Source organism: Dromiciops gliroides, chromosome 5 (genome assembly GCF_019393635.1).
Source record: "Dromiciops gliroides isolate mDroGli1 chromosome 5, mDroGli1.pri, whole genome shotgun sequence".
NCBI classification, from domain to species: domain Eukaryota; kingdom Metazoa; phylum Chordata; class Mammalia; order Microbiotheria; family Microbiotheriidae; genus Dromiciops; species Dromiciops gliroides.
In genome coordinates this window covers 90,139,244-90,211,332 of record NC_057865.1, presented here as the reverse complement: position 1 = coordinate 90,211,332, position 72,089 = coordinate 90,139,244, and the positions used below count along the sequence as shown (strand labels likewise).

The 72,089-nt window shown below is 37.5% G+C and overlaps 1 pseudogene; it reads left to right on the top strand.

Annotated features, from left to right (window-relative positions):
* The first annotated feature begins 39,421 nt into the window (after window positions 1-39,421).
* On the top strand, window positions 39,422-40,201 carry LOC122729490 (annotated as a pseudogene).
* The last annotated feature ends 31,888 nt before the right edge of the window (window positions 40,202-72,089 follow it).

Sequence of the window (72,089 nt, the reverse complement as noted above, 5' to 3'; positions counted from 1 at the left end):
TTAAAAGATATAACAACAGGGATAACCTTGCTTCATGACCCCCTGGTTGTCAATATAATATGAAACATAAAACAGAGAGAAGCATGATCATTAAAACTATTTACCACTCTAATGGTTCAGAGATCCAGTGCAGAGTCCAAGATGAAGAGGGATTACTTATGGATGATAAATTCTTCCTCTAGCTCTGGAACATTACAGAGTTTCCTAATGAGATTAATAATCATTTAAAGGGTTTGGCCTTATCAGTAAAATGGAAAAAACAAACAAACAAACAAAAAGTGGTTGAAGAATGCCAGACAATGACATGCATTTGGATGAATAACCTATGGAGCTCATCTTTCTCTATATGTAACATAAATGAATAGTATTTATATTACATAATCTACACAATAAAATGTCTGTAAACACATTTATATACACACTATATATGGTGGGAATGACAGAGAGAAAGACAGAGGGGTAGAGATGGAGGGAGACAGAGAGACACAGACAGAAACATAAACATGAACAATAAATGAGGAAAAGGCAAAATTCTGGATTTTGCTTTGTGGAGTTTAATGATCCTAAGTTTCTTCCTGAAACAAAATATGATCTATTTATCATCGATAATGAAGTATGATTGCAAATGATGGAATCATTCTTCAGCAACCACGTAGTCACCTAAGTGATGTTGAGGACCACCCCAAGGGTAATGACAATGCGCTTGGTGGACATGAACCAGCTGCAATGCAATAAAAATAGAGTGATGCAGGAGAAACAATGTATAGGATGGCAACAGACATGCCTCCTCTAGATATCCTCTTCTTGCTCCAAATGTTTCCCAGTTCTTCTCATAGATGTGCCTGTTCTGTCTTTCATTTCCTGAAGCAATGGTTCTCTGCAAGTTGATCTGATTAAAAAAAAAAAAAGTTGAGTGAAGATACTGTTAGTGTGTCACTCCTCTCAACTCACTTATTTGAGTTCTTGCAGGTTCAATTTAAAACCCAGTTCTTAACCCTAAATAGTTTCTTTAATTGTTGGAATTTCAGCCAGGATGATGGAGAAGATATCTGAGTGGGTTTAAGGTGACCCTTTGAGTTACTCATATTAGAGGCCATTTACTTTGCCTGTGCCTTATTTATCTTTACATTTTTGTAAGTGATTTACAGATACACAGTCCAGTTCTTAAATGAAAAATAACTGGTGTCTAGCAAACAGAACCAATTTTAAAAGGAATCAGTCATAGTGATTCAGTGGATTGCCAGGTTTCTGTTTAATAAATAACAAAACAGAAATGAGAAGTGTGTCAAAATACATTAGCACCCACACATAAATAAAAATGATTTTATTAGAACTGGTAAATTGTGCTTAGTTAATTCACATTGTCACGCATGACACTTTGCTGTATATCCTGTGGGTTTTCCACTCTCACTGTTAATTCAGCAAGACAAACATACTAGGTAACCGATATAATAGGAATGCAATTACGAGTAAATAAATCTTGTTTTTCAGTGTTTTATTTAGTGACATTTGGCTCTCCTTTCCTTGATGCATTAGGGTACGGCTTAGTGAAAATGAGAGATTAATGTTCCTTCTTTCCAGGCCAAATGTGGAAAATAAATGAAACCTTCCAAAATCTGTTTGACCAGCATAAGGAACCAAAGGAATGAAGGACTAGCCTTTTGCTAGTTAGTTTTGGCACCTCTCATCTTTTCAGCTATTTGGGGAGAGGGAGTTGTCTCTCTGTGTATATGTGTGTGTGTGTGTGTGTATACTTAGAGAATTAAGTTGAAGGATAGTGTAGAGTACAATATGGTTTCTTGGCTTTGACAAGAACACTAGGGTCTCAAATTAATTAAGAAATATGTACCAATGGTATACCCAGAACTGTGCTAATCAATGCAAAGGATGACAAGAAACAAAATAAACATGAAGCTTATGATCTATTTGTGGCAAAAAGACTATTGCAAGAAACAAGAAGAAAAATATACAAAATACCATAATACTAAAGGCTAAATTGTGTCATATAGATTCTAAGTGAAGTAGGATTTCAGAGAATGGGCTAGAGTTATCAGGGAAGTCTTCATGAGGGAGATGTGACTTTAAGGAGGTGCCATAGATAATGATCTCTTAACTAAGAAGCAATACTTTACTTTGGGAGCAGTTAGGGTATCTCATTGAATAGAGTTCTCGACTTGGAGGACCTTTGTTCAAATCTGGCCTCAATATCTTTGTGACCCTGGGCAAGCCATTTAACTTATTTCTGTCTCAGTTTCATTATCTGGAAATGGAAATAATAATAGCACTTTTTTCCCAGAATTGTTGTGAGGGTAAAATCAGATATTTGTAAAGTGCTTTGCAAAACATAGAGCCAAATGCTATGTTTTATTGTTGTTGTCATTACTAAGGCATCCTTAGCCTAACAGGCATTTATGAAGGGAGAATTTGTCTTTAGTGACTCTTTACCTGTGCCTCTTTTGATATCCCTCATCACCACTAAGATCTCCTTCCTCAGTCATCGCTCCATTGCTTTCATGACTGTACGTTTGTGTGGTAAAAAACGCAAGTTTTAGCTGAATCATTTGAGAGTTTGAGCACGTGCTCCCTTTTAGGGAGGAGACCACTATGAAGGTGGTGTGCCTGCTGCTGCTCGGGAGGGCATGGCCAAGCATGCCATACTTCTGGGATGCCAACTTAAAACTGAGAGTAGAATGGAAGTTGGCTCTCCGTCTCGCACACTCTGGCTTCTCAGTTTAGTGGGGACGGATCGGCTCTGGTTCTTGGCCTGGCAGGCAGTTTTGGGATTCGGTGAGTTTTATAAAAGAATATAGACTAAACATAGATCTAAGATTATTCATTTGTATTTCTACTTTCCTATTTCCCTAATCGGTATCACCTGTTTGTTGTCTAAACAATAAAGGCTAATTCCTCACTGATTAAAGCTCAGAGGCTTCTTTTTCTTAGTAGTCTGGGAGATATATAAGGGAAAAGTTAAAAGGGGAGTTTAATGATCTTGTATCCAATTTTAAATCTCACATTTGGGTTTTCAAAATATTCTCTTAGGGCAATGGGGCAGTCTCAGGGAAAAAAAAAAACCCACCTTATTAAAAGTGCTACTTCTGAATGCTCCACAAATAACAGGCTCATCTCTGACAAGATACTCTCCCCTTGTATGACATCTGATAGTACTTGAAGTACAATATCCTCAAGACACCAGACACTTAAGGAAGGATTCATTAGTCATACATACTCTCTCCTAGCTTCTTCCCTTCTACTTAATGTCCCAGGAAGAGAATGCAGAGATTCAGCTATGGCTGGGAATTTTCTCCCTTGGAAACCCAGATAATATAGCAGCCTACTTCTTATGTTCCTGAGCCTAAATTGATTCTTATTCTCACTCTGTAATATTAGGTTGTGACAAATTACTTAAAAGTACCCAAGTCAGCTAGACTAATAAAATTTATTGACACTGGTAACAGCTATTCCTTTTCCTTAAACACATCTGGTAATATACACATTTGGATTGGTGGTTCAATGCAATTCAGCTAAGAGAACTTCATTGCTCTCTCCCTCCCCTCCCTTGGCCTCTCCCTCTCCCCTGCTGAGGCAGCCAACCACTCTCAGCTTCAACACAACCATTGGCTATGGTTTTAATGGTTTCTTTAGCAGTACTAAACTATACAGTCTCCCTAGTACTTCACTATTAGATCTCACCAGGTCCAAACCAGTTTCTTCTAAAAAAAGCCCTTCTATATGCATGTCCTATTCCTAAGGGATTCTGCTCTTGGCTAATTGCAAAATGGGGGGGGGGGAAGTGTTTTTATTTGGATCAGCTTTGTTAATTGTCCAATGGGTTACCCTTAATCAAAAATACTTCTTTAACAGCTCAAATGGCAGATATTTTCAGATAGCATAACTAGATGTTGGGCAGGTGTGTTTCTTGATATCTTTCTAATCTCAACACCTGCACAACCACCACCTGTCAGTTGTGTTCCTCAATGACCCAACAGGATTTCTGTTTTTCTTCCAACTGATCTAGTTTGAGGAATCTCTAGCTCATCTTCAATGAACAGCTCTGGTACTCATCTTTGGGAGCAGTTAGGGTATCTAACAGGTGAACATTATTATCATAAATATATTTAGAAGAAAAGTCCAAAAATTTTTCTTTACTGAATGCCCATAATAGCTGCTTAGGAGCAAAACCAACAGAGAACAAACCAACAATCCTTACATGGAGCAATCCTCTATTTAAGTCAATAGGATTTGCATGGGGATGATGGCTGAATATCATTTTACACCCAACCTTCTATATGTGCCATGCTCACTTCTGCAATGCTCTACAATGCTCTCTTCTTCTTTCAGCACCTAACAACCACCGGTTATAAGTAACCTCTGACACAGACATGACCAACAGAATAGGAAAAGTTTCAGTAGGTATTGTCAAGGACATTGTTGTCTATAATTTTGTGAAAAAGTCATTATTGGCTTTGGTATTTTTCTGTCCCCAAAACATTAAACAGTTTGGAATACAGCCCAAGAGATTAAATTTTCTCCAGGGATACATCCAAGAAAAGGAAACATCTAAACACAAAGGCTAATCTACTTAACCAGTCTCCACAGAGATATACTAGTTTGCCTTAAAAACGATATAAAATGGTTCTTTTAAAAATTATTATTATTATTTTTTGTGGGGCAATAGGGGTTAAGTGACTTGCCCAGGGTCACACAGCTAGTGTCAAGTGTCTGAAGCTAGATTTGAACTCAGGTCGTCCTGAATCCAGGGCCGGTGCTTTATCCATTGCGCCACCTAGCTGCCCCCCAAAATTATTTTTTGCTCTCTTTCTCACCCCAGGATATCCCTTCTTCCCCCTACAAATCCTATCCATCTCTCAAAATTGTTTTACCTTTTCTGTGAAGCCTTACCTGACTCTTTCAGCCCATGCTAATCTCTCCCTTTTCTGAACTATTGCATTTATAGTTAATATAAATACTTTGTTGTTTCTGTCTCCCCACTAAGTTGTAAGTCCCTTAAGATCAGACATCATGTGTTGTCTTTTTCCCCCCAGAGTCAACAAGCAATTATTAAGTACCTTTGATGTGCAAAATGCCATGAACAAGCACTGGGGGAAATTGCAAGGTTTAGTTAAAACATGTTATAACATCACCATATGACATCTTCCCATGTCTCTATAAAATAAAATTACACACGTCTTCATAAGAGAGAGGTAAACAGAGTACTATGTGGATGTCTGAAAGGTAGAGTTTTTTATAGGCTGGATGGATCAGGGACAGTTTTTTGGAGGAGATGACATTTGTTTGCCTTTAAGGATGAATTGGAATTCAACAGAGGAAGAAGGAAGAATATATATCAGGCATAGAAGACATTGTAGGCAAGGGCATGGTTGCAGAAAAATGCAGAACTTGTACAGTGGATGGTGGCTAGTCCAGTTTGGTTGGAGTATAGAGGACATTAAAGGAGGAAATAATGTAAAAGGGGGGTTAGAAGGTATGTGGGGTCAAATTGTGGAGGGCCTTGAATATGAACTCAGGAGTCTAAATTTTATGTATATAAATAGGGAGTTATTAAAAGATTTTGAGCAGAAAAGCAGCATGCCCACATTGATACATAAAGAAGAATATAGTTTGTTAGTGATAATAAAGGTAGAGTGGGGAATGCTTGGAGGTTATTGTAATAATGCAGGTAGATGGCAGAATGGGACTGTGCTAGGGTCATAGGAGAAGAATGAGACCTCTGCCACTATCTAGGTGTCTGCTTATAAGAAAGGTATTTGACTTCTTAGTGATATGGATTTGTAAATAGGAAAGAAAAAAAACGGGGCTGGAGATGTAAATTTGGGAGGTTTCTGATGCAGAGTTGATAGTTGAAGCTGTAGGTACTCCATAAATACTTGTCAATTGATTGTTAGTTTCTGTATTTCCTGTGAGTATCCTACCCCGAATAAGCATTTCCTTCATTCACTCATTTTCCCTGGTTTTTATTTAAAATATTGCTGGGGTGACAGACTCATCTAAAATTCTAGGGGGAAAATCAATAATTTAAAACATTATCTCTGTGATTCTGTTCTTACATTTCAGTAGCATCAATAATACATTTCCATTCCTCTCACTCACATTCACCTTATTTCTTTTACAGGAACTTATGTCAGTGCTCCCTCCCTAAAAGTGGACATGTAGCAGTAGAAGTTGCATGCTTTCTTTTAGGTCACTGGAGCAATGGGAGAAGTTAGTTCTTTAAATTAAGCTCACCAGCAACCAGTTTAAGGTGATTTAAAGTATAAGTCTTACCACAGCAGATGGAGTGGTTATGGTTTCACTTAGCATGGAATCTAAATGACAGTGTCCATCATGCTCTAGTAGTATGTTCTGTATTCCTTCAAGTTTGAAACTTTGAAGGCAAGGGAAGTGTGCTGTCTTATTCAGGCTTCAGGAAAACATACACACACACACACACACACACACACACACACACACACACACACACACACACGCCAAATTCTTTTTCTTTAATAGTTCACAATCTGACCTTTACCCACCCACCCTTACACCTCATCTTTCACTATTTTGTACATGACTTATCTGCCCCAGTCATACAATTTATTGTCCCTTGAACACACCTTGAACATTTCTTTGCATTTAGTAATGCCATTATTCTGCTTCACTGTCACCACCTGTGCTGGTGCCCTTTTCCTTCCTTTTCATCTCCAAACCCTACTTGTCCTTCAGATTTTAACTCAAACTCCAACTTCTCTGTGAGGCCTTCTCTGGCTACTCAAGCCCATAGTGATCTTTCCCCCCATTTAACTCCTAGAGCAATTGTTTCTAACTCTTATTTAACTTGTATATTGCTATTTAATTTCTAGGCATCTAATTTCCATCTCTGAAATTGGGTAGTAAATTCCTTAAGGTTTAATCTGCCTCAACACCTAATACAATGTCTTGAATATGATAGATTCTTCAGTGAAAGTTTTTTGAGTGAATGAATGAATGAATGAATGATTACATTTGAGACCAAACTATGAATACTTTCAGTACCATCTCTAGAATGTAGATGAAAAGCAGGAAACAAGTAGAAGAAGTCAGGATGAGTAGCAGTACTTTTTGCTTAAGTAAAAAAGGTTGGTCTTCAACTGTGGAATTGCTGAAGGTATTGTGGGATGTTTATGCAAGGAAACATGCCTGAGCTGTAAGAAATGACCGATGTGAAGCAAAACTTTGGGGGACATATATAAACTTATATACTCAGAAGAAAGAAGAGGTAGGAGAACAACATATACAACTATAGTCATCTAAATAAAAATTATACTGAAAACAATGATATTAAGATTAATTGTAATAACCAATTTGGGTCCCAAGAAATGATAATGAAATGCACTTCTTTTCACAGACAGGTGGAGGATAAAGGTGGGGATTGTTGCATATACCATCAGAAGTGACTTTTAGCTTTGTTTGATTCTTTTTCTTTGTTACAAGGTAGGATTCATTATAGCGGTGTATAATTTGGAAAATGACTTATATAACAAACAATACTTCATACAAAACCCCCAAAGTAATGGTATAAGTAAATTAATAAAATAAGAGGACACTCTTGGAACCATGTGTTATAGGACAGTACAGATGTGGTCTAGGTTGATTGTCCAGGTTTGAGATTGGAAGAAAATAAAATAGTCATAGAACATTTAAAGAGGTTCTCCTAACCATAGCATGAAAAGAATACAGCAACTTTGTTTGGGGAGATGCAGCATCATCTTCATCTTTATCTAGGATTGTATCTGGTCAGCAGGGAATGCTCTGATGATTTGAATGGCCATAAGTATGAAGGGTATTGACTCCTCATGTGGATCGACCTTTTTATGGCCTTGGGTCATAGGAGCTTGGTCATTGGCTTGAGCCTTAACCCTGTAAGCCAATTGGGTGTTGGGAACAATATCCTTAATATTTTTGTGAAAAAATAAAGGTAACCTGACTTATATAACAGGGAACCTTGTAGATATTTCTTCTATCACACCATGCTAACATAAAAATGCTTTCTGAGATAGTGTTGTTGCTAACGTTAGATAGTCAAAGAATTATGCTTAAGATAGACACTCAATAAGTATCAATTGACTGATGATTTCTTTATGAGTAGGTAACCATCAAATGCTAGAGTCAGACAGAATTTTAGAGACTTTCTAGTCAGTTGCTTCATTTTAAACATGAGGAGCCTGAATTGGAGCTTTCTGATGAGTTTGGGGATGACAGTTAATTTCTCTTAGCTTTCAGTTATTTTTATTGAAATGGGTAAACAGGTATTTTTCCTCCTTGCTTGACATGTTGTCAAAAAACTGAATTCCAGTGCTGTATAGTCAAGCCCCATTATAGTTGCTCTTGCAGTTCTATTGATTTGCGTTTACCTTAGCATCTAATCATGCCCTTGGAAACAAAAATGCATAGTAAATACTTAGTAATATACAGTTAGCCTCTGAGGCAGGTGCATGTCCCATCCCCTAAGCCCATTTTCTCCCATACTCATTTTTAAGTTCAATTGGTATTGCCTTGAAAATATGGTGCTAGAAAAACCAGATGTATTTTTTGGAATCAACCAAGTGAAGCTCATCATCTGATGTGTTACCTGAAACTACAGTAGTGTCTGGTCCCAGCAATGAATCACGATGGGAAAAATACAAAGTGCTCTCTGGAATAAGCATTAGGATATGAGATAATATTTTTTTAGTGAGGCAATTGGGGTTAAGTGACTTGCCTAGGGTCACACAGCTAGTAAGTATTACGTGTCTGAGGCAGGATTTGAACTCAGGTACTCCTGACCCCAGGGCCGGTGCTCCATCCACTGTGCCACCTAGCTGCCCCGAGATAATATGTTTAAACAAGTTTTTGCTTTCTCTATCATTTTTGGCCTATAGAGAGACTTTTGTGGAGGTAGAGAGGCTTTTGGGGTGCTATAAAAGGAAACAACATCATATGGGCAGCTGAGTAATCTAGTTCTGCTTTGGGCTAGTTCTATGCTCGAGGGCCAAGAAAGAGAAATCTGCTTTCTCATATTTGGCCTCTTCTTTCTGAACTTCATTCCTCCCTTTCATCACTTTTGCACTAAACTGTCTCCTGATTGCCCAGAACTTCTTCAACTAGTCTTGCTCTGTATTGTGTCATTCCTTCCCCCTCTTGTTTCCCTCCCCCCATATGTACTACTGCCTGGAGAAAGGCACAGTAGCTCTTTTCTATCCTCATAGAAATGGTTAACTGAGGAGTGCTTTGACTTAGGCTTCGGTGATTAAGGCCATGTCTACGTGAATCTCTACAGGTTAAATTGTGTGTTTATTGGATGCCATCGAGATTGGTCTTTAATGTGAGAAACATATCTCCACTCATGGGGAACTCCGAAAAAGAGACTTGATCACAGATTCCATGAGGGAATTTGCTATTTCTGCATCACTCTGTTCCCATCCCAAGCTCAGAAGATTTAGAGGAAGTGAGTGGTCTTAGAGATTTCTATCAACATTTTGTTCTCCTCTTGCCATTTAAACACAAGCACAGAGCTATAATCTTATCACAGCATGAAATTTATCTCATGTTTAGTCCTAGGTGTTTTAGTAGTCCAGCTGATCCATAGGCCATTCAAGCTGGAAAGACTTGAGAGAATAACGGTTCTGCATCTTGCCCAAATTACCCCAGTGGCTGAATAGACACTAGGACCTGTCTTCTCACTCCCAGTAACAAGTTTTGATGTTCTTATTGAAACAATACTAGTAACCCCCTTTGACCATTGGTTCATGACCTATCAAGGAACTGAGCTATTTTCAATTGTGTTCTTGTGGGTTTCATTTGAATGGACAATAGGCTATTTGACAGCTTGACAGCAGAAACAACATTGGGGCTGGGAGGTGGGAGACTGAGGTTCTAGCCCCAGTTCTGTCACTACCTGTTGTATTAAAAGTGTGTTGTCACCTTAACTTCTCTAAATCTGCTTTCTAATCCATTAATCAAGGATAACAATTCCTTTTGTTACAATATCCTTGCATTAACATGTAAGGAACAAAGGAGAACTAAGATTATGCATATATTGAAGTTCTTTGAAAAGTACAAAATGCTTTGTTATTATTATTATTATTATTATTATTATTATTATTATTATTTTTAGTGAGGCAATTGGGGTTAAATGACTTGCCCAGGGTCACACAACTAGTAAGTGTTAAGTGTCTGAGGCCGGATTTGAACTCAGGTACTCCTGACTCCAGGGCTGGTGTTCTATCCACTGCGCCATCTAGCTGCCCCCCAAATGTTTTATTATTAATGCAGTTATTAATTATTTAATTATATTCATGCACATTGCTTCATGTGAAAAAAACAGGATATAGTGAAGTTAAAGCTGAGTATACATTTGCAACATGATATGACTGATACCATCTTAGGCTACATTAATAGAAGGGTTTATTATTTCTGATTACTACTTTTAAAGAAGGATGTTGACAAATTGAATTTTATATAGAGAACTAGGTGACCACAATGGCAAAGGCACTTAACATCTTTTATTATTTATTTATTTATTTTTGGTGGGGTAATGAGGGTTAAGTGACTTGCCCAGGGTCACACAGCTAGTAAGTGTCAAGCATCTGAGGCCAGATTTGAACTTGGGTCCTCCTGATTCCAGGGCCATTGCTTTATCCACTGCACCACCTAGCTGCCCCAGGCACTAAACATCTTTTGGTATGTAGCATGGTTGAAAGAACAGGAGATAAGGGGAAGCTAGAAGTTGCAGTGGATAAAGCACTGGCCCTGGAGTCAGGAGGATCTGAGTTTAAATCTGGCCTCAGACACTTGACACTTACTAGCTGTGTGACCCTAGGCAAGTCACTTAACCCTCATTGTACCACAAAACAAAATAAACCAAAAACAGGGGATGTGTAACCTTGAGCAGAATAGACAAAGGCAGGACATATCAAATGATATCAAACAACTGAAAGGATGCTACAGAAGTGGATTTAGAAATATTCTATGTAGCTGCAGAGGGCAAACAATAACAATGGACTGAAGACCCTAGTAGACTTAAGGCTGAAGCATGCTTTCCACCTCTTGGCAGAGGGGTGATATAGTTTGCAGTTATAGAGTGAGGCATTTGTTTTCATATTCCACCAATGCAACACTGACTTGTTTTACTTGAGTACACTTATTTGTTACAAGAGAGGATTTATGGAGGGAGAAGTTTTGTGGGGGCAGGGAAGTATTAAGAAAAGAATATCAATTAAAGATAAAAAATATATATAGAAAATAGTAGAAGAAAGTTCACAAAGAAACAGAGAAGAAAGCCAGTTTTGGTACTATCTGAAATTTAAAGCATATTTCTAAATACCAAGTTGTACAGGGTATTGTCATGATTTCATATTCAACCTTCTTTTTCTGTATTTCTTAGTATAGAGAAATGTTTATGTTTGTTAATGATTTGAAGTTCATAATAAAACCTTATTTTATATGAATAAATAAGGTTTTAAAAGAAAAAAATGGATTAAAGTTATAATGAGACACCCATTGGTTCCTTTTGAGGAATAGCACCCTAACAATTGGACAAATTCCCAAAGCAGAATAGACTGCCTTGTGAGGTAATGAGCCTCTGGTTACCAGAGATATCCAAACAGACGGCAGATGGTCATTTGTCGAGGCCTCTGTTGAGGGGATTCATGTACCAGGCAGGAGATGAAATACAATGACCTCTAAGGGCCTTCTAACTTAGAGATTGTGTTATCTTACTTCTTTATTTTAACAGCTAGGGAAGAGCTGCCTTCATTGCATATCAGCTAATGAACTATATTTAAATTTAAATTTTGTAAGGAAAATTTGTGCTGGCATTTATTCTTAAATAATACATTGAATATCATCAAGTCATATCAACTTTAGAAAGTATTGACTCAGTGCCCTTTAGAGGTATAACTGCAGAACAGCTGACTGACAACCACCTGTCACAGTGGACTTCTGATGCTATTTCCTACTCCAGTCCTGACAGCATTGGCCAAACAGCATGTCTTACAAGGCCATTAATATTCATCCAAATACCAATAAAGTTCTCATTCAATGTGATTTATTTATCATATTGATCCAAAATCCCAAAGCCAAAAGCAAATTAAATGAGCGGTTGGCTGGGGTTACCATGAAAATGCAATACCGATAAAAATCAGATTGTTATCTTCTGCATACTTGAAGGATTAATTGGGAACCCTTTTCTTTCTGCCTCCAATTTAATGTGTTAAGCAGATGCTTTGGGAAATCATGGCCTCTGTGTAGTATGGCATTTATCACACGCTATCTCTGTAGTGGTGAAATATCTAATTAGCAATATTGGTAGTTTAAAAAAAATAGGATCAGTGCACTGGCACCATCTCTGAAATGCCTAATGAGAATTTATTTCTACCTATCTCACATTTTTCCAGACCCTTATGATATGTAAGTTGTAACCTAGAAATGAATCTTCTATAAATTGTGCCATTTCAATTGGCAGTATACTTCTGCCCAGATATTGTTTTACAGAGAGGTGTTTTACTGTTATGATGAGTGGCAGATGTCTTATGGAAAATGACTCCTATGTAGAGACCTCTCTTATGGGGATTTAGAACTCATTTTACAAAAGAGGAAATTGAGGCCTGTAGAGGTAGAAATAATAGGGTAGGGGGCAGCTAGGTGGCACAGTGGATAAGGCACCAGCCTTGTATTCAGGAGGACCTGAGTTCAAACCAGCCTTAGACACTTACTAGCTATGTGACCCTGGGCAAATCACTTAACCCTCATTGCCCTGAAAAAAGAAAAAAAATGAACAGAATGAAATAATAGGGTAGCAAGTAGCTGGGCCAGAATTTGAACTTTGATGCTCTGACTCTAAGTATGCTTTCTACTCCACCAACAACTCATAGTTAGTTATCAAGAGAGATTTTAACAACAAACAAGACTTGAAAGACATTTTTTTGTTAAAATCTATTTCTTTGATTATCATCCTTGATGTCATAAATAGATTATGGGATAAAAGTGAAATATGGGAATAATTCTGTTCTCCTACTTCCTCCCCTCCTCTTCTCCCCTTTGGAAGATTTTAGAGGGAGGCAGCTAGGTGGCACAGTGGATAGAGCACCAGCCCTGGAGTCAGGAGGACCTGAGTTCAAATCTGGCATCAGACACTTAACTCTTACTGTGTGGCCCTGGGCAAGTCACTTAACCTCAATTGCCCAGCAAAAACAAACAAACAAACAAAAAAGATTTTAGAGGAGGCCCAGCTTGGTTCTACCTCCTTCTCTTGGTGCCTCTTCTCTGTGATGGTGGCTATTCTACACCATACCTCCTGTATCTAATGATCTTGCCTATGCAAACTCTGTTCCCTATGGTGCCACACCCACTCTAGCTCTATTTTGGAGTTCTCCCGGCTCCAAAAGACATTGTTCTAATTTCTTCTCCTTCTATCCAACCTTAGTGATTTGTCAGGAGTAAAACTAGGGATAAAAGTAATGAATTCCAAAGCACAATGACTTAATATTTGCATATTATAAAAGGTCATTGATTAACCTAAATGAATATCAAGTTAAGTTAACTATTGCTGCTTCACAAAGTTGAATAAGGAGAGCAATGAGATCTGGTATATCCATAGTTCTGTCTTAAGACTGAGAGGTCAAATATCTTGCTCTTGAGAGATTAAAATGCAATTGGGAAATATTTTAACAAAATAAATAAAACACAATAGAATATAGATTGTGTTAATATATGGCTTTCTTTCTTTTTTGGGGGTGTGTGTGAGGCAATTAGGGTTAAGTGACTTGCCTAGGGTCACACAGCTAGTAAGTGTTAAGTGTCTGAGGTCGGATTTGAACTCAGGTCCTCCTGAATCCAGGACCTGTGCTCTATCCACTGTGCCACCTAGCTGCCCCAATATATGGCTTTCTAAGTCAAAATGTGACCAGTTGGGAACCTTATTATACTTGATAACACTGACTTAAGGGAAATCCTGGTGGGTGTATAAAAGGAATATCCTCTGGACAGAAGAGATTTTTGAGTCTGAGACTCTTAGATATGCTTTTGCTAGTCCTATAAAGTCAGTATGAGAACATTGTGGAGGAAAGAATTACAGGCATACCTTGGAGATATTGTGGATTAGATTCTAGACCATCACCACAAAATGAATATCACAGTAAAGCAAGTCATACACATTTTTTTCTAGTGCATATAAAAGTTATGTTTATACTATACTAGAGTCTGTTAAGTGTGCAATAGTACTATGTCTAAAAATGTATATACTTTAATTAAAAGTACTTTATTGCTAAAAAATACTATCATCTGCGCCTTCAGCAAGTTGTAATCTTTTTGCTGGTGGACAGTCTTTCCTCAATGTTGCTGGCTGCTGACTACTCAGAGTTGTGGTTGTTGAAGGTTGGGATAGCTGTGACAATTTCTTGGAATAAAATAACAACAAAGTTTGTGGCATCAATTGACTCTTACTTTCACAAATGATTTCTCTGTAGTATGTAATACTATTTGATAGCATTTTACCCATAGTAGAACTTCGTTCAATTTTTGAGTAAATCCTATCAAACCCTGTTTCTACTTTATCAAATAAGTTTCTGAAATATTCTTAAATATTGTTGTGTCTCAGGGAACATGGAGGCCTGAGGAGAGGGAGAGAGATGGGGGAAAGGCTGGGCAGTGGTATAGTCAAAACACCCACAACATTTATTAAGTTTGCCATCTTGTATGGATTCAGGTTGTGGTGTCCCAAACAATTACAATAGTAATATCCAAGATCACTGATCACAGATCACCACAACAGATATAATAATAATAATAATAATAATAATAATAATAATGAAAAAGTTTAAACATTACAAAAATTACCAAAATGTGACAGAAATGGTAAACACAGGGTTGCCACAAACTTTCGATTTGTTAAAAATAAAAACCAAACCCCACAATATCTGTAAAGCACAATAAAGCAAAGTGCATTAAAACAAGGTATGCCTGTCCTGAGAGAGAAATGAGACTGTACTTTATGGCAACATGCAAAAAGAAAGATAAACTTTAGCAATTTAGAAGTCTGACCAAGACCAGCTCCGGTGCTACACCTATAATATCAATCTGTATTTTTTCATATTACATTTTAAATTAATAGAAATGAGGGCAATGGGAAGAATAAGGAGAGATTGCTAAGGAGGAATTGTGGTCTAAATGAAAGTAGGTTGTATATAAATTCCTTAAGCCTGTTGTCCATCATACTTACTTCCTCATTAACTCCCTGACTCTTCACCTGCTATCTCAATGAATATGACTCTCATATGTATGTATATAGTAGAAATCTCTCTTCTGAACTCCCTATTCAGATCTCCAGTCATATATAGGACATCTCCATCTGGATGACCTGCTAATACCACAAGTTCAGCATATCTCAGATTGAACCTTTAATCTTGCCTCATTTTCTTCCCTTGTGACATTAATATTTTTGGCTGTTATACCACTAATTACCATTTCCCACATTCAAAATTTAGACAGTAGCTTTGATTTATCCTTTTGCCTTACTTCCCCAATTCAGTTACCAAATCCTATCAATTTCATCTCTGAAGTACCTCTTATTTCTATGTACATTGGTATTTCCTCCCTCTTGTTCCACTAGTTCCAACCATCCACAGAATTGTAGTAGCCTCCCAAGAAATCTTACCATCTCCACTCTCTCATCCTCCAGTTTGTTCTTCACAAGAATAATCTTTCTTATGCATATGCCTGACAATATATCCCCAATGCTTAAAAATCCTCCATAGTTTCTTATTGACTTATTCCTGCTTGCCCAACATTTAAGGCCCTCCACAAATGGGCATGATCTGACTTGATCTCACTTGATACCCTATATATACTGATTGCTATATACAAAACAATTTATTCTCTGCCCTTCAAATGTGTCATGTGCTTTCCTACCTCGATATCTTTGTTCATGTGGGGTATATATACAAGGAGGACCAGCACCTTTGATGTGAGGGCTTGCCATTGGGAGTTAGGAGGAGCATCTGAATTCCCCTGGTGAAATGGGCTATTGAGAACAACTTATTCCAATAGCCATGAAGGTGCCTGAAGGAGGTGATGTGGAGTGTTTAGAGCTTTGTGAGACATTGAAGACCCCCAAGGTCTTCCTGGTTCATTGCCAGTCATATTGAATCTTGTATTCCGTCAGAATTTGATGCTTCTGGAAGAGCAAATAAAATCACACTGTGATGTCATTGGTCCTCTTTGAAAATGAAGGACAAGTAAAATGTTTAATCATATTACCTCCTATGCATGGAATTTCTAATGTTCTTTATCTGTTGAATGCTGATAGTCATTTTTCAAGTCCAACTTAAATGTGCCCCATTATGTCTTCCATTATAATTCTTCCCCATGACTTAACATAGCTTTTAATTTTGCAACTTTATGATGTATAATATGGTATAGTTATCTGTGTTTGTGTCTCACCTGCCTTTGAGAATATAGTACCCATGGTCACTGGGACCACGCCTTAGCTAAGCTTTATATCTCTTCAGGAACCTAGCTTAGAGTTCTAAATATAGTAGATACTTAACAAATATTTTCTGAATGAATGAATGAGGGCTTTCTTAGGTACACATCATTTGTCTAAGTAGTGGAGGAGATACAAAGAGAAGTAAGGTATTGTTTCTGCCTTCAAGGAATTTATAGTTATTTGGGGGTGGGGTTTGGATAAGACTTGTAAGCTATGGTTAAAAGCTTAACTTGTAGCCTTAACAAACTTACCTCTTAGTTCTAGCCCTCATCATACAGCTTTATGTGCTATGCCCTAAGGTCCACTTGGACTTTCACTCTAACTTGTAGCTAAAACCTCCTTTCTATTTAATCCTCCCCATTAGAGAGAATATGATTTCCTTGAAAGTCAGGGTTATTTTACCTTTCTATTGTTAGCCATTTAGCTTAGTGAGCTGAGCTCTGGAATCAGAGAATTAGGAAGATTTGAGTTCAAATCTTGTCTTAGACATTTTTTAGCTATGTGACCCTGCACAAGTAATTTAATTTCTCAGCTTTAATTTCCTTATCTGTAAAACGAGGATAGTAATACCACCTATCTCACAGGCTTGATGTGTGAATCAAATGAAAAAGCATGTAAAATCACTATGCATACCTTATAGCATTTTACAAATGCTACTTATTATTATTATTGTAATGAATATTACTATTAGTAGTAGTAAGCATAGTAGTATCATTATTAGTATCTCCAGCTCTTAGCATGTTGCTTTGCACATAGTCAGAACTTAATGAATTCATTTATTCATTCCTTCATTTGGAACAAGAATTTAAATGTCAGATCAAAAAGCAATCCAACTTATTCTTATATCCCAATTCCAAATTTCTTTGAAAGTACCAAGTTTCTTCTTTTCTTGGAGAGTGGAAAGAGAAGCCCAACTATATCCCCTAATAGCCATCCTAAAAGCATCTGGCCTCACCTCTCTGCCCTTCTTTCCTCAAAGCATTAGAGTGATGGAAAGGAGTGTAAATTGAAAAACAAACTCATCTTTCAAGTACATAAAAAAGATCGTGTGTAAGGAGAGAGGAAGAGAAGTGGAACATTGACTGAACCTGAATGCTTCAAAGAGGCTTAAGAGGAATGAAAGGATGAAGCTATAAAATGTTTACAGCCTCGTAGGAATAATTGAATATTTCCTGTTTTGTTGTATTGAGATTTTATGAGCCAAAACATGGGACTTTTAAAGCTTATTTGCTTTGCTCTTCAGTAGGTTTAATTAAGCTTGGACTCAAGGCTTGAAGTTCTCAAAAACTAGGAGATTAAAAAAAACACAACAAAACAAAGAACTTTACACATGGCTATAGAAACAGATCATCTGTACAGACCTGGAACCCTCTGATAATTGTCCTAAGGTTTCGGTCTGTCCTATTGTTGTTGAGCACTGAAATGTATGAAAGTTCTGTTTCCATGTGAAGGGACAGTGACATGGAAAAATTTTATTAAAAATGTGGTTTTTTAAGAAATGAAAGAGACCAAATATTCCTAGATAATTCAATAAAATTTTTTCATCCAAGTTTTATGCCATGAATACTTTTTTTTTCCAAAAGAGAGCTGCAAAGATTTCTCCTTTAAAGAGTCAAAAAAAAATGAATCTTTAAGGCAATAAATAGCTTGTTGTTTAGTTTTTCAATCATGTCTGACTCTTCATCACCTCATAGACCCTAGTATGCCAGGCTTTTATATCCTCCACTGTCTCTCAAAGTATGTCCAAGTTCAAGTTTGTTGTTTCCATGACACTATCCATCATCCTCTGCTGTCCTCTTTTCCATTTTTCCTTCAATTTTTCATAACGTAATTTTTCCTAATTTTTCTAATGAGTCCTGTTTTCTCATTATGTGGCTCAAGTCTTTCATTTTCTGCTTCAGTATTTGACTTTCCAATTGACAGTCTGAATTAATTTCTTTGAGTATTGACTAATTTGACCTCCTTGCTGTCCAAGTGACTCTCAAAAGTCTTCTCCATCACTACAATTCAAATGAGTTGATTCTGTGGTGCTCAGCTTTCCTTATGGTCCAACTCTCACAACCATATATTGCTACTGGAAAAATCAAAGTGTTGGCTTTCTGGACCTTTGTCGATAAGGTGATGTCTCTGCTTTTTAGAATTCTGTCCAGATTTGCCTTATTTTTCCTTTTAAGGAGCAAGTGTCTTCTAATTCCATGGCTACAATCACCATCTAGAGTGATCTTTGAGCTCAAGGATATAAAATCTGACACTACTTCCATTTTTTCTCCCCTTCATTTTATGGAAGAGATGTGACCAGTTGCCAACATTTTTTTGATGTTAAGCTTCAAGCTAGCTTTTACATTGTCCTCTTTCACGCTCTTCAAGAGACTTCTTAATTCTTCACTTTGTGCCATCAGATTGGTATCATCTGCATATCTGAGATTTTTAATATTTTTCATGGCATCCTTAATTCTGACTTTTGATCCAACTGCTCTGGCATTTCACATTATATATTCTGCATATAAGTTAAATAAAGTGACAATATACAGCCTTGACCAATCTTAAGCTGATACATTGTTCCATGTTTGGTTCTAACTGTTGCTTCTTGACCTGCATACAGGTTTTTCAGGAGAAAAGTAAGATGATCTGGTACTACCATATCTTTGAGTACTTGCCACATTTTGTTGTGATCTGCATAATCAAAGGTTTTAGTGTAGTCAATGAATCAGAAGTAGATTTTTTTTTTCTGGAACTCCCTTGCTTCCTTCATAATCTAATGAATGTTGGCAATTTGGTTTTTAATTCCTCTGCCTCTTTTAAAACCAGTCTTATCTTCTGGTTATTCTTTTATTGCTGAAGTCTAGCTTGAAGAATCTCAAGTATAACTTTCCCCATGTGTAAAATGAACACAATTGTACAGTAATTTGAACATTCCTTGGCATTGCCCTTCTTTGAGATTAGGATTTAAATTGATCATTTCTAATCCAGTGTCCACTGTTGTTCAAATTTGTTGGGAAAGGAGTGTCATAGGCATCCTCTAGACATAGAAACCACTTTCTTCAAAACAAAGTGAGCCTTCTTTCCTTCCTTCCTTTCTGGTTAAGGTAATGTCTGGATTGTCTTGATCTCTTCCGTGTGTTCACTACTTTAAATTAGTTAACTTTTTGTGGAATTGATGATAATCAAACTCTTTGTATTTACATTTCCCAATTTTTGCTATTGTTGACTTAGTTAAATAGGTTGTGTTGAAGTTGTTGCAATTGTTCACAACATCACCTTACTTAGAAGAAACATGATGTAGTGGATGGAGAGAGGCCCTTAAAGCCAGGAAGAGATGGGTTTGACATAGGATAGCTGAGTGATTCTTGACAAGTCATTTAACTTCTCAATGCTCTAGTCAACACTCTCAAACTATAAATTTCAGAGTAGTACTGACTCCTAGTGGTAGAAAGAGTTTTCTCATCTGAGAGTTTCTTACACTAATGAAATTACAGGTCCTTTTCCTATCCTCTATCATCTTGTCTTCTACTTTTCTTCTAATTTAGTATTTATATAGATATTTCTTCTGTCTACTCAACTATAAAAATTGATTCTTATAGGATCTCCTCATTAGTAAACAGTTATTTCCTGAATGTCAAGATATAGATAATTATATTTTTTGTGTAATGTTTGGTTTTGTCATGTTGAACCCTTCCCCTATTTACTCTAATATTCATGATATATAGGTATGGGATTTCAAAGTAGTCTATAAGCCTTTGGTTTCTGTTGTTTATCTGTTTTGTCATATTAAATTTTTTTCACCATTCTTCTCTGTACCTATTTTAACACTGAAATAAAATGTTGACCTGCTTTAGATAATCTTGTCAATTTGTTCATAGGATTTAACTACTTCTTTATCCTCTGCAACAGATGTTGGCAATAAGATCTAATCATCTTCATGTGTTACTTTTGTTCCTGAACATTTCAAAGCAAGATGACCAAGTGTTTCATAAAATGATATTTCATGTTATCTTTGGGCTCTTGATAAAACAGGATCCATTAAATACTTTGTTTGGCTCTCCAAGGAGAATGTATGAGTCATCTTAATATTTAGCTGAAACACACTTTCATCTTCTGGTTTCCTTTAATTAAAAAGTATTACTATTGATGTAATTCAGTTCATCCAATAGTATGTCAATTTGTGGATCAAAGAACAAAGAGCTCCCATTTTGAATATTTCCATTAAGTTGATACTTCTAGATAATCTAAGAATTCTTTGATGCTTAATACTTTTCCTCCCCTTTTCTGTCACTTGATCATTCTTGCCAAGAAAGTAGGACAAGGGAGTGGTTCATAGGCCAGAAAGTCATTTAATTTTTTTCTTTAAATCATAGTTTACCATGGCTAAAGAGATTAAATTTTACTTAGTGGCCAGCTTCTTGGTGATGATTGTCTCCATTCTTTGTTTGGGTCTTAGATAGTGGACCTAGTTTATCACCAACACCAAAAAGTATCTGAAGCAAAAACAGGTCTCAAGATACTATGGTATAAAACTCAAATGAGCCACATCATTTCAAGAGAATTCACCGATTAAACTGGATAAAGAGAAACAAGTGGATGTAAAGTGGGAAATATTGTCAGTATTTCTATAATGATCTATTTTCCTTAACAGTTATAGAACTACTTCATTTAGAGTCTATCATAATCTCTTATGAAAATCAAATATGATAGGAAAAAGGAGAAATAACATTTTAGCAAAATTGGGAAGAACAGCTGTTCCTGATCAAGTATGCTCCAAGATGAGCCATGCTAGAGGCAAGCATTGTGGGACCACTTTGCAAGATATTTCAGGGAGGGGAAAATTATGAAATAATGAAACAAAAAATCAAGGGAGATATTGATACACAAAGAGATTTAATATCTATTGACCCATGAACCTATTTTCCATCACTAGTTGCCATTGGACATTTCAAACTCAAAGTCCTAGAAACAACTCAAAGTGTCCAAAAAACCTAGTTATTTTACCTACTTCCTACTCTTAGAAATGTCCTTATTTCCATCAAAAGCACCAGGATTCTTCTAGCTTCCTAGGTTTATGAATGGCATTATCCTCAACACCTCCCTCTTCCTCCCCTTACATATCCAATCAGTTCCCATATTAGGTTGTTCATACTTTCACTACATCTCTCACATCTGATTCATTCACTTGACTCACATAGGTAACACCTTAGTTCAGGCCTTTATCACTTCTCGTTTAGCTTAATGCAATGACTTACTGATTGGTCTCTGGGCCTCAAGTCTCTCCCCTTATCATTCCATCCTCCACCTACCAGCCAAAGGGATTTTCACTAAGGACTCCCCTACTCAGTAAAATGTAGTGGTTTCTTATTGAATCTAGAATCAAATATAATGTCCCCAGTTTAGTTTTAAAGCTCTTTATAACCTTGCTTTAACCTACCTCTTGCCTCATTGTACATTATCATCTCTCTTTCACTCTGTGATCCAGTCAAACCATCCTTCTCTCTGTCTTTCATGTAGGATATTTCATCTCCTGTCTATAGGCCTTTGAATTGTCTTATCCCTATACTAGGAATGCATTCCCTTCTCACATCTACCCCCTTTTTTTCAAGATATTGCTTAAATACTACTTCCTATATGACCCTTTCCTTAGTTCCTCAACTACTAGTGAATACCTTCTAAACTACCTTGTATTCATACTCTTTATAGTTATACTCTTTATAACTGTACATATAATATACATATTTTATTCTGTATATATATATATGTGTGTGTGTATACACACATTTATAGACACATGATGAATGCAACTAAGCTATAGTTATTGTTCATCCTTCATTTTTGAAAGGGGCCAGTGACATCAGGCAGATGATGTCTTGACTTGTGCATGAATCAGGTATAAGTGAAAGAGAGTTGTACAAAGTCATCAGCCTCACCCTCTCCTCCAGAGTCATCCAAGTTCAGTGGCAAGACAAAGGCCCAGATGAGTGGTGATGGCCCAAAAGACAATTATAAGAATATTTCTAAGGGGGACCAAGAAGACTCAATAAATAGTATATAAGGGCAGCTAGATGGCACAGTGGATAGAGCACCAGCCCTGGAGTCAGGAGGACCTGAGTTCAAATGTGACTGCAGACACTTAACACTTACTAGCTGTGTGACCCTGGGCAAGTCACTTAACCCCAATTGCCTCACCAAGAAAGAAAGAAAGGAAGGAAGGAAGGAAGGAAGGAAGGAAGGAAGGAAGGAAGGAAGGAAGGAAGGAAGGAAGGAAGGAAGGAAGGAAGGAAAGAGAAAGAAAGAATAGTATATGAAATAACATTGAACATGACTGGTAAAACAGGCAGGCTATTCTCACCTCCTTAAAGTCATTATGATAATTTTATATATATATATATATATATATATATATATATATATATATATATATATATATATATATATGTGTGTGTGTGTGTGTGTGTGTGTGTGTGTATGTATAATTATATAGATATAATCTAGTCCAATATTAAAACTATGTACTATGTGTATGTACCTAACTATATGCATGCATACATACATACATACAATTCTCATAAAGGCTATAAAGACCTATACCTATCAGCAGTGTCCTTGAAAAAATGTGTAGAGAACAATCGGGATTTTGGAAATGATTCTCAGCAGTAGATCACATGTTCACATTAACATAACTGAACTAGAAATGTTGACAATACAAAGTCCTGTTCTGAATATTGCCTCTTGGTTTTTAAAAAAAGACATCTAAGTTATAAATTTTAGAGGTTTTCCTTCAATAAGGGGCATACCAAATATTAAGATAACATAAATTCCCTGATAGATACAACTACAGAGATAACTTCGATAAATGGTCTTCTAATCATATAAAACAAAGGTTTAAATAAATAAATAATTATATATAAATACTCTAAATGGACACATATGAATATATATACACATGCATTATACATGTGTTTGATGGTATATGTCTATATGTATAAATCTATGTATTACACATACACATGAGTATATACCTATATGTTTTGTTGTTTAGTCATTTCAGTTATGTCCAATTTTTCATGACCGCATTATGGGTTTTCTTGGCAAAGCTGTGGCGTCATTTGCCATTTCTTTGTCTAGTTCATTTTTACAGATGAGGAACTGAGACAAGGTTAAATGGCTTGTCCAGGGTCACATACCTAGTGTCTGAGGCCAAATTTAAACTTAGGTATTTCTGACTTCAGGCTCAGAGCTCTATCCACTGTACAACCTAGCTGCCTATTATGAAAATATACAAAATACATACATATAGTTTGTGCATTTACCAAAAGGCATTTGGTGCAATCTACAAGAAGTCCTGTGAAAAGACCAAATGAAAGAGGGATTCCTATAGATTGTGATACAACCTAGATGGATATTGATTGCCCTAAGTTACACAGGTAGCAAGTAGCAGAGCCCAGTTTTGACTCAAGGTCAACTGTTTTTTTGTGTGTTTTGTTTTGTTTGTTTGTTTGGTTTTTTTTTTAAGCAAATAGGTTTATTGAGAGAGGGTTAGTCCCCCAACAAAGCCAATAGGTTTCTTTTTCCTTTTTTCTTCTTCTTTTTTTTAAAAATAAAAGTATTTTATTATTTTCTGGTTACATGTAAAGATAGCTTTCAGCATTTGTTTACATAAGATTTCCAATTTCAAATTTTTCTCTCTCTCCTCCTCCCCCAGACAGCAGGCAATCTGATATAGGTTATATATATATATATATATATATATATATATATATATATATATATATATATATATATATATATATATATACACACACACACATACACACACATATACATATACATAACAGCATTAAACATATTTCAGCATCAGTCAAGCTATAAGAGAAGAATCAGAGCAATAAGGAAAAACCTCAAAATAGAAAAACAACATCACCAAAAACAAAAGAAATAGTATGGTTCAATGAGCATCCATATTCCACAGTTCCTTTTTTTCCCCCCTGGATTTGGAGAGCCTTTTCCATCATGAGTCCCCTGGAACTTTCTTGTCCCATTGTATTCATGAGAAGAATCCAGTCTATCACAGTTGATCAACACATAATGTTGATGATACTGTTTATAATGTTCTGGTTCTGCTCATCTCACTCATCATCAGTTCATGCAAGTCTTTCCAGGTTTCTCTGAACTTCTCCTGCTCATTATTTCTTACAGCACAATAGAATTCCATTACATTCATATACCACAACTTGTTCAGCCATTCCCCAACTGATGGGCAACCCCTCAATTTCCAATTCCTTGCCACCACAAAAAGAGCAGCTATAAATATTTTTGAACATGTGGGTCCTTTTCCCTTTTCTATGATCTCCTTGGGAAAAAGACCCAAAAGTGGTATTGCTGGGTCAAAGGGTATGCACAGCTTTATAGCCCTTTGGGCATAATTCCAAATTGCTCTCCAGAATGGTTGGATCAGTTCACAGCTCCACCAACAATGCATTAGTGTTCCAATTTTTCCACAGCTTCTCCAACATTTATTCTTTTCCTTTTTTGTCATATTAGCCAATCTGACAGGTGTCAGGTGGTACCTCAGAGTTGTTTTAATTTGCATCTCTCTAATCAATAGTGATTTAGAGCATTTTTTCATATGGCAATAGATAGCTTTGATTTCTTCATCAGAAAACTGCCTGTTCATAGCCTTTGACCATTTCTCAATTGGGGGATGTCTTAGATTCTTATAAATTTGATATAGTTCCCTATATATTTCGGAAATGAGGCCTTTATCAGAAGTACTGGCCATAAAAAATGTATCCCAGCTTTCTGCATCCCTTCTAATTTTGGATGCATTACTTCTGTTTGTACAAAAACTTAATTTAATGTAATCAAAATCATCCATTTTGCATTTCATAATATTCTCTATCTCTTGTTTGGTCATAAACTGCTCTCCTTTCCAAAGATCTGAAAGGTAGACTATTCCTTCTTCTCCTAATTTACCTATGGTATCACCTCTTATGTCTAAATCATATACCCATTTTGAAGGTCAACTGTTTTTTAAATCCAGTGATTTTCCTAGTATATTATACCACCTCCTCTAAGCAAATATCACACAGAATGAGAAGCCACAAATGTGTTCTGATCACACCAGTAGGCAGACCACTTAGAGATAAAAGATCATGAATCTACTGAAGGACTGAAGAAAGCAGATAGCCAACATGGAATAGTTTGATGAATTTGTCTGCTGAAAGGTGGTTTGGGCTCATTTCTCACAAGGCCTATTTATTTGTGAACACTGTGGATCCTTTTACTTTGTATTCTTTTTTGTATCATAGTTATTTGTACATATGTGTTCGTGTCTACTAGACTATATTATCTTTGAGAACAAGTATAAAGCCTTATTAATTTTTGTTTCCCTATCCTAGTACTGTTGCCTACATAGAGTAGGCTCTTTTTAAAAGCCTGTTGACTGGACTGATAATTGCCATTGTTTCTCTCACTGAGCAGAATTATTGTCTATGTACAGAACCAATCAGAAAGATCCTCTTATCCTCTTTTGAAGTGATGCAGCAATAAAATTTATTTTTTAAAAAAGAAAAGAAATCACTATTGGTAGAAATCAGTTCACCAGAGAGGGCTTGAGCCATCACTGTTCTTCAGTGCACTTTAAGCTGTTTTTGTAATGACTTCTTTCCTTTTACTCTGAATTTCTCCATAAACTCAAAGATGATATTTAACAATCCTAAAGTGTTAAGTTCATTTTCTTTCCCAAACCAACTTACATTTTATCATGCTAACGTGACTTCATTCCTCATCTAATTCATATCATTTTAGAAAACATTGAAGTTTCTCCCCTTAAGGAATATGTAGTTAGTGAACTTTGTAGCTCCATTAAAATATAACTGAAATACATACTTATATACATGCATATGTATATATAAATATATATTCATTCATTCATGTACCTATTTATTTATCTATTTACTTATTCATTCATTCCTTCATTTCTGTCTGTCTGTCTCTATCTATCTACCCTGATATATTCATGTAGATGGATTGCTGCTGTCTCCCATAGTCTGACCTCACCTAAAAACCCTAAAAACTGTTACCCCTTGTTCTAAACAATAGACATAACATAAAAGCTAGAAGAGACCTCAGAGATCATCTAATAAAATATCAAAGATAAGGAAATGGAGACTCCAGAGCTGGAAGGGATCTTAGAGATCATCTAGTCTAAACCCATTTCTTTACAGATGGAGAAACTAAAACCCAGGGAGGTGAAGTGACTAATCCCAGGTCAAATAGTGAGTAAGTGTTAGAGGTAGAATTTGAACCCAGGTCTTCTGATTCCAGAATCAATTATCTTTTTAGATGTTAAGTGACTCTCCCAAAGTCATACAATGAATTAATAGAATAGCCAAGTCTAGAGTATCAGTCGGCTTCAATCTATGGCCATTTCCAGCCAATCAATTAACTAAGCAAAATGCTGAAACTTCTGGGTCTTAGTTTCTTAATATATAAAGTGAAGAGGTTGGCCTATATGCCTTTGACTCTGCTTCTAGTCCTAGCTCTATGATCCTTAAGGACATGTGATTGTGTCACCACTGTGTGTGTGTGTGTGTGTGTGTGTGCCAAAGAGATATGATATTATTTCCATTGGAAATCAAATCTAAGCTTTGACAAGACTAATGACTTTTGAGCCAGTTTCTCATAGCTAGTAAACTACTCCTTGGGAATAACTTAGATGGCTTTGCAACATATATTATGGCTTTCAGGGCACTGGGGTGCCATTGAATACATTACCCTTTCTGCATATTCAATATCCCATTCACCTTTTTCCTCTTAGCTGTCACCCAAGCACCTCAAACTTAATGGGTCTTTAATGTATTTTCCAAAGGTAACTCATTTCTTCCCAAGGTGCAGATTATGAGAAGGGAGGATCTGCTTCCCTTTTCGTGCTAGCTGCCCAGCAGTAGCTGCAGCGGGATGATGCCCCTTTGGTGAGAATAGTGATGGGAACTGCATGACAATTACCTGTGCTTCTTAAAGGCACATTTAATCTTACCTGCTATTGACAGGCCAGACTTAATGAAACTGTGATAAGAGCAAATATTTTTTCAAAGCCCTTCATTTGTGTTTCAACTATTTATAGAAATCTTAGGCCTGTTATTGTGTTATATAATGAAAAGGAAAGAAATCATATGAAAGATTAGCATTTTTGTTTATTAGGTAAAAGGCAAATGTTTGCCTTAAATTTACAAGGAAAATTCCATATCTTTTTTCCCAGGAAGGATTATATTTAGAAGTCAATTGAGAATATTTATCCTGTTACTCTTTGGGGTGTGTGTGTGTGTGTGTGTGTGTGTGTGTGTGTGTGTACATGTGCATCTATAGAAAGTGCTAGGTGGTAGTATGGTCAACAAGGTGGCATGGTGGATAGAGTACCAGGCCTGGAGTCAGAAAGACTCCTCTTCCAGAGTTCAAATCTGGTCTCCGACACTAGTTATGGGACCCTGGGCAAGTCACCTAACCCTGTTTGCCTCAGTTTCCTCATCTGTAAAATGAGCTGGAGAAGGAAATAGCAAACCACTTCAGTATCTTTGCCAAAATAACCTCACAAATGGGTCACGAAGAATTGGACATGACTGAAACAACAACACAAAGCAGTCATATGTTATAGTGGAAAACATCGGGAAGGCAGTTGAGAGGGCTTTGTTCTACTTCTGTCCGTTTTACCTCCATAATCTCTCTTCTGTCCTTTCCTCTTTATTTCTTTTGCAACCATGTTAGTTCAAGCCTTTATTTCTTACCTGGAAAATATAATCATCTCCTACTCATGTATTTTTCACTGTCTTTGTCCTTATCCTTTTGCAATCCATCTGCCATATCTCATGGTCCAGTATTCTTCCTCATATATTATGGTCATATTACTCCTCTGGGAAAATGGCCCCCATTACCTACCAAATCCAAGGCTCTTATTATCAATATCCTCTATAATTAGGTTCCAAACCACTTTTTCAACTTATTTTCACACAATTCTCTTTTTGGTATCCCTCATCATTTTTTTTGTGTGACATTGTTCATACTTTCCCACATATAAGAAAGGGCCATCTTGCCCTTTCTTTACCAGCTGAAATCCCTCCCTTCCCTCAGGACCCAATTCAGGATCTACCTCAACCATAAAGCCCTAAACTCCCCAGCTGGACATCATTTCTCTCTCCCCAAATTTTCTCAGAGTACTTTGGCCTTTTCCTTTGCACCTATCATATTGTACTTGCTTTGATAGAGAGCTGTGCTGTACAAGTCTTATCCTCTCCATTAGATTATATGCTCCTTAAAGGGGCTATCTTACCTTTTTGATCTTTGTATCTCCATTATCTAGCACAGTGCCTTCCCTGATGAAATAATAAATATTTAACTCTAATGTATTAGTATCTAATGAATATTTGGTGAATAGTTCTGTCTCTGCTCCATACTAGCTGTAAGATCCAAGGATATTTTATACACAATCTGTGTATATTTACATATACTTATATATGTTTATAATACATATATATATATATATACATATATATATATTATCTATCTGTCTGTCTATCTATCCATCTATCTATGTTTGTAATCATCTGTAAAATGGAGGCCAGCTTGAAAATACCTGCCTAACCTAATTTACAGGGTTGTTGTGAGGATCAAATGAATGCTACTTTGTGTGCATGACCATTACTTCGGCAAGTCTGTATGACCCGTTATAGCAGCTTACACATAGAGTTCAGGAAATGGAATGTTGCAAGAATATAGCATGACCATAAACCATATAGAACTCAGATGAGAGAGAAAGAGTGTGTGTGTGTGTGTGTGTGTGTGTGTGTGTGTGTGTGTGTGTGTGTGTGGACAAGTGTGGGAAAATTTTAGGGGAAATATTTATATTGTCAAAGAACATAAGATATAGCTTTTCTTAGAGATGACAATTTTGAGACCTAATGGAATATAAAAAGAACCTCATTTTAATCTATGTGTATAAAGAAGCATAACTTTCAGAGAGTATTTAGACAGTTTTGGACAGGAAATGATCTATGCTATAAATGTGAGGCCTTGGATTTTTTTGTCAACAATATAAACTGTTAACACCCCCCTCCCCATCACAAGTCCATGAGCCATGTGTTGGAATTGGATTTATTACAAAAGAAATGAACATCCATGTGGAACTCCAGGTGCAAGGAGTTCACAATCCAAACAGAAAGCTTGCATATTTATGAAATTGCAACAAAGGAAGAAGAACAGCAATTTCCTCCTAAAGGGGAGTGGTATGGGAGGAGGGAAAGAAAAGTAGGGATGGAGAAGGGACTGATTCCTTCCCAAAGGGGAAGAGAAATCATGAATAAGCAAGATGGCAAAAGCAGCATTCCTTTTCCTTGGGAACTGCTAGACTCTGAAGATATGATAGTTTCCTTATCTACAAGGGCTCCAGTTGCACAAGTAGTTTCTCAGTCGGGTGTAGAGTGACTGGTGCCTGTCTTGACTCCCAAGAGCACACAGGGAGCCAAGTTTGGAGTAAAAACAACAAATTATGTCAGCTCAGGGTGGGCTCCATCTTTGACATGTTCAGGGCCTCCTGCATACTCCAGGTCCAGTGTTTCTGGAAAATATGGCAACTCAAAAAAAGTTCAGGGGGCCCCTTTAATAGAACAAAACCTCACTTGCATGGGCATAGTTTATATTTCAAAGAGGCAGAGAAAACATTTGTTTATTAGAACTTGGAAAAATATAGGTGTAAATAAACACAATTTTAAAGGAACCACAGAGGTAGAGGGCAGTGTTGAAACTTTTCATGTCTTAATGTAATCTGTTGCCACCTCAGGCTTGAGAAAAAAAAAAAAAACCTCAAGGTGCTTTGCAGCTATTTTGGTATCCTGATGAGCCCTATTTAAGGATCAGTCTGAGATGTTGCTATTAGTTCCATTTAGATTAGACAGAGCAGTATCCTGGTGAATCAACAACTGGCTGGACTGATCTATATAGTCCAAAGATAATTAGTTTGATGAGTTTTGCAGTTCCCTTGCTTAAAAAGACCTTCTTTTCATATTAAGAACTAACACTTTCTAAAAAAACTCTTTTAAGGGTGATGGTAAGTTGAAAGAGCAGGCAATGCTATATTTAATTATGGGAGAGAAGATAATTTCCATTAAACATAGTTATGGTTAAGATCTAACAATATCATTATTGAGAGTGGCTAATTATACAATTATCATAGATGTGTTACATTATGAGTGAAAGGTTGTATAGATAGAAAAAATATTGGATGGGGGTTTAAGAGCTAGAATGATTAGGGGAAGTATATTTCCTTTCAAAAGGGCTATTCCCAGGACTCTGAGAGAACTTGAATATCTGTGTGGTGGTGAATACAGACTGAGACTATGGACTATAGACCTAGTGACCATAGTGTGAGAGCAAATTGGGATGAAAGAAACAAACTCAGAGAAAGAATGATGCTTTAATACTCACCATTGAAGTAGTCATGGATAGATGGCTATATATTTTGTAGCATTGTGAGAGTCCAGATGACTCAACCCTAGGCACACACATCTGTTGTGTAACAAAAAGCTTCAAAGGCTGCTGAACTAGTCATACATGCAAAATACAGAATTTTAATTATCTTTATTTAGGGCTTTGGGGACTGCTAGATATGGGATATAAAGGGGCACTATGAAGGATACAGACAAGAGAAGGAAGATAAGAGTCTGGGTGGGATAGCAAGGAGAAGTAGAAGCAAGAAAAGCAAAGGACTACTTTGTCTCTTGTAGAGGAAAAACCAAGAGAGGAAGGATAGACTAGGAGATAAGGGAAGAAAACATATTGCAACTTCAGAGACTAATTCACCTGGGATGAACTCAAGGGACAGATTTGCTTTTGTACACATTTTGGAAAGCAAAGGATCAACAAAGAATTTGTTCATTTAGGAAACTGTACTGAGAGAAAGAATGGCAAGGACTATTGAAAGACTGCTGGCAATTCAAATAAACAGACCATAGCCAAAGCTTATTCTCTTTAGAAAGGAAACAATAGGGGCAGCTAGGTGGCGCAGTGGATAGAGCACTGGCCCTGGAGTCAGGAGTACTTGAGTTCAAATCCGGCCTCAGACACTTAACACTTACTAGCTGTGTGACCCTGGGCAAGTCCCTTAACTCCAATTGCTTCACTAAAAAAAAAAAAAAAGGAAACAATAGACCCAGAAGATGTGCTTCCATTAAAAAAGATATTTGGAGGTATTAATTGTCCTAGTGATAAGGAGATGTAACATAAGCTAGACAGAACTATCACTTGAATTAGGAAAACCTGAGTTCAAGTCCTGGCCTCTTAAACATCTTGGCTCTGCAACCATAATGGGCAAGCTATTTAAGCTCTCAGTGCCCCAGGCAACTCTCTAAGAGTATGAATTACGGAGAAGTTGTATATCTTGTATGTACAGTTATACACATATACAGTTATATATACTATATAGTTATAGCAACTTTAGAATAAGACATGCTGCCTTACTCATTAGAATGTGAGCTCTTTGAAGACAGAGTCTCTATCTTGCTTCTCTTCTATCTGTGGGGTTTAGTACAGTGCCTGGCAAAAAGTAAGTACTTAATAAATACTTGTTGACTGATTAACTGATTTATATCTGTGGAGAGGGTTTCAACACCAGAAGTTCCATAACCTAAGGAAACCAAAGATCCAGGACAACTACAATAGCAGTAGGGCCAGCAGCAGCAACCAAACAGAACAAAACAAAACAAAAAACAACTCAAGTAAAAGTGGCCAGTTGTTTTGATATTGGATTGTTGTTTTGAAAAAGAACTATTGTAAGTCAAGGAAGACGTTAACTTGCCTTTCATCTCTCTCTCCCTCTCCCTCTTCTTCTCCCTCTTTCTATCCCTCTATCTTCCTCTCTCCCTCTCCCTTTCTCTCCCTCTCTCTTCCCCACCTCTCTCCTTCCATGTGAGTTCATTAATACAGGAAACTCCTAAGAGAAGAAACTCTTTTCTAACAATGTAGCTCATCACTGTCTTCTTCATTTATAGTCTTGGAGACATAAATAGAAAACTGAGAGATTGAATGATTTGTCCAGAGTCACACAGCCAGTATGCGAAAGGGGAAGGACTTGAATCCAGGTCTTCCTGACTCCAAGGGAAATTATCTTTAAAAAAATTATTTTCAGTTACAGATTATCTCCCTTCTCCATTATCTCCCCCACACATTGAAAGGACAAGAAATATTATATATATATATATATATACACATACACATATACACATACATATATATGTGTGTGTATACATATATATAGTCATGCAAAATATATTTTCAAATTTCTGTATTATCCATATTCCAAAAAACCAAGAAAAATAAAGGGAAAATATGCTTCCATTTGCACTGTATTTCTTCTCTCTGTAGGATAGCATTTTGTAGCATGAGTCCTTTGGAGTTGTTCTAGATTATATTGATCAGAGTTATTAAGTTTTTCACAGTTTGATTATCTTTACAATATTGCTGTTATTGTAGATTGTCCCCTTGGTTATGCTCACTTCACTTTGCATCAGTTCATGTAAGTCTTCCCAGGTTTTTCTGAAACCATTCCCTTCATTATTTCTTATAGTATAGGAATATGTTCAGCCATTCCTCAATTGAAGAACACCCCCTCAGTTTCTAATCCTTTGCCCCCCCCAAAAGAGATATTATAATTTTTTTTTTATTCATTGGTCCTTTTCCTTTTCCTTGATCTTCTTGAGGTACAAACAGTAGCAGTACTGATGGGTCAAAGTATGTTCATAGCTTTTGCATAGTTCCAAATTATTCTCCAATATCAATGATGTACTATGTGATGTTTAAAATCTAAACATGTGGTCACCTTAAATTAGAAGCTTTAGCACCAGTCTTTGGGCATTAAGCATTTATTAAAGCATACTAGGTATTAGTAAAAAGAAAAACATGTAGAGTTCAGAAAGTTAAGAAAAGGCCTATCTAGCCTAGAGTTCCAGTCTGGTCTGGTTCTTCCTCAAGTCCTCCACCATGAGCCTGCTTCAACCATGAACTCCTCTCAAACTGAGTGTGGAAGCTTTTCATAGGTCTGGAGCAGAGGTGGTCCTTACACACTGCTTCAAGCTGATTGGTAGGCATCATCCAAATCAATTGGTTCACTGGACTTGAAGGTGGTCTTAAGTTGAGTTCAAAGTCCTTAGCTTCTGAGAACAATACCTCCTTAAGGGCCAGCCAGGTGTGCTTACAATCTAACTAACCTGAAGTAGGCTAATCAGCAAAGTCAATCACTCTCACTTAATTCAATCAGTTTAGATTAATCTCCAGGTGAGCCTTTGAGTATCTGCCAAATCCCATTATTTTCTCATAACTAGTATACTTATTTTTCCACATCCCCTCCATCAATTGTCATTTTCATTTTCTGTCATTTTATCCAAGCTTGTGGGTGTGAGGTACTACTTCAGAGTTGTTTTAATTTGAATTTCTCTATCAGTGTTTTTAAGCATTTTTTTCTTATGAATATTGATAGCTTTGATTTCCTCTGAAAACTGCATGTTCATATCCTTTGACTAGTTATTTTAACATTTGGGGAATGGATTTCATTTTTACAAAGTTGGTTCAGTTCCCTATATATTTGAGAAATAAGGCTTTTATCAGAAAAATGCTACAAAAATTTCCCCCTCAGTTTCCTGCTTTGCTTTGAATTTTGGCTACATTGGTTTTGTTTCTGGAAAAACCCTTTAACTTTATGTAATCAAAATCATTCATTTTATGTCCTATGAACTTCTCTGTCTTCTATTTTGTCACAAACTCTTTGCCTATCCATATATGTGACAGATAATTGTCCCCATGCTCCTCTAATCTGCTTATGATATCACCCTTTATTTCTAAATCATGTACCCATTTTTTGCTTCTTTTGGTATATGGTGTGAAATGTTGGTCTGTGTTTAATTTTTGCCAGACTTCTCAAGTTTTCCTAGTAGTTTGTGTGTGTGTGTGTGTGTGTGTGTGTCAGAAATTGAGTCCTTGCCCTTATATATGGAATTTTTGGTTTTATCAAACACTAAATGGTTACTGTGCCCATTTGCTTCTATATTTTGTGTATCTAATCTGTTGCATTGCTCAACAACTTTATTTCTTATTCAATACCAAATTGTTTTTGATAATTACTGCTTTGTAATATAGATATTTACTGCTAGTACCTCTTCTTTCACATTTTTTGCCCCTTGGATTCCCTTGATATTTTGACCTTTTGTTCCTATGTTATTATTTTTTCTAGCTCTTTAAGTAATTCTTTTGTAGATTGGTATGGCACTGAATAAGTAAATTAATTTAGGTAGAATTTTTATTATAGCCTACCAATAAGCAACTAATATTTCTTCCAGTTATTTAGCTCTGTCTTTATTTGGTGAAGGATGATTTATAATTGTGTTTATATAATCACTGTGCATCTTGGCAGGTAGGCTTCCTAATATTTTATAATGTTTGAGGTTACTTTAGATGGACTTTATCTCTTCCTGCTGGGTTTTATTGGTAATATATAGAAATGCTGATGACTTATTTATATTTGTTTTATATCCTGCAACTTTGCAAAAGTTGTTAATTGCTTTGACTAGTTTTTTAGTTGACTCTCTAGGATTCTTTAAGTATACTATCATATCATCTAGACAAATCAATAGTTTTGTTTCCCCATCACTTATGCTTATTCCTTCAATTTCTTTTTCTTGTTTTATTGCTATATCTAGCATTTCAAGTACAATATTGAATAATAATGGTAATAATGGACTCCCTATTTTACCCCTCATCATAATAGAAAGACTTCTAATATATTCCTATCATAGGTAATCCTTGCTCTTGGATTTAGAGAAAGTCTACTTAGCATTTTAAGAAAAGCTTCATTTAGTCCTATCCTTTCTAGCCTTTTAAAATAGGAATGAGTGTTGTATTTTGTCAAAAACTTTTACTGTATTTATTGATATAAGTATGTTAGTTGTTTTTAAAATATGGGCTATTATGCTTGACCAAGGGCAATTCTCTATCCGTTATGCCATGAGGACTCTGCATTTCATTTCAAAATATGCTAAAAACATGACTGAAGAAATACTCTGAGTGCAGCATGTAATCTTGACCACTGGAATGTTTTGTGTGTAGAGGATAAAACCATAACAGAAACTTTTGCAAAAAGAGAACATTGTATAGAGTAAGAGCAATATTGTTTTAAGAATGACTTTGAGGGGCAGCTAGATAGTGCAGTGGCTAGAGCAGAGGCCCTGGAGTCAGGAGGACCTGAGTTCAAATCTGGCCTCAGACACTTAACACTCCCTGACTGTGTGACCCTGGGCAAGTCATTTAACCCCAATTGCCTCACCAAAAAAGAAAAAAAAAAAGAAAAAAGAATGACTTTGAGGGGGCAGATAGGTAGTGGTGTGGTTAAAATCCTGCTCCTGGATTTAGGAGGACCTGAGTTCAAATCCAACCTCAGACACTTGAGATTTACTAGCTGTGTGACCCTGGGCAAATCACTTAACCGTCATTGAAGAAAACCAACAAAAATACAAACAAACAGAAAAGAATGACTTTGAGCAAATAAGGTTTTTTTTTATTATAAATATATAAATTAGCTGCATAGGACATTTGAAGGAAGATGCTATCTGTATCCAGGAGAAGAACTGAAAAATAGAAGTATATATAGAATAATTGTACATCCATCCATCTATCTATGTATGTATTTATATAATATAAATATTGTATATGTATATGGTATATGTGTATATAATTGTGTCTAATGGTAGCCATCCTTAGGGTGGGGAGAGGAGTAAAAAAAGAAATTTAACTGATACTTTTGTTGTGTATTTGAAAGAAATAGCAAGTTGAGCATAGTAGATTTGTAGTTTCATGTACAATCATCTTTTTTATTGTAATGTTATAGAAATTTTTGTTTTATTCCATAAATTTAACATAGAATTAAAAAAAATAAAAATACTAATTCTGGGGAAAAAAGACTATACCAGTCTTTCTGATGAAGAATGGTGTATCTATATCAATTTTCCAGGAAGCAAACATAATAATGAACATAGAAGACAAAGCAAGACCAGTGTTAATGGCCCAGAACAAAATTTGAATAGAAATCACCAAACTGGTGACATCTGCCTATAGAAATATAGGGAGCCCTCCAGGGACTATGAGAAAGGGAAAGTACTAAGGTGGAGCTTCATGAAGCTATGGGGTGGGGATAAGAACAGTAAATTTCACATGGCAGTGGGTAAGAATTGAGAGGAAAAAGAGGGAATGAGGGATGAACCAGTGCAGCAAGCAGCCAGTAGCCAGTGGGCAGACGAGAATGCTTGGTGAGTGTGTTTGAAATATCGGGGGAATCCTGTCCCTATTCTAAGTTATTGGGGAACTTAGCTGGGGTTTCTAATATGTTTCTACTTATAAATTAATGGCTATTACACCAGTTTGGGGCATTAAGCATTTATTAAATCATATTAAATGTTAGTAAAGAATTGACCGCATTTAAGGCAAGCCAAAAGCCCCCAAAGCCATAGAGAAAAAGTGAGCACATGGCTCCAGATTTCAGAAGTCCTACATTACCGACAGCTAGAGAGAAAAGAGAAGGGGGGACCGGGGATACGTGGCTGCCTCCTTCAGCGTCCCAGGCCAAGAGAGTGTAAGCCCCTTGCGGACCAGAGGAGAGGCGGCCCTTACACACTGTTCAAAGCTAATTGGCTGGCATCATCCAAATCTATTGGTTTACTGGACCTGAGGGTGATCCATATTAAAATGAGCAGTACTGGGCTGAGCTCAAGGTCTGAACTTTGCTCTGAGGGCAAACACTTTCAGGTAGGTATGGTTTCTGTTGTCTACTGAGTTAATCTGATCTCTAATGCACCTTTGGGACTGGCTCTGAGAAACCATCCAGAGTTCCTGAGTGGGGATAGGGTCACCGGGTCTCTTCCAAAACCCATTATTAACAATTATTTTCTCACATGAGAAAAGGAGGCAAGGGGAAGGGCTTAGTTCAGAGAAAATGGTTTTCTGAAAAGAGGGAAGGAAGTGGGAAGATAAGGAATTTTAGGAGGGAAAGGGAAAAGAATCAGAGGACACATTTGGTATAAAAGGCAAGTCTTATAAAGATCTAGCAGTAGAAATACTGGATTGGACTATGGGCTGGGGCAGAATAGAATAGAACTTGAGAGAAGCCCAAGGGATAGAAAAAGAAATCCAAGAGGAAGGAAATAAAAAGCAGTTCAAGGGAAAGTCAAACAACTAATTACACCAAATTGGTACTAAGTGTAACAGAGTAAATGTGTTGTGCTTTGATAAATAGTATGGGTAAGTCAAAAGAACACTACTTTAGAACCTGAGGATCCCAGTTCTGTTACCTGTGTGACCTTGGGAAGTCACCTCATTTCTATGGTTCTCCAGCTGCCCATTTATAAACTGATGCAGATTGTATCTTTCTTGTTTATAGTGTAATCTTGGTTAATGGGGCTATTTTTATAATGCAATAGCAGGCACATAATTGAGGGGGTCTAAAAATTGTCCAATCTGCAAAAAAAAAAAAAAAAGATAAGAAAAGAAAAACTGAGGCAAAACCTCAAACCTGTAACCATTTGTTAAAGGGACCAGACTTTCCCCCTTCAATGAATGACACCTCAGTTCTTCCTCATGAACTGAGATGTCCCCTTCCTCCCGGGCCTTAGTTTTATTGTGTTTGATATCTGGATGATATAGATAAGGCAGAATAAAATACACTATGTCTTTGGTTGACAGACCATGACTCTCTAGAAGGGCTGCATATGATGCATCTAGATGAGTGGTCATAGAATGGACAAGGCAAGGGTCATTTCTTCTGACTTAGTGGTAAAGCAATGAGTGTTCCCTCATGTTGGGCTATAGAGAATAGTCTGAGGCACAAAAATGAGTTGGGGGATTTTCCAGATCATTAGGTTATCTCTTTCATCCTAGGCTTGGTCATGATAATTAGGCAAAAAGAATAGTGAAAGTCCAGAGGTCCACTCTGGCCTTGATCACTCACTCATCAGGCCAAAAGGATGGATGGAGGTCCTCTAGTCAGCATCCAATGGCTGAGCAAATGGACTTATAATTTATAACTAAAGTTTTGGAGCCTAAAATAAGAATCTATCTAAACTAAACATATCTTCCTAAATAGGAGATATGTAAAATATATAAATATATACTGATGTCAGTTAACTAAACTAAATGTTTGTTAATAAATGAGTATAACAGAAATAATCATTATCCCTATAGAATCACAGTAATTGAATAATGCTGACTGGAAATAAGCCAGGACATACTAGGCACACAATGAATGTTTGTTGGAAGAGGTAAACAGGGCAAGTTTCATGGAAGGAATAGCATCTGTTTGGGACCTTTAAGAAAAGGAGGTTTTTCTTTCTTTTTTTTTTTTTTAGTGAGGCAATTGGGGTTAAGTGACTTGCCCAGGGTCACACAGCTAGTAAGTGTTAAGTGTCTGAGGCTGGATTTGAACTCAGGTCCTCCTGACTCCAGGGCCTCTGCTCTAGCCACTGCACCACCTAACTGCACCAAAAAGGAGGGATTTCAATAGATGGATATTGAGTTGGTGAAGAAGGTAAATCTATTCCTTAGCTTCAGGGCAGTTTGATTAAAGGCCAAAAGAATGGAGAGTGAGGGAAGGAGAGAAATCTCGTTTCACATAACAGAGTATGTTTGGAGTAAAATGAGATAAGGTTAGTGGGTCTAGTAGACTTTAAAAAGCTTTGAATGTTAGGATAAGGAGTTTATACTTTATTTAATGGGCAATAAGAAAGCCACTAATTGTAAATAATCTTCAAAGTCTCATTCACCAACAAGAGGTTCAGACATGAGGACTAACAAATCTTGATGTCCTTTCTCCTTATGTGAATCTTCTCACTGATCTGATTCTGCCTGCCAAGAAAGAGGCCAAAAGGGAAGAAGGTGGTTCAGGCTCCTGCTATTGTAAAGAAGCAGGAGGCTAAGAAAGTGGTTAATCTTTTGTTTGAGGAGGGGCCCAAGAACTTTGGCATTGGTCAGGACATCCAGCCCAAAAAGGACCTCACTTAATTTGCCAAATGGCCTCAATACATCAGACTGTAGTCAAAGATCTATCCTTTATAAGTATTTCCAAGTGCCACTAACAATTATCCAGTTTACCCAGGCTTTGGATTGTCATACAGCTATTCAGCTGTTTAAACTGGCTCACAAGTACAGACCTGAGACAAAGCAAGAGAAGCAGCAAAAGCTGCTGGCTCGAGTTGCACAAAAAGCTGCAGGCAAAGGAGATGTCCTCACTAATAGACCACCTGTCCTCAGAGCAGGTGTTAACACTGTTATTACCCTGGTAGAAAACAAGAAGGCACAGCTGGTAGTGATTGCACATGATGTGGATCCCATTGAGATAGTGGTCTTCCTACCCGTCTTGTGCCGAAAAATGGGAGTTCCTTACTGTATTATTTAAGGTAAAACTAGACTGGGTTGCTTAGTTCCCAGAGAGACTTGCACAAGCATTGCATTTACACAGGTTAACCCTCAAGATAAGCTAAGCTTGTAGAAGCCATTAAAACCAATTACAGTGACAGATATGATGAGATCCATCATCACTGGGTTGGCAATGTTCTGTGTCCAAAGTCAGTGGCTTGTATTGCTAAGCTGGAAAAGACAAAAGCTAAGGAACTTGCAAGCAAATTGGGTTAAATGTATGTTTTATTTTTTTCTCTATGTAAAAATAAAAATTTAAATAACAATAACAACAACAACAAAACCCAAACTCTTCACTTATTTCAAAACTGAAAGGACACTTGACTTTCTCTCTTAAGTCACACAATTGACTAAAAGATAAAAAGAATGCAATATCCCACTGCAATTGTGTTAGCTAGAAGAAAAGCAAAATGCTGCCCTAATGAATATCCTTCAATGAAGTATCTCTCATGTATATGTCAGAATCATGCAGGATTCCTTCAAAAACAGAAATAACTTCAATGACTGATGATTAATATCAAGCAAGGCACAAAACAAGAAGACTCATGCTGGCCATGCTGTTTGTCATCTTCATGGAAGGTGTCCAGAAGAGCCCAAATGGAAGAGGAATTCTCTATACATCGTGAGGTCCTCTAGATATTCTTATTTGTGAACAATGTAAGGAGTCTTGGAACTTTGTGGAGTCTCTAAAGTGAAATCCATTCTCAATCAAAAGAGATCAGCTGAACTATGCACACAGGAATAATCCAGTAGATAAAAAAAAAATACTTGTTGCCCAGGATTTGATATGCAATTGGATAGAAAATCCAGAGAGCTGGGTCAACAGTAAATGGGTCTGGGTCAGACCCTGAAAATAGACATTTGACTGGGCCCAAAATTAAGTAAAAGAAAGAGAGCAGGAAGGATTGTCCTTGAGAAATGATGTGGAGCGGAGCCAAGATGGCGGAGAGGAAGCAGCAAGCTGCCTGAGCTCTCCTTCTGTTCCCTCAAAACGAACATTAAATCAAGCCTCTGGACGGATTCTGAAACTACAGAACCTGCAAAGAGACAGAGAGACACAGTCCTCCAACCAGAGATAATTTAGAAGACTTCAGGAAAAGGTCGGTCTGACTCGGGCAAAAGGGATCCCCAGCGCAGGGCAGCAACCCAGCGCCGAGGGGGTCAGGGCAAGTCAGCAGGAGCTGCGGGCCACAGCCGAACAACTGAGGCTCCCGGAACCTGGTTCAAAAATCTGGTGGCCAAGAAGGACAGTGGAAAAACCTACCTGCACCGGCCGAGAGGGCCACGAACGGCGGGATCAGACGCCGGGGTCTGGCGCCTGGCTGGCCGAGCACAATCAGACAGGAAGTGCAGGGCGGGGGATCTCCACACACCATAAAGGCCTCAGAGTAAAAGCCCGGTCACACAGCACCTATACACCTGCACAAGAAGCCCAAAACAGGGACCCTGGTGCCCCCAGAGCAGACCTCAACTTAAAGAATAAAGAAATAAGCTGCAATAATGAGTAAGAAGCAAAAAAGAGCCCTCTCCATTGAGAGCTTCTGTATCAATAGGGAAGAAGCCAACACAAACTCAGATGAGGACAATAGCCTCAAATTGTCTACATCTGAAGCCTCACAAGGGAAGGTGAATTGGTCGCAAGAACAAAAAGCCTTCCTGGAAGAGCTCAAAAAGGATTTTAAAAATCAATTGCAAGAGGTAGAAGAAAAAATGGGGAGAGAAATGAAAGCAAAACAAAAAAACTATGAAAAAAGAATCAGCAGTTTGGAAAAGGAAGCTGAAGAAAACAAAGCCTTAAAAAATTCATTTGGCCAAATGGAGAAATGATGTGGTGCTTTTAATGACCACAAGCTTTCTCCCTGAAATTAAGACCTACCTTTTTAATATTAATATTCTTCTAAAAAATATTCTTCTAGTAATTCTGTATAGCTGTGAGTCATAGAATAGCCCAGTTTCTGAAGAATTAATGTTGTGGGTCACTCATGGGGCAACAGGGAGTCACACAGTGACAATAGCAATAACTAGCTAATTTTGTGGCCAACGCAAGAATTATGCCTCCACATTCATAGTGGTTATTTTTCATAATTTATACATATTTTCTTGTGCCATTTGGATTTGCATTCCCTTGATATGATCTGGCAAGTAGGTTATATACATGAAGGTATTTCTAAAAGAAATTATTCATATCTTTTTTTTTTACATCACCTTTATTTCCCAATTTATGCCTTCTCTACTCCTCATCCCTGCAGACATCTATCCCTTATAACAAATGTAGAAAAATAAATAGAAGGATGGATAGAAAGAAAGATAGAGTTAGTGAGGATTTATTAAGCCTTAGTATGTGCCAGGGTACAAAACACTGGGGATATAAATAAAGGGAAAAAAAGGTACTCTCTACTCTCAAAGAGATTGTATTTTAAGAGGGGTAGGCAAGACATAAAAGGGAACTAGAAATCAGGGAGTGGGTACCTGGGGAAAGGTTGCTGATGGGCAGTTTGAACAGTCCAGAGGGAGTTGACCTGAGAGTGAAGTGAGCATGACTGGGACTCCTAGTGAAATAGCAGTCCTTACACAGGAACTCACCAATTAGGAGAATAGGTCCCAGAAAAGAGAAGGGGCACTCAAGCAAAACTAATACATCAACCCAGTGTGACATTGTTTTCAGTGTCACTCACCTCTGCCAAGAATGAAGGGAGATGCTATGCTCAGGACCTTCTCTCCTTATGCATCTTTTCTAGTATCTGGGCCAGCCTTGTTCTCAGCTCCCTCTCCTCCAGTCCTAGACACCTTTGATAGAGCCTCAGGCTCTATGAATCAGAAATCAGTCCCAAAGTCAGTAGCTCCTCATGCATGTGACAGGTAGGGAGAAGTAGTCATTTGCAGTGGTTATTGGCTTTCCATTCTCAACTTGATAACCTGGAAGTCCCTTTCTCAAGAGCAAGACAAGAAAAAAGAGAATTCCAGATCTGTGCACTTAAAGACAGCTGCTATCATTTCATTGTCCTGTCCTGTCTTATTGTGTAGCTTCTGGTTGATTGCACCTGCCCTTGACCACCATCATCAACAGGGAGAAACTATTCTTTCAAATAGAAAAGTGGGCAATGTGTGAACAATAGGTTAGAGATTAAAGAGAGTGGGAGTTGGTGGAGGAAGCTGTCAGTGTCTCAAGTTTCTGGCTAACATCTGCCTTCTGGGTATATAGTTCTTGGTTGGGAGGTATGGGAGGAAAGGTGAATAAGAAAGTCTCTAAACTGTCTGTAAATAGTTAAAATAGTAAAAAAAAAGATTTGGCACTTAAAAAGAGAAGGTTTATGGGAGTTCATTCACTGAAGATGTGGGATAAACTAGGTGTTACTTTCTGGTGTTGAAGAGGAGTAAATAAAGCATTAACTCATAAAGCTCCCCATAAACTCATCTGTGCATAGTCATTAATCAGAGCAGTTAATTTCCCCCTAGCAGAGAATGGGAGTTGCTGATGTAATGGTTGATGGAACTCCTAAACTTAAAAATGGAAGAAACTTCCTTTAACTCTACCCATCTAATTTTCCTTCCACCCTTCAAAGAATAACTCAAATAGGACCTTTTCCAGGTAGACTTCCTTGATTATTTCAACCCAGATTGAATTTTCCTTTTTTTGAGCTACAATTGCACTTGGAATTAGTATTATACAGGTAAACATTTAACTGTTTCCCAATTGTTTCACTAGCCTCAATTCAGCGTCTCCAAATAAAATACTAGCTGTGTAACCTTGGGCCAGGCACAATCTCTGTAGTTTACTCTCCTGTACCCCTGTATATTTTATTAGTTTTATCACCTGTTTACTTCAATGGAATAATGATCTAATTGATGAGGAGTATTCCCTCTAATGAAGTAGATAACAGCTCCTCTATATCTGTTTCTCCTATGAGATTAATGTTCTCTCACAAATGTACCATAGGAGGCCCACTTCACATACTGGGTACCTTCCTTCCAGTCTCTTAACATGATATGGACACCAAAGAAACATGCAGGCTGTACATCAGTTATCTCTTGTTTTAGTTACATCTCTTTCCTGTCCCACATCCCAGTAACAGATGCTTTTTATTGCTTCATTTATATGCTTCTTTTAAGTCATTACTCCAACTGTAATGAGCTGCAGCCTATTCTCACCCACAATATGTTTTTACATTGCCCTATAGGTGATCCTTGACATCACTTTTCTGGAGTTTGCAGTGTTCTATGGTTCACAGCACTAGAAGAATATTTGTGATAAAACATGGGTCTTAGTTTAAGAGAGATACTTGGAGTCATTAAAATAGCAGCATGAGTTCCCAAAGGCAATCAGTTCTACCTTTCCTCTTCCTGTTCAGTTATCAGTCTAGGTCATTATCCATTTGTACTTTCTTTTCCAAATAGATCTGCTGATGGACTAGATCTGTGGGTTGTTCATTTAACTTTATTTCATAGTCTGAATGGTAGGCTTTCTTCATCATGTTGCACCTTCTCTTTGATTATCTTTTCCACCTCCACCCCCTCCTCCAGCCTCCCTGCCCCAGTTCCCCCCAACCCCTGCCCTTGAACTTATAGGTTGGGTTTTGAGAAGTACCTGCTACTCCCATATGATTGTGATTCTTGGTCCCTAATAGCTCAAAAGTCCTTCCCAGTGTCCTTCCCACTAATAGTCAGGAGATAAAACTGGCTCACAGCAAAAGAATTTACTAATACAGCATAATAAAAGTGTTTGTTACAAAACATTTCCCCCAGTAAACCTGGTATGTATACTCCCCCTGATATACTTAGTCTCTGGCCACAATTATGATGTTAGTGAGGCTTATATGGAGAAAAACATGAGGCCAAGGCTTTCATGCTCATGGTCCTACTAAATTTCAAAGTCATTCCATTTCCAAAAGGACCAAAGCTGCTGGATAAGTTTCTCTCTTACTTACAGGACAAAATATACTAATATTGGGTCTCTTCATTTTTAGAGTGAGCCAAGCAGATTGTTCTTAAGGGATAATATTGGACTTAATTAATTAATTAATATTGGACTTACCTGCCAGCAAACTCTGGTATGGACTTCTGTCACTGAACCTCTGTTCTTCTAACTTTACAGCCTTTTCCTGTACCAGTGGAAAGAAGACACAAATGATGGTGGCCCAGTCTTAGATAAAGTCTTGACTGGAAAGTCATAGATTCATAATGTGGTCCAGTAAGATGGGAAGCTCACATCTATCCCTTATACTGCCCTCTCCCTCTAGAGGTTAAAAGGATATCTTCAGGCCTTTTGAACTGAAGTAAGAAAAAAAGGACTGAGTTTCTCCACTGGGACCTTTTGTAGGTCCTCTCAGTTCTGGTTCAGTAGTTAATAAAAGGGCTCTTCTTTAGCAAACAGAACATGGACAGGAAACAGAATTCTTATTCATTTTCTGAGGAGTCGATTTCCTTCATTCCATATTATGATGAATTTCTGTAAAGAGGCAGGGTCATTAGTCAGTCAGTGTACCATTATTAAGCAACTACTATATACCAGGCATTGTGCTAAGCACTGGTAATACAGATAAGAAGAAGAAAGATATTTCTTGGCCTCTAGGAGCTTACAATCCAACTGAGGAAGACAACATACAAAAAGAAGCTGAAAATCCTTTTGGAGAAAGTACCCGGCTACCTAAAGTAGGGACATGGTGGAGTCTAGTTCAAGGAGTGAAAGCAGGTAGGAAATGAGGAATTAACTGGCCTCAGAGCCATATTTAAAGGTAAACTTTGAGAAGATTTACTTGTTTCACTCTCTAGCCCTCCAATCTGAGGGGCAGAGGGTACTGAAGTTACTGATGAAGTTTAAGTACTAGAATTGATGCAATAACTAACATTTATATAGTACCTAGTATGTGTCAGGCACTGTGCTAAGTAATTTACAAATATTGTCTGATAACTCTGGGATGTAGGTGCTATTATCACACCCATTTTAGAGATGAGGAAACTGAGGCAAACTTAAATGACTTCCCTAAGGTCACATGGGTAGTAAGCATCTAAGACTAGATTTGAACTCAGATCTTCCTATCTTGAGGCCCAGCACTCTATCTACCACTTAGCTGCCCTTAGCTTTATTGTACTCTCAAAGGATTGATGAGTTGTTTTTGTTTGTTTGTTTGTTGTTTTTTTGTGATGAGGTTTCCCCAGGTATGATTATGGTGGAATCTTATCCAAGGACTGCATTTGATGGATCTGCATCTGTATGGCTCTCAGGATTGAGCTGTTACTGACCAGCATCCAGTTGGATGGTACTTTGTATTTATTTATCACTCAGTAGGTGCTTAATAAATGCTTATTTGATTTGACTTAGATGTTGTATCCTCCCAGAAGAATGTAATCTCTTTGGAGACACTCAGTCTGGTGTTTGAAATGTGTGTATAGTGGCTGGTCCATGGTGAGCACTTAAAACATTTACTGAAATAGAGCTGTATGACCATTATGATGTCTACTGTGCAAAACCGCCTCTCAGTATTTAGCTAGGCTGGTCCTTGGGAAGCAGGAGCCATCTGTTGTGAGAAATACCGTTTAAGGTTTTAAAGAACCTGCAAGAATGTGGGCTTCACTGGAATAGCTTCAGAAAACCTTTTGTCACCTCCACACCATAATACTATGTTGAAGTAGGACTTTCCTCAGTTTTCAAGTATGTATAACAGTACTTACACTATCTATGTTTCACAGCTGTTGGGAGGGAAATACTTTGCAAACCTCAGTGATCTCCATAAATGTCAGCTATTATAGCAAACTCCTTGAGGTCAGGGACCATGCATCTTATTAGAATACAAACATTTTGCATTTACTAAAGACTGTAGTACATGACGTGAGTGACTTTGAAGCCATCACCCATTCTTTTTTTCAGTGGTGACCATTTTCTAAAGCACAGCAGTCTCTGAGGGGAAGTAGTTGGGGGTTTTGCTTTCAGGAAAGCAGCAGTTTCATAAGCAGGATCAGCTTTTTCTTATTTTTCAAAGGTGGAGATTTGGTAAGGGTGACTGGATGGATTAATGCAGATAAGCCCCAGTGATGGAGAAAGCATTTCCCTTGGCATTTAAAAAAATAGTTGAACATTTATTTTAGATGATGATGACTAACAGTACAGTAATATCTGCTTCAGAAGAGAGCAGAATAGCAGAGCAGCAGTGTTCAAGAGTGGGATTTGCCAGGCCCCTAAACAACAAATGTGTTCAGGAAATTCAGAAGTCCTATTTCTCTTACATCCAGTTTCTTTTCCTCAATGGGCAGCGTGTGACATTTTGATTTTGTCCTTCTGGAATCTTTTTAGGTGAATAGCTCTCTTTTCCTATATTGACTTAACTCAATTCCTTCATGCAGGAACAGCAGAATGTTGGAGTTACCATAGACCTTAGAGCAGGGATTCCTAACCTTGTTTGGGGTCATGAACCCCTTTGGAAGTCTGGTGGAGCTGATGGGGTCTCTTCCCTCAGAATACTGTTTTTAAATGTGTAAAATAAAATATATAGAGGTATAAAGAAAACCACTTAGAGTATAATAATGATAGTGATGATAATAAGAAGATGGCAACACATATTATACTTCAAAGTTTTTGAAAAGTCTTATGTATCTTTTTTTTTTTTTGGTTTGGCAATGAGGGTTAAGTGACTTGCCCAAGGTCATACAGCTAGTAAGTGTCAAGTGTCAGAGACCGGATTTGAATTCAGGTCCTCCTGAATCCAGGGCTGGCATTTTATCTGCTGTGCCATCTAGCTGCCTCATATGTGTTATCTTAAATGGAACTTATTTGAGGTTAGATGCTATTGTTATCCCCATTTTACAGATGAGGAAACTGAGGCAAATAGATTAAGTGACTTGTCCAAGATTAGATAACTATTAAATATCTGACGGTAGATTTGAATTTAGGTCTTCCCCACTCCAGGTCCTTATTTGTTGACAGTGGCCTTCTCTGCTTTTAGCTTTCTTGTACATTGTGGCTACCTCTTATGGTGGTGAGTATAGTAGCTTTCTCTGGGACACAGGTCTTCCAAAAACAGACTACTTGTTTGTTGGGTATCTTGTATAAGGAATTCTTATTTAGATACAAGTTGGAGTAAATGGTCCCTAAAGTTTCTCCCAGCTCTGAGTTTCAGGGATTCTCTGATCAGCTATAGTTAAAATATATTCCCAGTTTTAGTTGCTACTACTTCTGGGGATGGGATTGGGGTGGTGAAGATGTCTAGCTGGCTCAGAAGATAAGAGTGTTGGGCCTGGAGTCATGAAGACCTGAGTTCAAATCTGACCTCTGTTACTTACTGTGTGACCCTGGGCAAGTCCTTCAGCTTCTGTTTTCCTTAATCTCCTGGAGAAGGAAATGACAAACCACTCCAGTGTCTTTGCCAAAAAGGGGTCATGAAGATTCCAGAACAACTGAATGATTTAATAACAATTGGGATGGTGGTGGTATTGATTAGGTTGGCAGACCAGTTCAGATCATTAGGTGTTTTTGTGCGGCATGCTCTAAAAATGACTCATTCACTGATTGTCATGTTAGTAGGCCTTGTCCTGTGCAAAATATGAATGGGGCAAAAAGTCTTTGGTGCCTGTTGCTCCCTTCACCTCACCTCTAACCCCTTTCTTCATCTTGTTCATTGGGCCTTGACTAAGCCTGCTTGTTCAGTTTTGACTGTCATGGTTGCCCTCCCTGGATAAAACTTGTTGGCCCCCTTCTTTTCCTCTCTGTCAATCAACATTTTTCCAGGAGAGTATCATAATATCATGGGAAAAGAACTAGAATAGAAGTAAGAGGAAATGGATTCTAGTTGCTACTCAACCCCAATTTAGTTGTGGGAATTTGGGGGAAAAAAGTCACTTAACTTCTCTGAAACTCAGTTTCCTCATCTGTAAAATGAGAATAATTATCCCTGTCCCATCTGCTTCATGGACTGATGATCCACAGAAAATGACAAAAGGGAATTTGGGCTCAGAAGGGCTTCAAAAAGTACAAAACAGTATGTAAATGAAAGTGTTGTCTATTTTCTCTCCCTTTCCCAGCTACTCTGATATGCTGATCAGTGTTAAGGGATGCTAATGGTTAGTGCTTTGCCCATTCCATTTGAGAGATTTACATTTTAACTATGGCCTTCAGTGGAGTAAAACCTTACCCTTTTGGCCGGAATTTTAGGCACTAGGGGAGGTTAAAGGTTCTAGCTGGTAACATACCAGAAGGCTAGCTCTTTGCTTCTCTCCTAAAAATATTCGGAAAAGACTACCATGGAGAAGTTAAGTCCAAAGGTATAAGGGAAACAACTTTGAGCTTTGTTGGAGTTAGAATTCCTGGGTTCTGGTGCCTGCTTCTACAGGAATTAGCAGTATGACCTTGAGTAAGTCACTGAGACTCAGTTTTTTCATCTGTAAAAGAGAACAAGATCTTTACTATCTATTTTACTGTTTGGTTATAAGAGTGAAAATGAGATGGAAAGAGTCTTATAAAGTACTATGATATAAAATGTTCAGGAGTTGATTTGTCTTTTTTCTTTTAGAGGACCTGGACTGACATGAACATTGCATTCCCATCAGCAGTATAATTTGTAGTAAAACTGCTAGGTCTGTTGTAGCAAGGGTATGTTGTACACAACTAATACAGCTTAAGGGAGTTGATTGTTAAATTTTCAGTGTGAGCATTTACACTGTGGAGATCCTTAAACTGTGCAAATTAGGGCTTGATTTAGTTTGTTGATTGTCTTTACTTGAAAAAGTGTTGGAGAAAAATGTTCACAATGTAGATTAAACCTGAATGCCATGAATACTTGGCACTATCTCCCCTGCTCTCTTTCTTCCTTATCCCCAGCCAGTCCTTAAATATACCACTCCCCTGGGCTGGGGTATAGGAACATAATACATATAAACCCAACTAGGAAACAGGAATGTGTATGTGTATGATCCTGATTTTATACTGTGAGATTCTCTGCTCCAGAGTTTAGACTGTTTTTTCATCTTAGTTTTATATAGTGAAGGGTCCTAGGATAGTGATCAATACTCATTGATTGATTTAGTGATAAATACTGATTATTTATTCAGCCAGTTCCAAATGCATCTGTGCTATTGTAATGGTGGGAAAATGGGCTACGGGGTTGGGGTTCTTAGGAATTCCTCTTTAAAGAATTACACCCTCTTGCACACAAAAAGTAGTTAGAATAAGGTGACAGTTTATTTAGGAGCAAGGGAAGGTGGGGGGAGGGAAACCATGAAAGAAATCCTTGGACTTTCATGGGGAGATTGGCATAAAGCACATGGCTCAGAGGTACCAAATCTCCCCAAACAGGAGACTGGAAAGTACTTTTATAGAGGCCTGATGGGAGTGGACCATCCCCCGCTGGTGGTAGCTGGGAGAATTGGGTGAGGAGTGGGGGACCATCCCCCACTGGTAGTGACTAGAGGAATTGAGTGAGGGGTGGCTGCAGATCTCTCAAGCCATCTCCTCAGGACACAAAGGAAGCAGCCACACCTAATCTTATCTCCTCAGGGTTGAGGGAGACTAGAATGAAGGGTAGAGGTCCTGAAACTAGCTCAGTCCAATCTGCTTCCACTTATCTCTTTAGGTGTATCTGTCCTTTGGTTTAGCTTCTCAAGGAGAAGGTTCCTTGATGTACCCCAGAGAACTTCTGGGGTGCTCTGGGCCCATAACAGTTCCATCTGTGGTATAAACACTGATAAGCATACCGATGTCTTCAAAGATGATATGCAAGTTCCATATGTTTGAGATATGCACTCCTTGTGTAGCAGGAGGTAAATTTACCAAAAACCCATTACTTAATCCCCAAGTAGTCTTCCAATCCCTTCATTTGGTATATAGCCTTTTTTGTCTGTAAACTGCATATAAGGTCAACTCTTCTTCTGTTTGGGGAGGCATTCTTCATCACGACTCTGTCTCCAGGCCATGTATTCCTCTCTCCTAATAAATCTCTCTATTTTACAAGATTTGCTGTGATGCCCCAAATCTTTGGATGAGGTAGCTCTGTTCAACCAGGATGGAGTTCCTCCTAGAACATGGAGCTCCTCCCACAACAAAATGTTTTGCTCAAATCCAAGTCAACCATATTCACACCATTCTTAGGATCTAGCACAGGGATTTTGAGCTTTTCCCACTCGTGACCCCTTTTCACCCGAGGAATTTTTATGTGACTCTGAGTATATAGGTATATCAAATAGGTATATATAACCTTTTACTATTGCCAAATTTCTCACAATCCCCCACATTCAGTTACTCAAAGAGGGTCATGACCCATAGTTTAAGAAGGTTCAATCTAGCAGTTTTATAACCTTGGTAGAAATGGAAATGAGGTTAATTTGTCATCACCTGTTCTTGATAATCCATGTTGGAATATAGATATCACTGCCTTCCTTTCTAAATTCTCACAATATGCCCCTTTAAGTATATCAGAGAATCTTGTTAGTCTTGCTGGCCTGTAATTGGCTGATTGCTCTCTCTTCTCATCTTCAAAAATCAGGACATCACTTGCCCTTCTTCCATCTTGCAGCACCTCTCCAACTCCCTATGACCTTTCAGAAATCAACAGTAGTGGCTCATCAGCAAAATGTCAGTCCTTCAAGTAGCGTAAGATATAGTTCTTTTGGTTCTGGTAATGTGAACTCACTGAGGGGTGGGGTGCTAGGTACACTCTTAACATTGTCCCATTTACAATTTGTTTTAGTTCACTATGAACCATTTTTGTTCTGTTCTTTTAAATTCAAATATCATTCACCTCAGGAAACAAAACAAAAGGAAAATAGAGGTTAAGTAGTTTAAATTTTGTTGTTATTCCAAGCTTTTAATTTTTTTTATTTTTTGAACAGGTTTCTGTTTTCACCAGGCAGCAGCCACTTAGGATCCTAATCTCATTGCTAATTATGCTCTGTTTACAACATAGGCTGGATCAGTCCCTCTTTAGGCAGATGCTCCCTGGGTCAGCTACTCCATAGGATAGTCCTATTACAGCTCAAAATTCCTAACTCAAGATATTCCACCAATATCATCTTCCCCAAAAGAAGGGATTACAGGTGTGTGTCACCACCCCTGGCTCCCCTCCCATCCTAAACACCAGTACTATCTCTCTTTCAATCCTTCTCTTGTTCCCAACAAAGCTTTTGAAAAAGCACTTTTTATCATCCTTAGCTTTATTCAATGCCACTTGCAGTTCATTCTGGTATTTAACAATCCAGATTTTTAATAGCACAAGACTGTGCTGTTATTTGCTATTTATACTCAGTTCACCTGTCTTTAATTCCATCTTTGATACCTATTTTGCTAAAATGAGCTGGTCATCAAATTCCCTATGTAACCACATTGATCCGTTTAAGCAGTTATTTCCTTTCCTTTAGCCATAATTATTTTTACTTGTATTGTCTATTTTGCTATTTTTGTTCCCCTTTTACTGCTGAGGAAACTGAGACAGAGAGTGGTTAAGTGAATTGTCCAGGATTGCATAGGTAGTAAATGTTGGAGGCAGGATTGAACTCAAGTCTTCCTGACTCCAGGTCCAGTACTCTCTATATAATGCCACATAGCCACCTCTTATTTTATATTCATCTTCAGTTCACCTGCCCTTACTTCCATCAAACCAATGAGATAATATTTGTAAAGTGTTTAGCATCATGCTTGGCACAAAGCAAGCACTTAATAGTTATACATATCTTGCTAAAATAACACAAGACTGTGAGATTAAAAAAAATCATCCTCAGTTCACCTGCTTTTGCTTCTATCTTTTCTACATATCTTGCTAAATTATAAGTTGGTTATCAAGTTTCTTATATAGCCACATTTTTATCTTTAGGAAGCAATTATCTTTTCCTTTTGGTGATAATCATTTGTTTGTGTCTTCAGAATTTAGTTCCTGGAAGATTCCTATCCCTTAGGGGGCAACTTTCCCTTTTCCAGGGCAATGGGGGTTAAGCAACTTGCCCAGGGTCACACAGCTAGTTTCAAGTGTCTGAGGCTGGATCTGAACTCAGGTACTCCTGAATCCAGGGCCAGTGCTTTATCCACTGTGCCACCTACCTGCCCCCTTTTAGAATCTTAAGCTTTGAATATTTCTTTACCCTCTGAAATCCACTCTCTCCAAATCTAGGGTGTATTTTGGGGGGGGGGCAATGAGGGTCAACTTTCCCAAGGTCATACAGTGTCACATGTCTGAGGCCAGATTTGAATTCAGGTCCTCCTGAATCCAGGGCCAGTGCTTTATCCACTGCACCATCTAGCTGCCCCTTGTATTTTTAATCTCTGCCTGGCGTTTCTCTCTTTTTCTGTCATAGACTTGATTATCAAATAGTCATTTTTTTTCCCTAAGATTGCCGTCATTTCTATTTTAGCAAGCAGTTTCTCCTTATTGGTCCCTATCAACTATGGCATAGGAGTCCACTTTGTTATTTCCTTTCTCTTTTGGAGGATGAAATGATCACTTAGGCCGATCATAAATGTATCAGTTCTGCTTTTGGCAGAAGGAGCAGGGTTTCCTTCGTTGGCTAGTGAGTTGGATTCCATTACTATTACAGCAACATGCCAGAGTGACTGAAGCCCTTTAGGAGCAAAAGTATGCTGGGGGCAGTAATTCTGTAGCACCAGTGCTGCAAAACACTGAACTGTAGGTGCCAGGGCAGAAAATCCCATCACACACAGCTCTCTAAACTGCTAGTGCTGAGCCAGAGACCTAATTAAAAGAGGGAGCAGGACAGGATATAAGAACAGAACACAGTGTGTGTGTGTGTGTGTGTGTGTGTGTGTGTGTGTGTGTGTGTGTGTGTGTGTGTATGGTGGAGGGTGAGGCAGGAAACATGGAGTATATGTACCACTCTGTTGAGCCTGAGGGAAAGAGCACAACATCCAGCTGGGGATAATTCTGACTACCCAAATATCATCTGAGGTAAAAATCTAGGCTGATGAACTGTGAATTATTCAGCATGGGAGGAGGCTGAGATATGTCAAGATCCACCTGCCAAGGAAACCACTGTCAAAGGGGACAGAGTTGGAAAGTCAATAGGGGAAAATCAGAGGGAAAAAAGAATGAAATTACCAAAGATCTCAGAAAGAAGAAATGTCAAAAACCTTGAACATAAGCATATAAATCAACATGGGGAATGTTAACAGCAGAAGGAAATAGGGCCTGCCAACCTAATAAATGAATGCAGGCATCTTTGAATAAATACTGTAAAACAAAGAACAATGATCTAACCCTGGACAAGACAGAGAACCCTACGGAATGTGATGAGAATATGGAACCACGACATGCTGATTCTAAGTAGTTCAAAAGACAAATGAGAATTATGACGGCATAACTTATGGCCTACGCAGTTGTATTAAAATTATGTGGTTTTCTGGTTCCCCGGAGCACCCGTCCTGCTTCTGGTCAGTATAGTAAGTTTATAAGTAGCAGGAAATAAGTTACAAGGGGGAAATCTAGAAGTCCCATACAGACCATCCCAAAGATCAAAGGAGCATAATTCAGAGTATATCATATATTAGCCCAAAATCACATCCTGGTAATATGAACTAAATCAGGGGAGGCCACCTGGACTTGAATGTCAGACCTTTTGGTCCCATGATATGGAAATCTCCGATAAATTCCAGACATCTACAGTAAGACCAGCAGAACACCAAATGTCACCAGTAATTCTGAAATGATGTGGATATGTTAACTTTAACGTTTTACTGACAACTTTGAAATGATTTGGATATATTAATGAGCTAACTCCAAGGTGACATGGATAAGAGTTAGTCTATTACTCAAAATACCCTGTAAAATTAGATCACAAACTCCTGACCCCGCAATACTCTTCCATCTCCATCTGAGTCCATGCTGCCAGTGCTCCCAACTCTAAGCCCTTGTGAGTGATTCTTTGTGCTTCTCCCCATTCTCTTCCCCATACTTCCTGCCTTCCTTCACCACCCTTCCCCCATCCCCACACTCTCTGCTTCTCTATCCCCTTCTTTATGCCATTAATCTCTGTGTTTTCACTGCGGTTTTCCCCTACATCCCCTGTGCCTTATTAAAATGTGATTTCATTCTCATTCTCACTGCCATCACGGTCTTTCCCACTTAGTACTCAGAGAGCTGGGTGTGCTTGTCCCCATTTCATAATTTCATAAATAATTAGCAATTCAACAGCAAAATAATGGACAGAAAAGAAAAACTAGATTCTGTTGAGATGTTAAATCTTAGCAAAGTAACAGGAGAGACAGTAATAGATTGGGGATGCAAATATATAGAAGTGTGCTACATTATCAGCAACTTTGTGGGGGAGGCACCTTACTATAGGACAGTGTCCTTTTTAACTACCTGCAACAAAAGATATTGTTCTGGGAATAAGGGACAATGGAAAAGAGTATACATGGGGGGTGGGGCAGCTAGATGACGTAGTGGATAGAGCACTGGCCCTGGATTCAGGAGGACCTGAGTTCAAATCTGGCCTCAGACACTTAACACTAGCTGTGTGACCCTGGGCAAGTCACTTAACCCCAATTGCCACAGACACAGACACAGACACAGACACAGACACACACACACACACACACACACACACAAAGAATAAAAAGAGTATACATGGGGCAAGCACTGCAAAGCAGTGGCAGAAACCTCCCTGAGAGGAGAGCATAGACTGAATTACTTGGAAGCTTTGATTGCATGAGGAATACAGAGGAGAGAGACAGAGAGACAGAGACAGAGACAGAGTCAGAGACAGAGTACAAAATGAAAATAGTAAAAACTAATGAAGGTGGCAGCTAGGTGGCACAGTGGATAGAGCACTGGCCCTGGATTCAGGAGGACCTGAGTTCAACTGTGGCCTCAGACACTTGACACTTATCAGGTGTGTGACCCTGGGCAAGTCACTTAACTCTCATTGCCCCCCTCCCCCCAAAACAAACCCAAAACTAATGAACAGATCTAGTTCAATGGGAGTAGAATAAGGAATCTACTTGATTGAAAGGAAAAAAGAAAGGAAGAATTATATAATCACATAAAAGCAGAAGAGAAAAAGGAAATAATAAATAAAACCTAAAATAGAAAGGAGTAACAAATGTAAGGAAGGGGACCAGAGTTGTGGGAAAGAGAGCTAGTGGAAACAGGACAACCTTAAAAAGATTAAGGTAAAGTATAAATATGTAAGTATAAATATAAGGTAAAAATAGTCATTTGGGGGCCTTTTAAAAGTAACATTAAAACATTTATCTAAACCCCAAAAAGCATTATATACAGTAGGGATATACTAGAACCTTTTCCAGTAAATACAAAAGTGATGTATAAAGGCATAAAGATAATAGGAGATAAAAGAAAAGGAGAAAAACTATTTCAATTTGCTGATGATTATGATGGTTTACTTGAAATATCCCAAGGAAATAGCAAAGACACTAATTGAGACAATTAATAGTTTAAGAAAAGTTGTAGGCTGCAAAATATAATACCCCCAAATCAACAGCATTTCTATATAATAAAGAGAAAACACAAGAAGCAGTAATAGAAAGGGAAATCCCATTCCAAATAACTATAAAATGCATAAAATTTCTGGCGATTAACCTCCCACAGCACACACAAGACTTGTTACTTATAGAAATGAAGAACAACTTACATAGTTGGAACAATATTCAAAGCTCATGGCTAGGCTATGCCAAAATAATAAAAAGAACAATATTACCTAAAATAATTTACCCTTTTAATGCTATACCAATCAAATTACCAAGGAGGTATTTCATAGGACTTGATAAAATAATAACACAATTCATTTTGAAAACAAGTTCTAAAATAACAAGGTAAATGATGAGAGTAGGGATGAAGAAGGATAAGATTTCCAGATCCCAAAATATACCATGAAGCAGCAATCATCAAAACCACCTGGTATTTGTTTAAAAAAAAAGTTCATTGTAATAGAACAGACAAGAGAGAATCAGAATCAGTAAAACTCAACCCAATGTTTAATAAAGTAAAAATCATAAATTATCTAGGAAAAAAAAACTCATTTTTTCCATAAAAAAATCTTTTGGGAAAGTTGGAAAGCACTCTGGCAGAAATTATTAGAACAATACCTTACCCCGTATTCCAAAATACATTTTAAAGGGATACCTTAATATTAAAGACTATATTACCAAAAAAAAAAAATAGAAGAGAAACAGATATCCTTAACTCAACAAGAGATAGAAATAATTACAAAGGATAATACAGATAACTGGTTACTTGAAACTGAAAAACTCCTGCAAAGAAAAGATTAATACACCGAGAATAAGAAAAAAAGTAGCTGAATCAGAGTTTTTTTAAAAAATCAAATTTCTCTGATAGGTGTTTGATATGTAGATATATAAAAATTAATAAACCTATAAAAAGATTCATCACCATTCCCCAAGAGATAAGAGTTCAGAGGATATGGACAAATAGTTCTCAAAAGAAGAGTTATCTAAGGATTCACAACCACATGAAATAATGATCCAAATCACTAATAATAAAGAGAAATTAAAACAAAAACAACCCTTTTCATCCTGCAAATTGTCAAAAATGACAACAGTCAATGTTGGAAGGGTGGTGAAACAATAAGCATGCTACTACATGGTTGGCGGAGCTGAGTATTAGTACAATTTTGGAAAACAATTTGGAATTATGCAAATATTCTGAGGAAGCCATCCATAAGAAGAAAGTCTTCATATATGCCAAAATACTTATATCATTACTTTTTATGATAGCTAAGAAGTGGAAACAAAGGAGATGTCAATCAATTGTGAAATGGCAAAGCAAATTATGGTACAAGAATCTAATGCTATAAGAAATTATGTTTGTGATAAATGTAGAGAATTACAGAAAAATCTATAGGCATCGATATAGACTGAAGTATGCAAGGCTAAGAAAACAATATAAATTGTAACTACAATAATGTAAATGGAAAGAATAACTATACACTAAAAATCATAAGAAAATGTAACAAATTTATAAAGTTCAAGTAGGATCAAGCAGTACTTGAATGAAAAGTTATCACAGGATACCCCCAACTCATGGAGGTGAAAGTTTCATAGGTTTTAGACATTTTGATTGTTTTTAGACTTTTTAAATATATCAATCAGTTATGCTGATTTTTTCCTCTCTAAAAAAATACTATTTATTTATGAAATGGTTCTGGGGTGGGGGACGGATACTTGAGATAACTATGGTGGTATATGAAACATAATATATCAATTACATTTCTTCCTCAATTTTTAAACATTTTTGCTTAAAGTTTTGAGTTCCAAATTCTATCCCTCATTCCTTCATTCTTTCTCCTCCCTCCTCCCTGAGATGGTTAGCAATCAGATATAGGTTATACATGTAAAATTATGTAAAACATTTCCATAATCATCATTTCATACAGGAAGACTTGAATAATAGAAAAAAATGAAAGAAATAAAGTGAAAAATAGCCTGCATCAGTCTGTATTCAATCAACACCAGTTCTTTCTCTGGGGGTGGATAGTATTCTTCATCATTAGTCCTTTAGGATTGTCTTAGATCACTGTATTGCTGAGAATAGGCAAGTCATTCACAGTTTTTCATAGAACAATATTGTTGTTATTGTGTACAATGTTCTCCTGGTTCTGTTTGCTTCAGTGTGCATCCATTCATGTAAGTCTTTCCAGGTTTTTCTGAAATCCTGCTTGTCATTTCCATTACAACAAAAACCACAGCTTGTTCATCCATTCTCCATTTGATAGGCATTCCTTTGATTTCCAATTCTTAGTCTCCACAAAAAGAGCTGCTATAAATATTTTTGTACATATAGGCCCCTTTCCTTTGTTTGAATGTCTTTGGGATATAGACCTAGCAGTGGTATTGCTGGATCAAAGGCCATGCACAGTTTGATAGCCCTTTGGTCATAGTTACAAATTGTTCTTCAGAATGATTGGATCAGTTAACAACTCCACCAACAGTGCATCAGTATCATAGTTTTCCCACATCCCCTCCAAGTTTCAACATTTTCCTTTACTTTGTCATATTAATCACTCTGATGGGTGTTTTAATTTGCATAAATTTATTTTTAAAAGGATGGATACTTGAGGTAACTATTATGGTATAAGAAACAAAAGTAATCAATTAAAATTTATTTTTAGTTCTGTATGTATTCTATTTCATCATAGAGAGAGATGGAGACTGGTAGTCTTGTAATTTCATTGTTATAGGGACATAATAGATGAAGAAACTCTTCCTACCAATGCAGGTATGTTGTTTCTCTCCAATTTACAGTCTTAGAGAGCTGCCTAGAGCACTATGAGATGAAGTTATTTGCCCAGAGTCATATAGCCAATTTGTGTCAGAAGCAGGACTTGAATCCAAACCTTCCTAATTTCTAGGCCAGCTCTCTAGCCATTCTGCCATGCTGTCTCTTATCCTACTAAAATAAAATGAGAAGTGCATTATGGAAACTCTATGGAAAGAAGAAGCTTCCTTACATCACTTATTGGTGATATAATTCTTCATTCTATTTCTAAGCTCTTTTCCAGCTGCTTTTAACACATGTTGAGAGTTAATTGGATTTTTAGCACTATATACAAGATGCATTGGAGATGGGGGTGTGTTGCTGAATGTTTAGCAATCAATTCTCCAAAAAACATATGCAGGATACACTTTTTATTTTATCTTCCACTATTAATACTTTCTCTATCTTTTTTAAATGTCTAGAAAATAAACAAAACAATGTCAAACCCTGGGTGTAGCATTTTCCGATTTCCAATGTGCAAATGAACACACTGAAAATTGAACAAATGGCTTTCCATTCAATCTGGTTCCAGCATGCTCTGGTATGGGAGATTTAAAATAGAAGATATTTTCTGGTTATTTGGGGCTTGCAATCCTGTTGGGAAGAAGAAAATATATACTAGAGGTACTTGGAGAAAGGGACAAGAAGTTATATAATTTATTGCTTAATTGTGTAGTTCAGATCTTAAGTACTATGGGAAGTTAGAGGAGAGGGAGTTCTTGGTTGACTGGTAGAGTCAGTATTGGCCATGGAAGTATAAGTAGAATTTGACTATAGGAAGAAAGAGAATGCTCCTTGTAAGCCCAGGCTAAATTGAGCAAAAATAACCATGATGTTTGTAGAGGACACTACATCTTCCAAACTGGCTGAAATAATGTGTTTATGCTGGGAGTCTGGGAAGATGACAGTGGAAGTATAAAGTAGTGCTAAAATGTATCTAATTCACAGTTAAAACAAAAAATGTTAGTGATTGTTTTACATTTTCCATACTCCACCAAGTCTTCCTTACAAATGTTTAAATCCAGCTGTTTTCATTAAACCTTCCCAAGCATCATTCATAAGGCATTTGTCATTCACTGCCAGGTATTGTGGTTATTGATCTATATGACTTCTCTCCTCTGCTCCACAATACTGAATTAGCTTCTTGAGGTCAGAGATTGTATCTTATTTATCTTTGCATGCCATACAGTGCAAAGCATGTGTGAATGAAGCACTCAGGGGCTAGTCATGCACTGTTACTGTGTTACCCTGTGTATTTGGCAGCTACTCAAAATGAGTTAAATCTCTCCCTCAAATTGAAGTGATATGAATAAGGATGTGGGTTTTGTGGTTTTATATCAGCACTTTTTGTGATAATTAAGAATTGGAAAAGTAGATGCCCATCAAGTGGGAGATAACATGGCAAATTGTGGTCCAGGAATATGAGGCATACATAGGGATGTGGTTTAAGATGTATCTGTATATCATTAAGTCAATAAATAGTTACTAAACACCTACTATGTGACAGGCACTATGCTAAGCACTGGGGATGCAGAGAAAGGCAAAAGGTACTACTTTTTCTCCAAGGAGCTCCCAACCTAATGTGTTTTTTCTCTTTCCCCTAATTTTTTTTCTGGTACTGTTGCTCATTTCCCACCTCTTCCTTTTCTAATGTTAGATAATTGTTATATAGAATTGTCTGTAGTGAAGATGTTTGGACTAAATGTTCTCTAACATACTTTCAGCTTCCATGACTCTGTCTAATGTATGCATAAGAATAGCAAGAACCACCTTTCAGGTTGGCTAATATGACAACAAAAGAAAAACAGTAAATATTGGAGATGCTGTGGAAAAATTGGAACACTAATGCATTATTGGTGGAGCTTTGAACTGATCCAACCATCCGGGAGAGCAATTTGGAACTATACCCAAAGGGCTATAAAACTGTGCATACTCTGACTCAGCAATACCACTTTATCTGAAAGAGATCATAAAAAGGGAAAAGGACCCACATGTACAAAAACATTTATAGCTGCTTTTTTTGGGGCAAAGAATTGGAAATTGAGGGGATGCCCATCAATTCAGAAATGGCTAAACAAGTTGTGGTATATGAATGTAATGGAATACTATTGTGCTGTAAGAAATGATAAGCAGGTGGATTTCAGAAAAAACTTGAAAAGACTTACATGAACTGATGCTGAGTGAAATGAGCAGAACCAGGCTAACATTGTACACACTATCAATAACACTGTATGATGATCAACTGTGATAGACTTAACTCTTTTCAGCAATGCAATGATCCAAGATAATTCCAAAGGACTCATGATGGAAAATGCTCTCCACATCCAGAAAAAAGAACTGTGGAATCTAGATGCAGATTGAACCATACTGTTTCTACTTTTTTTGTTGTTTTTGTTTTTTTGAGGTTTTCCCTTGTGTTCTGATTCTTCTTTCTCAACATGACTAATGAAGAAATATGTTTAATGTAACTGTACATATATAAACTATATCAGATTGCTTGCTATCTTGGGGAGGGGAGAGGGAAGAGAGGGAGGGAGAAAAATTTGGAGCTGGAAATCTTATAAAAACAAATGTTGAAAACTATTTCTACATCTAACTAGAAAATAATAAAATATTTTTATGATAAAAACAAAACAAACAAACAAAAAAGAGAGTGTCAAGAATCCATAAGTGGAATGTTATGAAGGCTAAAGCCTCAAATGAGCTAAAGTTTGTGGAAAAACTCTAAGGAAAATAAAAAGGGATTTTAAAGTAATGTGCCGGGTGAGACAACACAATTTTCAAGTTTCACAAAATTTCACAATTTCACATTTTTACTAATAAGGCATTAGAAATAATTATGAAGAATAACATTATTATGAACTACAGCAAAAACCTACAGGTAACTGGGGGAAGGTATAATATCAGTGAAATCAGACACCCCCAATGTCCTAATGGTGTTTTAGTCCTAGAAGGGAAAAGCCTATTGTCTTTGGGCCAAATCACACAGTGAAAGACAGACAGACATAAGCAAACATAAATAAATAAATAAAACCATTTAATCCCAACTTTTCAGCTTTCTTGTCTAGCAAGTATATATATTTTGTGGGGCAATGGGGGTTAAGTGACTTGCCCAGGGTCACACAGCTAGTAAGTGTCAAGTGTCTGAGGCCGGTTTTGAACTCAGGTACTCCTGCATCCAGGGCTGGTGCTTTATCCATTCCACCAACCTAGCTGCCCCACTGAACACCTTTCTTTTTTTTTTTTTTTAAGTATTTTTTTTATGAGATATTTTATTTTTTCCGTTACATGTAAAGATAGTTCTCAACTTTTGTTTATACATGCTTTACAATTTCAGATTTTTCTCCCTCCCTCCCCTCCCTCCCCCCTCCCCTAGACAGCAGGTAATCTGATATAGGTTATATCTATATATCTCTATACATAAACATATAGATATATATATACACACACACATATATATACACATAATAACATTAATCCTATTTCTGCATTAATCCTGTTACAAGAGAAAGAATCAGAGCAGTGATGCAAAACCTCAAAATAGAAAAAAAAAACAACAGCACCCAAAACAAAAGAAATAATATGGTTCAATCAGCATCTATACTCCACAGTTCTTTTTTTTTTTTCCTGGATTTGGAGATCCTCTTCTATCATGAGTTCCCTGGAACTCTTCTGTACCATTGCATTGGTGAGAAGAATATAGTCCATCACAGTAGGTCAACACTCAATGTTGATGATACTGTGTACAATGTTCTTCTGGTTCTGCTCATCTCACTCATCATCAGCTCACGTAAGACCCTCCAGGTTTCTCTGAACTCTTCCTGCTCATCATTTCTTACAGCACAATAGTATTCCATTGTATTCATATACCACAACTTGTCCAGCCATTCCCCAATTGATGGGCACCCCCTCAACTTCCAATTCCTTGCTACCACGTAAAGAGCCACTATAAATATTTTTGTACATGTGGGTCCCTTTCCCCCTTCCATGATTTCTTTGGGCAAAAGACCTAAAAGTGGGATTGCTGGGTCAAAGGGTATGCACAGCTTTATCGCCCTTTGGGCATAATTCCAAATTGCTCTCCAGAATGGTTGGATCAGCTCACAGCTCCACCAACAATGCATTAGTGCACTGAACACCTTTCTAAGGAGACTGGGAAACATAGAGTAAGTTCAATGAGTAAAATACAAATAGACAGCAACAGGCCATCTCTGGAAGGTGACTTCATTGATTCCTCTTCTCATGTGATGCTTTCTCCATTTTGGTTCAGCACAAGCTTCCAGTCCAGAACAAAACAGACACCAAGAAACATCCATTTACTGTAGTGATGGTTCTAGGGAAGGGACATCTGCCCTTGGGAAGGAAGGAACAAGCATTTATTAAGCACTAAGTATTATAAACAGAGTCCTTGCCCTCAAGGAGCTTCTATTCTTGTGGGAAAGACTGTACACAAAAGGAAAGTGAAAAGTAGGATGGGTGGGGAGATGAAGTTACGAGGGGCCATGATTTTGAAGTCAAGAGCCCTAACATTGTGGGTTCCACAGTGAACAGTATATTAAATACAATTACCAGCATCAGTCAGTGTCCTTCCTATGCATGTTAAATCTCACAGACAAGAATAGGTCTGTTCAATCCAATATGCACCAGCCCCCTTCCCTCACCTGGCTCCCCTAGATATCCTGCTGGAGTGACAGTTAATTTCTCCTCAATGAAGCCCTTTCCTGTAGTTCTCTTTTCTGTTTATAGGCCACACCCATTACCCCAGTCTCTCTACTATCCATAAGATTATGAAACTGGAAAAGGTTGAAAAAAACATTTTTGAAAGAGAACTGAAACTGAAGACTTGGGACAAGACAGTAGGACAGAGACTTAGATGCTTTCAATGAGTTGTGATGAATAATGTAATTAAGGATGTCCCAAGTTAACCAAAATACTAGCTGACTGTGGAATCGATGTAGGGTGTTAGTTGCTGTACTGAGTGCTGAGAGGAATGCCAAGTAGTTTAAGACATGGTTGTGAGGCAAATATAGCTCAGAAACTGGTGGTGGTGGTAGGGAGGAGTTGATGTAGCAGCTCTAAACCAGGTTAAGTAATTAGGAACCAGGAACTATGAAGAAGCCAGAGAGGTCACAACCAACCATAGGTTTGTCCCAGGGTAACATTTCTACTGTCCTTTTCTGATCTTTTACAATTATCATATGATTGCAATTTGCTAGGGTGAGAAAATATTTGTCCCCCCAATAGTTTTTTTTTTTTGAGGAACTAGTAATCAGCAAAAACAAGATTACCTATAGTTTCCCCAGGAAATGAAGACCTTTTGTTTCCATCCAGCAAAAGAAAATGAGGATGCATATTAGAATGTAGCCCAAACCACTGTTCCAAAAAGGTTTTACACTTTCATTTTCTTCCTAAAGCATTTTCCTCCTCATTTGGAAAGACCAATCTTTTGGTGAGATGCCAGCTTTTATAAATAAAACATTTCCCCTCTGTAATGATTAAGTGAAAATGTTCATTTCATTATATTAGGTTTGGAATTTTTTTCATCTTCTCCAACTAATTGCCCATTATAATTTGTTAATTAAAAATGTAACTATAGTGTCATTAGTGAATATCAGTTAAAGATAAAAATAGGCAAGCATTTGAAAAAAGTAATTTCTAAATCCATCCTGTTCATTTTTTTCACCTCATGTGAATATGGTTGGACTATTACTTAGAATATCCATAGTGTCTCTTTTCTCTGTTATAAAAGAAGAACCTCTGACTATGTAAATTTGGAGTCAAATCAGGGTTTAAATTCTTTCTACAACAATTATTAACTATGTCATTGTGAGTAAACTCTTTTACCACTCAGAGTTTTACATTCTTCATCTATAAAAGCAGAATAATAACACACGCTCTGGACCTCATAGAGTTATTGTAAGAAAAGTGCTTTGTGATCTATGAAGCATTATATTAGAATAAGTTAGTACCTGATCTGGGTATCAGAGTCCATGAGGGTGATCCGTGAGTAGACCATAGTGACAGTAAGCACAGGCCAGGGCCTTGGACCTACTATCAATAACAGTGGCCACAGCCAAGAGCATGGAGTGGCTAGCAAGTTACATGCTCTGCATCCATAGGATATCTACTTGCATATCATTTACATAGCACAAGAGCATTTTTGAAATTTTCTTGTTACTGCTCTAAAAATTTCCAAGTAGCTTTCCCTGCTCTGTTGTGTAGTCTCTTTTTACTCTCTGGCATTTATCTTTATTTCCTTAGGAAAGTGCCCTGGGAGAGTATCCAAGGTCCATAATAAAAAGAAGGCTAGGAAAAAGAATACAAAGAACCTACCTTAGAAGTGCCTGTAAAAGGAAGATGAATTTGGGCCACATTCCTCATTTCCCTTCCTACTCTTGTCCTTATTCTGAGCAGATGACTTTGCCTTCTATGTTATTGAAAAGACTGAGTCCACTTCAACTCTCCTTTTTTTCCACCTGAAGATCTCTGTTTTAACCAACTATCTCTGCCTTTATTTCTGTCTGTAAAGAACAGACCTTTTCTTCTTGCTTAATTTCTAAATTTTGCCCTCTCCATTTCCCCATCAATTATTCCTCTTTTCTTGCAACTTCAATCTTCCCTTTTCTACTGCCTCCTTATTTGTCTACCAACTAATACAGCCAGGTCTCTCTTAGCTTGAATGAAATTTCTCCTTACTCCTGAGTATTCTCTCAGGCTATCATCCCATGTCTCTCTTTCCATTCGCTGTCAGTCTTCTAGAAAGAGGGCTTATATGGCTTTTCTGCTCAAAAACCTTCAGTGATTCCCCATTGCCTCTTACCGTTCAGACTTTTTAACCTGCCATTTAAGGGGAACCCCTCAAATACTTTTCAGTATGCTCATTTAGCTTATCACACTTCAACTATAATGCTGGGCAAAAGGGAAAAGAAATAAGAAATATTATCTAAGCAGTGTGGTTTACTGTACTCACATTCAATGGGTGTATATATGTATGTCCTTGCATGCAACTAGATAGTGCAGTGGAGAGAACCATGAACTTGGAATAAGGAAGACATGCGTTCAAATCTGGTCTTAGACTCTTACTGGCTTCATGACCCTAGTCAAGTTTCCTTACTTTCAGTTTCCCAATCTGAAAAATTAGGATAAAAATAGCAACCAGAATAATTGAGAGGATTTTTGCGAAGCACTTTGCATACCTGAAATTGCTGTATAAATATTATATATTTTTTGAGTCAATCCTTATTCAGAAGGAAGTTATGGCTCTGGCTCACTTCACTTTCCTACTGTACTTTATAGGTAATTTAAGGGATTAAAAAGAGAGAGTAATTGTGACACTAAGCCTACACAAAAGCTGTGACTACATTCTGGATCCAAAGCACATGGCTCATTCATGAGCAATAGAAAGCTGACATGATTTATAAGGTCTAGAATCCTTCGTAGAGTAGTGAAAGAAGTCCTCTGCTCACTAATCAGGCCAGTCTCCTGAACATTGCTTGTTCTTTACCAGTGCCCGTGGTTGTATTCCTACCTACTACGTTTCTAGTACCTCCTCCCATCAAATCCTTCCCATCTGTGAAGAACCAACTGCCAGCTCATCTTTGAAGCCTATCAATGAAGCCCAGAATGATCAACTTCTTATTTCAACTACAGAACTTCAAATCAGCATCACTCATTTTAACGTCAAATCACACATGACTTTGTTATTTATGTGCATGTGTCCTATCTTCTCAACTAGAATGTAAGTACCCAGAGGGAAAGGATCATGCTGAACACAGGGAACCATAGAATATTACATCTGGAAAAGACATTAGATATGATTTAGGCAAATACAGAAATGTTCAATGATTTCCTGAGGTTGCAAAGCCAGAGTCTGGCTTTTACTGTCAGAGTCTGGGACTAGAACTTCTTGACTCCTTTGTAGCTTTCTTCTTCTTGTCTTAAGGCATGGGGTGCTCTCCTGATTGATGGAGATGAATGCCGTGCCCTGCATGAGGAGCAGAGTTGGTGAAAGGAGAGAGCATTTCAGTTGTCAGTCAATATCCTTCACATCCTCTATGGGGACTCATCAAGCAGAATCTTCTTTGGTCATAGAACTGGCTTCCAATTTAAGAGAGACAATGAAAGAGGCAAACCCTGTTTCAGATTTCTGAAGGAAAAGACCCTGGGAAGATGGGAGAGGAGTAGGCAGTCTCTGTCATGTTTCTATTTCTAGCTTGATGTTATTCTAGAGCCTTCAGAGTTTCTCCTTGGGTGAGACCTAGCACACTTTCTCTTGGTTAAGCTGAATTAGCATTCTCCTAATAGGAGAGCTCCTTTACTCTGTATTGTCTGGGATGTTTTCTCCTATGTATACCTTCTCTAATTTTCTCTTTTGCTATGATTTGCATAGATGGGTTTCTTTGCTATTCTTTATGTGCATCCATTGTGAAATTCTTATTGAGTGGGAAAGGGGGCAAACTTTGGATATAGATCTTGGAGTCTCTCCTTCCCTCCATAATGACAAAGTGGTCAGAAATTAGCTCATACCTTCTCATATTCCCTAGACAAATAATATTTAAGGAAGTAGACAGATATTCTTCTAGGCCTGTACCCCGTCTCTCTGAGGAGAAGAGAGTAATGACGTCTGGTCCTTACCCCTTGCTTTCCCTCCTGGCAGGAATGAAACTCTCCATTGGAGAAGGGTGGAGACAGAAGAGGCTAGAGATGTCTATTTAACCTCCCTTTGAGCCAAAACACAATGAAGGCCTTGCTACACATGATGCTTCACTACATACATGGGACCCTCCATTCTATGGTAGCATAAACAAAACAAAAACATACATAGTAGGTATTTCTCCTGATTTAATTGGAAAAAAAAGTAAATTGAAAGGAAATATTGAAAAGGGACTTTGCAGTGCTATAAGCCTATTGTACTCACATTCACAACTTTCCCCAATCCCCAGTGGCAAGCAGCAAAATATGGCTCAAAATATAGTTCTTCCTCTTGCCTTATTTTTTTTTCTATCACCAGTTCTGATTTTGGTTGTGGTTCCTTATCTCTAATATTCCTGAGTAAGATTAGTCATGGGTTAAATTTGTGAAAACAAAATAAGAAGGAGCTAACAGGTTATTTAGACCTTTCATTTACAGATAAGGAAAATGAAGCCCAGAATGGTTTCCACATTATTTTTTGCCCTGCTCCCTGAAATCAGCACATAACCTTTCAGATTTCTTGAGGGTTTTTATTGTAAGTCTGTGCAAAGAAATTACAGAGATATAAAATTTCCAACAAAAGGGAAAAGTTAAAGTGTTAAAAAATCTAAAAAGCTGACCCTGATCCTTCATATAAATATAGAAGCAGCTGGGCCAGGGGAGAGGTACATTCTTGCCATTGTCTGAATTATTCACAACTACTTCCCACCCCTACCCCTCCATCCTTTCTAAGTTAATTGCTGGTTCAACTATGCCTCAGACTTGGTGATTCAGTTTGGTAAAGTTGCTAGATTCTTCCTTCCTTCCTTCCTTCCTTCCTTCCTTCCTTCCTTCCTTCCTTCCTTCCTTCCTTCCTTTCTCTCTCTCTCTGTCTCTCTCTTCTTTCTTTCTGGGCAATGAGGGTTAAGTGACTTGCCCAGGGTCACACATCTGTCAAGTGCCTGAGGCTGGATTTGAACTCAGGTCCTCCTGAATCCAGGGCCATTGCTTTATCCAGTGCTCCACCTAGCTGACCAGGTTGCTAGATTTTCAAACCCTTCCAGAACATGGTTCCCTTTATTATCTCTGGGTAGGATGTAATCTTATGTATCCTCAATAATGTCTTAAATGCTATTTATTGTTACATTACTTCTCACCTCCAGGTTAACCTTGCTCATGTACCACAGCCTCCATATAGCCAACATGTTTCTTTCTATCACCCCTGGGCCTATTTATAGTTTCAATTCTTTTGAGATTACACTATTTCATATTTTTCAGTTGGTTGGCTCACTCACTTCCTTGTAGCAGCAAAAGCTGAGGTTGGGGAATTAGGAAAATTAGATTTTTAGTGCTTTCATTGTACTAAATTGCCGTGTGACCTTAGGTTGTTACTTAACTACTTTGGCTTTTAAAAAAAAATCTGTACAATAAAAGAGTTAAATGTAATAAAGATTATAATAGATAACATTTATATGGTACTTTAAGAGGTGGCTAGGTGGCACATTGGTTAGAGTGCCGGGAGTGGAGTCAGGAAAACTACTCTTCTTGAGTTCAAATCTGGTCTCAGACACTTACTGGCTATGTGAACCTGGGCAAGTCATTTAACCCTGTTTCCCTCAGTTCCACATCTATAAAATGAGTGAACAAGGAAATGGCAAACCACTCCATTATCTTTGCCAAGAAAACCCCAAATGGTATCACAAAGAGTCAGACATGATGAAAATGACTGAACAACAACAACATTGACAAAGATCCTGACAAGTATTACCTCCTTTCATCCTGATAACAATCCTGAAAGGTAAGTGCTGTTACTATTCCAATTTTACTCTAGAGGAAATTGAGACAAAGAGAGGTTAAGTAACTTGCCTAGTCTTTCATGGCCAGTAAATATCTTAGGTAAGATTTGAATTCAGGTCTTCCTGACTGCATATCCAGCATTCTATCACACTGTGCTCACTTAGCTGCCTCTAAGAAAACTTTATGATCATTTTTAGTTCTATAGTTTAATGAGCTGTGATTCTCTTAGGCTATATTATATATTCTGAAAGAGTTATGAGGGTGGGGTGAGGTCAGAAGGAATTCAGGGTAACATTGACCTTTTGATTTTTTCATCTCTTCTGCTTTCCCTTTTATGGTAATGTGTGTCCTATGAAGCAGCAAAGATCCACAATGTCTTGGATCCTTTGGCTGAAATCAGCACAAATTTCCCTTTCTCCCTTACAAAGGAAACCAAAAAAAGAGAGACATCTGTATAACTGGACTAGTCTCAGAGAACAATTATGTGCTTTGGTCAGCAATTTTCTATAACATACTTTACTTAGATTCCAACCCTTTCATTTCCCAATTAGCTTATTCCACTGAGGTAATTTCCCATCTTGAAGTTCTTTTCCCTCTGTTGCATTTTTAAAAGTAAGAGGTTAATTTTTGCTTTTTAAAAATTAATAGCAACTAATTTGGAACTGCAGAGTAGGCAGAAGTTGAGAGTTATTAAGAATTGCTGAGTTGCATCTAGTTTTGGGGAAAAATATTCTGTTAAGTAGCCAAAACAACAGTCAAGTAAGTGAATTTTTATTTACCTTAGAGTAATGGAATCACATGGTATATTATTATTTTGTGATTGAGAGTGAGACTATCTCTACATGGTAATAGCAAAACAACTAGTCTTTGTTAAAAGAAAAAAAAAGCCAATCAATTCAGCTAAAAATGCCAAATAAATTGGCTGTTTAATGTCATATAAAGGCAATATGGATTTAAAGAAAGGGCATTGTATGAGGTATCAGAAGATGTGGCTTCTTGGTCTTGGTCTTTCATTAATTATCTGTGTGACTTCAGAAAAGTCACTTTATCTTTATTTCCTTATGTGTAAAATGAAGATTATGCTACCCACTCTCCCATTTTTTTACAGAGCTGTTATTGAGATCAAATGAGATAACAGATATTTACAGTTATTTACAACTTAGATTAAATTATTACTCTGTATGTCCTTTCTCAGGACCATTATAGGAAATGACGACTTCTATTTTATAGAAGTACCCTGGCATAATGGAAAGAATACTGGACCTACAATCAGGAAAATATGAGTTCAAATTCCTTCTCTGACATTTATGTGATCTTGAACCAGTCACTAACTTCAGAGAGCCTCAGTTAATTTATCCGTAAAAAGGAGACAATATTTTTTTAGTGCCAAAATCACTCATTTGTTGTGAGGCTAAAGCAAAATACTCTATGTAAAATACTTTGCAAACTTCCTGAGATAGATGGGTTCCTGGTAACTGTGCAAATTGATTTTTACTCATTCACATAATGTAAGTGTAGTAGGAAACATGCTTTATAATTGTCGGTTTTTATTAATGACCCTTGTAACACTCTGTCCTCATAGTTTATTGAACTCTTATGACTTCCACTTCTAGGTCACTTTAGCTCTCCCCTAAGATTATCAAGCCTTAGGCATCATTATCATTTGGAACTATTAATCTTCTATGTCCATCTTTCCCATTCCCTTAAAACTTGCATGCCTGTACTCTGCCTTTGTCATGACCTTCAGTCCTTAGGTTCCTTTCAGTTTTCCTCTTCTCTCAACACTATTTTGGCTTCTCTTTTCTCTCTATCCAGTCTTGAACCTAGGGTCAGTCAAATATGTGCTCATATAAGGAATGAGATGACCCATTCCACAGGAGAGGGGACAAGATGACAGAAACAGAATAACTAGTGACACGCAAGAAATGATAATGATACAGGTGTGCATTCTAATCTGACTTACCTCTAAATGGCATGTACAAAAGAATCTAGGGATTGTTTATTTGTTCAGTTTCATGAGCATCATGTTTCATGGTTACCAACTTTAAAATGGTAGCTGTTTTTATCTTTCATTCTTGAAGAGGACTATGGCATCAGGGTGACATCATGACTTGCAGAGAATTGAATTTAAGTGACAGAGGGCTGTGCAAAGTCACCAACCTCACTCTCCCCTCCAGAGCCATCTGGGTCCAGTAGCAAGATATAAATCAGGACAACTGGAGATGGCCCCAGTAGGGTTAAGTGACTTGCCCACTGTCACACAGATAGTAAGTATTTGAGGTCATATTTGAACTTAGGTTCTTCCAACTTTAGGGCAGTGTTCTATCTACTGCATCACCTAGCTGCCCCAAATGGTAGCAAGATACCTTGGAAAGAACATTAAAGTAGCATTTAGGAAATCTTGGCTCTTGGTCTGG